Source organism: Antechinus flavipes, chromosome 5, assembly GCF_016432865.1.
Source record: "Antechinus flavipes isolate AdamAnt ecotype Samford, QLD, Australia chromosome 5, AdamAnt_v2, whole genome shotgun sequence".
Taxonomy (NCBI): Eukaryota; Metazoa; Chordata; class Mammalia; order Dasyuromorphia; family Dasyuridae; genus Antechinus; species Antechinus flavipes.
In genome coordinates this window covers 58,489,216-58,561,304 of record NC_067402.1, presented here as the reverse complement: position 1 = coordinate 58,561,304, position 72,089 = coordinate 58,489,216, and the positions used below count along the sequence as shown (strand labels likewise).

Genomic DNA, 72,089 nt, shown 5'->3' with positions numbered 1-72,089 from the left:
TCTCCCCGGCCGCTGTCAGCTGGGCGGCCTCCAAGCTCCGAGCTGCAGCAACTTCCCCAGCTTTGGGGGGTTCGTGTTGGGGAGGAAATGCGACTTTCCTCCTTCCTCCCAACTCTGCACGTCTAGCGGGGCCCACGGAACCGGAGGGGTGGGGGTGGGGGGGAGGAGACGAAGGGAGGGCAGGACCGGGGACTAAAGAGAAGCACAAGAGCTGTGACACACCCGTCCAAGGAGATGAGGGTCTTATGGGTCCCCTTCCCTTCAGATGTGCGTGCTCTGTTTTATTTCGTACCTGGGGAGGAGGTGGGAGTTGGGGCAGAGAAAACAGCTCTGCCCAGGGCCCGGCTCCCCCACCCCGGGCCTCCGGCTCAGGCTCAGGCCGCCCTCCTGGGGCGGAGAAAGACCTTGAGCGTGGCACTTCCGAAGGCGGCCGCCGGAAAGCCCCAGGCCGCTCGGGGGAAAGGGGAGGGGTGGAGGCTCCCGAGGGGGCAGGTGCCTCCCCGGGCCCGGGAAACTCCCGAGTTAGACTCCGATGGGTGTTCCCGAAGTGTCTAGGCGAGCGGAAGCCGAAGTCCAGAGGAGCCGGCCCAACAGAAGCCGCTTGTGGTCGCTGCCCCGGAGGTTGGCCAAGTTGCCAGCGGGAGCGGGCCCTCCTGCTGCCCGATTTTCCTTCACCCTACTCCCATCCTTCCCCCTTTCCCCAAAACCTTGTCCCAAGGGCAGAAGAAACCTTGATTTGGGGCCCGAGGGAGGGGAGAAAAGGGATAGCAACAGAGTCTTTTGGTCTTTGGAAAAGCAAGAGGTGCACTTGTTTAAAAACAGCGGGTTCTTTTAGAATAAGAGTTACAGTCTTTTTCCAAGGGGCATAGCCCACAGCTTTGAGCCTGCGGCCGAGGGAGGGAGGGAAAGAGGGAGGGAAGGTCAGGATTCAATTTGTAAAGAAAAAGAAAGAGCATTCTAATGCTGTTCAGTGCGCATGTGCGGGTCTTAAATATTTAATTTTTTTTTTTTTTTTTTTTGGACGTGCGTTGTTGCTACGTTAAGCCCCAACTGAAAACTTTATTACTTGGGAAGAAAAATCGATTACCTCCTCTCTCTCTCCTGGCAAACTTATCTCCAGTAGGCAAAGGGAAAACTTCTGAGAGTTCTACTGAACTCATCCTCAGAAATGTCAAAAGAGCAGGTACCAAAAACTCCTTGACTGTCCTCCCCATCCCCGTCAGCCGCTTGTTCACTCTTCCTCAGCGAAGAAGCGGGGTTCAAGTATTTCTAAAATTACACCAAAATCTACTAGAACTTGCAAGTTTCTAATTTTTTTCAGAAGTAATGCTTTTACCTTAACTGTTGGGCTAACTGTAATATCTCCAAAACATGAAGTCCTTCTCCACTATTCTCATTTTCTAGCGACTCCAAGGGAAATGACTAAAGAAATGATGTGTATGTTAATTACTGCTCTTCACCCCACTCCACTCCCAGTCCTATACCTAGAATTTAATGTTTAAAATGTTACTTCATTCCAAAGCAAACTCACATTTGGTATTAAAAAAGGATGAAGACATGTAATCTCTCTTTGGGACAATATGTAAGTAAAGACTGATGTAACACAAAGGTTTTCAGAGGTCAGTGTGATGACTGACTGACTTCACAGATTTTGGCTTGCTGTTGTCAAAGGAAAGGATTATGGATCTAAAAGTGTTGTTTACTAAAAGAATACATTCCTCTGGTAAGATAATAGCTTAAAATGAGAAACCAAGGTTAAAGGTCTTTATTAAAGATATGTTTTAATATTAATCTCTGAAATGCATTTTCTTAACATCAAGAAACATTTCTTTTTGCTATTTATCCTAAACAAATTGACTAATGAATACATTCTTGTGCTCAAGGAGTATAACAGAGATACTAAAGATATATAATAGCAGTATGCAAAATTGACTTTTTTCAGTTCAAGAACCTCACTGAATTTATTTAACTTAATAATTGCTAAACATAATATGAATGCATGGAAAAAATAACTTAGTAGAGCTAGTACTAGTCTATTGCAATTAAAAGTAAATTCTTTGGTCATCTTAGAGGACATTTTATAAATCTGTCTTAGAACACTTTAAAGTTCAGGTTTCAGTGAATAGGTAATGTCAGTTGCTTACACAACTTCAAAGTTCATTTAAATATCCTTCTACAAACATCATTTTGAAAGTTTGCCTAAATATAATTAATCTTCATAAGTTTAACTTCTACTTACAGTAATATTTCTCTCAGTAGTAAGACTCCATTAAAGGCTGAGCATTTCTAAAAGTTAAAGTTAAATAAATGGTAAATCAAGGAGGAGAAATGTTTAAGTTGATGCCATCTTCTCTTTAGAAAACTATGGGAATAATCAAACCAGATTGAGAAGAGAAACCCTTGTTAAAGAAAAATATTTTGGGAAAATTGTCAAGATGCTAGTTACCACCTAGAAACAGCTGGTAAACACATTTTCCCAAGCTTACTCTGAATTCTTCAGTTACCTTAGAAAACACACTGTGATGAATCATGTCAAAAGAAAAACATGCCTCATCAGCTAATTACTCACAATGTAAGTTAGCCTGGCTTATTAATGGCCAGAATGCTTTTTCAACATCACCAAGCCTGACTGGAAAAATTCATTTGTGTATATTTCCAAAGTCTGTTGTCTAAATCTAGGGTAGAATTTATTTGGGGAAGGGGTGTGAGTCAATGGGGCTTGGGATGAAATTTTTTAAAATTCATAGTATGAACTAGGGAAAAGTAACTGATTCTAATAAAAGCTGAGGAGATAAATATTCACCTATGGATATGAAGTTCCTTAACTTTTGAGTCCTCAAAATAGTATAGAAAATCTGCAGTCTTAAGGCTGTACATTCAAAAGCTGTAGAGTTTAAAATAAAAGAATAAAAATCAATCATTATTCAAGTCAATGGTAATAATTCACATGAATATAAGTATACTTCTTTGATATTACTCTTCAATTCATTTGAAGACAATCAGATAATCTTTTAAACTCAGCCACAAGCAAATTGTTGAAGATTTTTCTCTTAACTTCTTTTTTTCTTTCCCAAAAGGGGGAAAAAAAACTTTTTGTTTTATTTTTGCTTCTAATATGTCCATGGGGGATACAATGCAGCAAGGTGTGACTAGTCCTCTAAGATAAAGCCAATAGTTAACAACTTTCTTCTTTGAAGTAAATTGTGCCTTATTTCATGAGCTTAACTTTGTACCAATGAACCATTGAGAGTCATTGTTGATTTGGGTGCATCTCCACCTATATTAGAGCTATAGTGGCTATTCTTAACCTGTTTTAAAGATTTATTACATTTTTTAAAAAATATGTTTAAGATATATCATGGATGACAGAATTTCAGTATTCTGCAGTCTAAGAACTAGACTCCTGTTAATTAAACTTCAAGCCAGTTTGACTTCAAGCCAGTTGTGTTTCATTGAAATCTAAAAATAAGCTTAAAATTTCAAATCACTGCCTAGAATGATTTAACTCTTTGTTCACTTATTTTGTGGAAAGGCAGTGTGACTTTCCTAAGTTGCCAGTTTTTTTTTTGTAATATTTATTTCTCTATTTAGGATTCTGAAAGCATCTGTCATCTGTCAGACATGCTTCAGTTACACTGAACATAGACACTGACTTTAAATGTAAACTTATGGAAATTATGTACGGAGGAAAATATCTGTGATGAATGGTACTAAGGGAGAAATGATTTAGCCCGGGTTACACCGGACCTTGTAGATCTCAAAGCACTATATTACTTAATATTTAAAATCAGTTTATCAGATGGCACTAATTAAGTTTTTTTTTTTTGGTAAAATCTGCAGACGTCATAGAAAGAATGGGGTGGCCTTGGAGTGAGGGGCAAACAGTTCTAATCCTACCGTCGACATTTACCATGGGATCTTGACACAAGATCAGCCTCAGTTTCTTCATTCTAGAGAATGAAGATAATATCTGTGTGCCTACCTCAGAGTAATTTCGAGGGACAAATGAGATAACGCATGTAAAATATTTTGGAAACTCCCAATCTCTATACGAATGCTTATTGTCATTGGTCATTTCTCTGAAATGACCAGAAAACGTTCCAGAAGATGTCATTAGCCATGCTTATGTGTCATTCGTGGAACACTATTATTTCTTAAGAAAAACCTTCACAATGATTGTTAAATTGTAGGGAATCATTAATAGTGAAAGTCATCTGGTAGTACAATTGTACTTTCTCTAGCACCCTCATAATAATCAGTTTTATTGATTTCTAAGTAGCACGAATGTTGTAATCAATAATTTCTAAAACCCACAGAATTTGGATATAAGTGTAGCTTAAATCAGTTTATCTAAATTTAATGATAATAATACCAAGATCATTTGACACAAGGACTGAGACGGATCCTTTGTCCTTTATATGATTCAAGGCATCGTAAGATATAGAAAAGGCAGTAAGCTCCCTAAATGTTATGTCAATCATTATACTCAAGGCATGATCACTTGCTTCTAAGGGGGTTCTGTATGAATGAGATTCGTCGAAATCAGCTTGTCTGGGTCAAAAAAAAATGCTTGCTGAGAACGCTGGCAATCGGGTCTCCTCGATTTGAGGTAAAACGTGTGGTTGAGGCAGGAAGAAAGAGAGTGAAATGGGCGTAGGGGGAAGCGCGGAGGGAAGGAAGGAAGCAAAGAAGGAAAAGAGGGAGGGAGGAAAGGGCGGGAAGAAGAAAGAAGGGGCCATGAGTGCAAACCCTGTACCCCAAAACCAAGAGAAAAGCTCCAGTTCCCCAGCGCAGTCGAAGACATCGCTCTGCCTTTGTGTCTATTCTTCATAAAAAGGGAGTTGGCGTTTTGACTTGACTCTCATTTCCTCGCCATCTTATGTCGAATATCCAAATCAACGCTCTCTAGAGTAGGTAATTAAAAAGGAAACTCGATTGGTAGAGTAGCAAGGGTAAAGACCCCTGGGATTGGCGATGACTAAGTTCCCCCTTTCTCTCTCGGACCTCGCAGCCCCTTCGCCTGGCTCACACAGTTCCGCAGCTGTAATAGCTCCTCGCTCGCTCCTTTGTCTGCCTTTTTTGCCTTGCCTAAGCCGTGGGGCTGGGTTTTGCGCAGAGCTGAGATTGCAAGGGGATGGGATGGGGGCAGAAGGGGAAGAGGGGATGCCCATCACCAAAAGTGTCCGAGCCTTGGACCCGGAGGTGTTAGAAGAGGAGCGGTAGTAGCTGAGGCTACAAATCGCCGTCGCGTGGTTGCTATTGGCAACAAATCAGCAGAAGAGCCTGCAACCCTGCAGCACCTAGCGTGAAGGTGGCCGCGCCGAGAGCTAGCGAGGAAGCACCAGCGATCCGCGCCTCTGCGTCTGCCGCCTTCTCTGCCACTTTGAAGGCTCGGGGAGGGGCCGCCGCTTCCCCCAGCGTAGTCAGGGTCTTCCACGGGGTCCTCTGACTGCAGAGACGAGAATGCAGAGCAGCTTTAGAGAGTGGGATGCGTCTCGGGCGTCAAATAATGGGTGTTGGCGGCCTCTGCAACATGGCCGCTCTGCGCACCGCAGGAGGGGTTTGGTGCCTCTTGGTTCTCAGGCCTCACTCCAGCTGCTCCCGCCCGGAGACAACCGACCTACTCTGGTTTTTGCGACTCCAGCCCCCAGGATGAGCTTCTACCACCCTCTCCTTTCTCAATGGAAACCTTTTTGAAATACCTGCTCTATGTATCCCGACCTGGCTTCTTGGTTCTGCGCCGCCATCCATCCCACCTCCACCACTTTGTTGGAAACCTCGAAGAGGACTCTCAGAGAATGAACGCGAGGAAGTCAAGAAGTGAGTGGTAGAGCACCCTTGACTAAAAATTATGCAGAAAGAGGTCCATCGGGTCTCCGGTATCTTGGCTACACAGGAGCAGAAATGAAAGCCCTCAAATCAGCAAACTCCCGCCAAGTCTGCTTGCTCACTACCTCCCTAGCACTTGAGATTCATGAATTCTATTATTCTTTTCACAGTTAGAATAGTGATGGGAGGCTTAAGGGGTGGTTGGAGGGAATGGAGTCAAAGGAATTGTCAAAGCAGGAGTAGTAAGCAGAGAGGGACAGGAAAATAATTTCTTGAAAAGATAACAGGCAGCAAGAGACCCTCCTAAGGACATGAAGTGTTCGGAGCTACCAGGAAGGAGGTAAGTTCGTACTTCCCAGCAGAGGAAAGGCAAAAGAAAACAGATCTATGACGGTGTGTGATTCCAATTATGATCCAAATTTGACATTTCCATCTAGTATAGTGGGAGGGGGGCATTCTTTTTCTCCTCCCAAACCCATCCATTTAGGTTCCTATTTGGTTCGTTAGTTTTGCTATCAGAGTTATTGAGTTAGAAAAAAAAATCTTGCTGCGGATCCCGGAATAAATAGGAAGGCAAGAGTGGGTGGGGCTGGAAGGAAAAGGAGCATCGAGGTGATTGAATATTAATTATGACGAACTAGAGCTTGCAGAAGAGGGAAATTAAGGAAAAATCTGATTTTAAAAATCCAACAACTTAAAAAAAAAAATTGGTTGTGAGGTGTGACATTCAGCAGCCACCAAATGGCGGCTTCTGTAGCCTGCACCATAGAAAAGGAACGTGCATTTGCCGACTCTAGGCCGCTTTCCCTCTTCCTTTGTCCTCTGTCTCCCTCCATTCTTTCTTCTCCCGCTTTCAAGGTAGGCGTGGGCTTCATTACTTGCTGCTCTTGGGAATCTGGTAATCCAAAGGGTCCTAGGATCTGGTCTCGTCGTCTAGTCTGGACGTGAACTTGACGATTTTAATTTTGAAGATGGCTCTCCCTCCCTTGACCTCTCTGTACCTCTACCCATCTCCAATTCCGTCTGTGTTTCGGGACACAGGGAAATTCAGCTCCTCTAATAATACTCTATAGGAAGTGGAATTCCTACCCGAGAAAACGGAAAACTAAAAAGAAAACAGGAGATACGAGACGTTCAAAAAAACACCCAGTTTGCGTTTGCTCAGTGCGCAAATCCAGAATCTGTCTTCCCCAGATTTGAAATATCCGACTGTTTAAATACACGTCTTCCACTCCCCCCGCATCCTTCCCACACTATCATTAACAAGAGAATCCGTCTTCTGAATCCCCTTCTTGTTCCCCTCCTATTGAGTCAAATTTCCCGGTAAGTAGTCTCAGCTAAATGAAACCTGCCTTCTTTCTTCAACTCTTCGGACAAAAGAACAAGTAAGGTAATTGCATTCAAACAATTATTCCACATTTACACTGCCACTAACCAAAAAAAAAAAAAAAAAAAAAAAAAGACCCAAAACTCCAAATGCCCAACTATTGAGGTAAAATGAGAGACCAGGACTGATGGTAGTTGTTGGCCACGGTGAGAACTGGATAGATTGCGAGAAGTGGGCGGGAGAAGGATATATTCTCCAGAAAAAATCTCAGTTCTTAACCTAGGGAAAGCCTGCTTTTGAGGAAAGGGGAAAGATTCTTTTCCTGAAGAGCTCCGACGTGATGCTTTTGGGCAGTGCATAATTTTAGAGAGGTTACTTCCCTCAAGTTTTGTTCCCTTTTAGGATTAACTGTGGACCTTCCTTTTTCTTCTGTTCCCTAGCTTACCCAACCTGCTGCAACCCACCCTGCCCTTTAGGGATTCGGAAGAAGGAGATTGGCTAGCCCCACTGGGCTCCCTGAGCCGAAGCTTTTTTTGGTACCTCAGCGAGTAAATATAGAGGGGAAATCCAGAAACTTGCAGCAGCATCAAGCAGGGAAAGCGGTGCCTCTTGGTTGTTTCTACTTTGCCTCCCCCTCGACGTTGCGAGCGCTCCCGGGCCGGATGGAGGTGAGCTCCCCAACGAAGCCCTCCACTCCGGGGAACTCCGTCCCCTGTATTTCTGGCAGGCCCAGGGACCGATTTCTTCTAGCGCCTTCGCTTTCCCACCTTCCAGCAGCGAATGCAGCCTTGTAAATTCCATTTCAAATTTGGCGGGACCCGAATCGGAAGTTCCGAAGGCTACCAGGGACTAGAGCAGCGCACGCGCAAAATGGCCTCTCCTCCTGCGCCTCCTCGGCTCCGTGCAGGCTGAGCCCCCAGCCTTGAACGCTGGGCAGTGAGAGCCCCACGAAGCCAGAACGGAAACCAAGCCGGGTGCACTCATAGTCCGAGCGAGCTTCCATCTCCACTCCGGCAAATAATCTCTAGTTTGAGAAGGGAGAAAGGAAGGGAAGGGCAAAGGGGGACTGCTTTCGCTACAATGGGTCCTTTCCAGCCGAGGAGCCCTCAAGCAGAAGGGGCACGCTGCCCGCTTCCTGGGTTTCTTCTGTCCGGGTGCACCCCGATGGTGCTCACTCCCTCCGTCCCCCTCCTCCCCCCAATTAGGAACCTTTCTTCCGCACCCGGGGCTCTTCCCATCCGCAAGGCACTCGACACTCATCAAGCAGACTTTGTCTCCTCCACGATCGTGGAGCAAAATAAGTGTCCACGTTCTTACTCTGCCCTCAAGAATCGGGCTGAGGTGTTTTCCCACTTTTGAAAAGCAGTTGGATGTCTGAACTGCGCTCCCGGGCTTGCTTCTTTGGAGATCTGTTGAGTACCGAGATAGAGACAGACCCTGGTTTCAATTTGCTTTAGGTTCTCTAAGCACCAAAGGCTCGATCCTCAGCCGGTACTTCCTATCTCTCCACAGCTCTTCACGAAGCTAGAGGTTCAAGGCTTTCTCAGCCGGACTTTTGCCCAGTTATACAAAGAAGAATGATGTGCCAGAATTGTTTTCCCCTTCTAGAGTAGAGGGTATGGATTGTCTTTGAAATTACTTTTATCAAAAGATTGAATCTTGATAGTCTTCCTGGAGTCCATATGATCGAGAAGACACTTGAGACTTGGGCATTTATTGCCGATAGATTCTTCTCTGGAGCAGAGTGTATAGAAGCTAGAAAAGAAATTTTTTTAAAAGGGGAAAGGGCGGATGGAAGTACTTGGAGAAGAGTGAGGTGGGGCAATTCTCCAGTTGATTTCAACCTCTTCGTAAAACTCCCCCAATACTTCTTTGTCACTCCTCCTGAAGCCGTTGGGTTTTCTTTACTTGCAGCAATGGTAATGGCACGAGGAAGACAGAGAATGACAGGGACTGTCTCATATGGAAATTCTTGAAAATGCACACCAAAAAAAAGTAAATTTGGTACAAGTAAAATAAAAGGAAATCCGTTTCAAGAACCAAAAGTAGAAGAAAAAACGTTAAAATATTAGCAACGGAAACAGGAAACTCAACTGAGTGAACCTTTTTTCCGAGAATTTCATCGTCAAAAGTAGAGGATATTAAATATTTGCGTGGACCACGAGTCATTGTCCCCTTAAAATATTCCTTTGCATCTTCCCAGTGTATCATTCACCATGGGAAAATGGAGATAACTTACATTCTTTGTAAAGAACACCATTTTTTCTTACTACCTTAGAATTATAGTGGTATCTATAGTGGTAAAGTTCGGAACTGCAATAACTTATTTTATCAGAAGAATTCGAGTAAGTTTTAGAATTGGCATGGATTGTAGAGATCATCTCTACCAAGCTCCTCAGGTGAGAACCTGAGTCAGAGAGAGGTTCTATATAAGGTGACACAACAAGTTAATAGAAAAGCCTGAACTAGAATCCAAGGTGCTGGTTTGCCTTCCACTTTGTCTTAATTCAGCTCCTGTGCGATTCTAGGCTTTTTTTGATTTTTTTTTTTTTTTTTTTTTTTTTAAGGAAGCGGTTAATAAAATTCTGGAAAATTACGATCCTAAGAAAATGAGTTCTTTCAGGAAATTGCAAAGATTTTGACAGGAAAATTCTCTTTTAATAGTATTTTCTTCCCCAAAACTATCCTTGGTAATCAAAACTAGTAAGGAACGTAAACTCCTTGTCATTCATTTCAGATTCAGTGGAAGGAAGAAGATGTAACATTTGATTGTTCATTCTTTAAATGTGTGAAAAGAAAATCTGCCTTCTAATAAAAGTACTAATAAAATATTTCCTCCCGTCTTAAATTTTCAATAGAGTAAAGGTTGGTTTCCATATTGAGATGTTTTTAAAAATAAAAACACATTCTCTTAAATGGTCATGATCATCCAATTTAAAGATCAAGTTTTTTCAGATCCCCCTCGATGCCCGTGGCAACTTCCATGGACACTTTCCTACAGGAAAGGTGGGAAGACATCAAAAAATCTTTCCTGACCTATCCCCATAAAAAAGAGACACACTGATGCTTATTAAAAGTTGCAACATTTACCAAAACTTCAGATATTGGAAAGAAGGTTCAATACTTCACTGAACCAAGGTACCTTCATGTTGTCATTATTTTTTGGTTGATTTTTAATTTTTGTGGTGGTTTTGTTATTTTTGTTAATTCAAAGTTTCTTACTTTCTCAAGCATCCACATGGATCCAAAGATTAGTATGAGAAGTCTGATGAATCAATGAAGTTCCCACCTCACCCACCCCCCCTAGTTCAATTTTGTAGCAGATCAGTCAATAAATATATATTTTTAAATTATAAAGCCCTATACCAATGTATGACTGATTAGGTCTTTGGTTATTTTACAAAACAACTCATTTCTTTCACTTAATCCTTTTCTGTGATGTAAACATAAGTTGGCTTCTTCTACCTGATATTCAGTCAACAGTTTGCTTTATGGTAGAGAATTACTAAAATATTTTCAGAAGAAAAACTCTGAAGCCTTTCAGTTAACTTTTCAGGGATCTTCCATTTTGTCTGCAATGATCACCTTGTGAAATTAGAATCATCTTTGATGTGGATCTCCATAGGGCACTTTTGTTTTGATTTGAATTAGTTTATCAAAAGTTTTACATCACAATAGTCATAACCAGAATCCAATGGTTCTAAGAAAAGGCAAGTCATCAGGATATTCTCCCCAGTTTATTAAATAACTTTGAGCATGTGGAGAGTCTAGGTGAAACAACCCTTTGAAATTTCAACTAAGCATATATTTTGGAGGGGGGAGGAACAAAAGTTTACTCCCCATCATTCTTGTCATCCACATGATTGTAAATATTATTAGTAAAATTAGATTTTATAATTGTAAATTGATTTCAGAATTACTAAACCTGTCTTAACACCAAGTACAAGTTTTGGGTTCTACTTTGTCCTTTATATTAATTCAGATTTGTATATACCAAATGAAGTTGTGTCAAGACAGGGTCACTATTTGGACTCTTAAAATTTTATATATACATATATTTTGTTTCTTTGACAATATTAATACCCAAAACATTAAAATAATTGAAACCTACATTCATCCATCTCTTTTCCTTAGTTGTTATAGTTAACATATAAAGTTTGGAGAGTGCAAGGGAGAGAAGAAAAAAAAGTTTTTATCAGAATTGGAGAAAAATATTAATTTTAACTCAAGAATTATGTATGTAAGACACGTACCTTATATGGAGTGAGTAAAAAAAAGGCAACTGATTTTTTAAATTATACTGCCTGTAGATATCATTTTCAAGAGACAAATGTATTTTTTTAAATCACTTCTCATCCCTTGCAAAGTTTCCAGAAAAGAAGTTTGTTGTTTTTATATATTATTTTTAAAAAGTACTTTGTTAGTTTCTCAATGAATAATCTGTTTATTAGCCAATCACTTATAAAATGAAAGTTATTTCTATAACCAGAAACTCAGTTGTATTATATAAAGTTAGATCAAAATAAAAACTATATATTTAGTGACTTCATGGAAGTTCTTTAGTCACAGAAACTTTAAAGAAAGCAGCAAAAATAACTACTTATATGCAAAAGTAATGATTTAATGACTATAAGCAAGACAAAGCAATAGAATTGTGCTTCTTTTGCAGACTGAAGACAATGAAATGTTTAGCTACAATTTTCCCATACAAACATGAAACAATATTCATATAGAATAAACACCCTCACAAATGTATAACTGATGGGTGATGAACACACACAAAGTTCGACCAAAGCAAAGCACAAACTGAAAACAATTGGGGCAGTTCATATTTTAAATTTAACATGCTCTTTCTACTTAAAATTAATACCTTTAGGAGCTTAAAAGTTGCTCCTATTTACAGACATTTAAAGAAAAGGCATTTGTCTTTGTTTGGGAATAATGACGTACCTGCTAAATTTGAAATTACAGTTGTACCATATATTAAAATGAATTTAGATATGCCTTCATCCACAAATTGGTCGATTTCTTAAAATTTCTACCACATTTTATGTCGATAGTGATTCAACATGCTTTTAAAAACATGGTAATTCTATCACATCCAATAATAAAATTGAAATAAAATGAACAAATCACTTTCATATTCCTTGGTTACAGAGTTCTGTTTCCTTCACTGCAACACAATTTTAGAAGTAAAATTTTATATTATCGAGGGGGAAAAGACAAACATCATAATAATTGTCAACTGTTTTCAAAATAGCTGAATTTGCAATTTGATATCCACACTAAAAATGTTCTCTGCTGATAAGCAAGGCTCAAACATAGGATATCTGCAAGGGTCGAACCAGTCTGGAGAATTTAACAACCATATTTGAGTGCATGAAACACAATATTTCCTTTATAGTATTTATAAATATATCATACAATACTGTTTCCTGTTATGTCATATACCAATATGGCATCGTACAACAAGCATAATGCCATCTGATTCTTACAAAAGCGAATCATTTAAACAAGTCAGTAAAATAAACGGTAGTACCCGCTTTAGGCATACAGATTGTAAAACTGAAGTTTACTTTCCTTTGATCGGTTCTGCAAAGCAATGGAGAAGTAAAAATGAAACATAAGAATCAAAATGGCTAATATGTAAGAAATTGTTATTCACAGTGACATGGCTACATAGAATGCATCATTCTATGCATATTCTTTCCATTTTGTTGATTTTCAAGATGAAAAGCACTTGTTTTCTACAGATTCACAAAACAGCATAACAAGAACAATTGAAGAGAATGTGATGTAGGCGTTAGTTGAGATTGAGATAAACAAACTATGTCCCAATCCTTATATCCAATGCAGAAGACTCCCAAATCCCGACAATGGCTGCAAAGAACCATTTCACATCTTTCCTAGCACAGAGAAAAAAAATCTTGCCTGCCTCCTCAGAAATCAATTCTTTACAGGAACAATCTTTCATTGCAATTAACGTCCGTACGAATGTCACCTCTAGTCCATCGTTTATAGCCAAATTCGATGTCACTACAAAAGAAAGCAAATTGGACGATAGTCACATGTATTAGCATCTATAAAGCTGTAATGGCATGAAGATATCTATATAAATCAGGGTTTTTGTTTGTTTTTTTGTTTTTGTTTTTGGACAGTCTGAAGGGTCAACCAGACGAAGTTGCTGAAGAGCCATTTACTGATGTTTTCCGAGGTCTGTTAGCAAAGGAAGATTGGTGGTTACTGCTAGGACTGCTGCTGGTTCCGTTCATAGTACTGGAGATATGTGGAAACTGAGGATGAGGCGACTGAACTGGGGTACTGGGGCTAGGCAAACATGAAGAGGTGGAGGGAATACCTCCTGCTGGGCTGTTGGCCTTATCACTCCCAGAGTCACTTTCCAGTTCTCCACTATTATTTAAACCATCTCTCTGGTGGCCGATCTTCATTCTTTTACAAGTAGGGCGAACTCTGTATTTCAAAGGAAGAGGTCCATTCTATAAAGTAAATAGATTAAGTCAGTTATAAACCTTTTAAATATTATTGCCAACACAACCTCTTATTATTCTCTTATTATCTGATTAGATATTTACCCTTCTCCAGGTGTAAATGTAGGCAATATCCATTAGTGTATAATAATCCTTTAAAGGCTCCTCTTCATACATTACATCAATCTAAGATATAAATTATGTAATTAATAGTATAATAAATAACAAAATTAAAATACATTTCTTCTTTATGCAAGAAACATTCTTAAACTAATACTGGTACTTCAAAGAACATTTATTTTGAAAATGGATCACAAATTTTTTTTCCAACTTTATAATGTGGGAAAAAATTTCTTTGAAAAGAAGAAAAAGGCTTTTTCATGAGATAAAATAGAATTGCATACTTAAGGATTTCATGCTAGTCACGAATTTAGTTATTAGTATCTTTGATTCTGTATTATATAATATCTCAAAAATCAAAAATTTAAAGCACCATGGATGTTTAGCTGTTTCTACTTTTAGTTCAGAATTCAAGAAGCACAAAGAAAAGGTCAACAACAGACTTGAAGTTAACAGAAAATGAAGCACATGAATGTTTGAAAATAAAATCAGTACCTGAAAAGTATTAGGTATGTCCATTTTACTTCTAAGAAACTTTCTTAGATGCATCACTGTCATTGCTGCTGGGCAGCGTAAATATCTTTTATCGTTCACCTGAGAACATATTTAGAAAAGTTATTTTTTTTTTCAATTCCAGGATCTTTCAAAAATGTCTAATTTTGAGTGTGTAGACAGAAAAAGTAACAAATTATATTATGTAATTCAAATTTTTAAGAGTTCTTGGTAATTTTGTGTGAAATATTTCAATACTTAGAATGTCAGTGAAACTCAATTTATATTTATTTGACCATCCATGTATCAAATGAGTTAAAGTATTTTGTAAGGCTCTAATCTACCTATAAAAGAGATTATAATGCTTGGTTATCAATTTCACATAGTTATTAGCAATTAATTAGTAATAAATTGGCTTCTATTTGATATTACATACTACTGAAAATATCAAAAGAATAAATAATCACTCTATTATATAAAATCTAAAAATATCCACAATTTTTCTTCTGCACAAAGTTTTTATATAACATAGATTATACCTCTTCCTTAGATTTCTCTTTGTCCTTGTTTACTTTCCGATCCAATCTAAAGAAAAGGATAATTAAAATAATATAACTAATAAGAAATACACTAATTTGAAAAATAGAGTTTTCATCCCCCAGTGAAACTTACCTATTCTGGTCAAAGAATTCAATGGATAAACTTATTATCTCATCATCAGTGATAATTCTCTTATCTTCATCTGCAACTTCTCCCCTGTCTTCATTAGAGCCATTGGCAGCTAGAGAGAAATTGTTATATACTTAATAAGATTATACAGAAAAGAACAAAAAGAAAAAGAATGAAGTTGTCATGTGGTTTCAATTTGAGGTGGATTTTGTTTTGCTTTCCTTTTTCTTTTAAATGTTTGCATGTAATAATTAAAGGCAAAAATACTGGGAAAAGGTTGTTTTTTTAAATCACATAGCTCAATGTTTTGTTTTGTTTTTTTTAAGTAAAAACTAGAAGGACTTGCCATCAGCAGAAGGATGAGCAGCATAAAAATCCCTTCTTCTTTTCATTTCATCTAAAAGAAAAAATGTAAATATTTTTACCTGGTATATAGTACTTAAAAATTACTAAGATAGTCTATTAAAATCATGTTTACATCTTGTTACTCACTTTTGAAAAGTCCTGGAACTAATTTGTATACAATATCTTGAAGAGTTTTATCTGACCTGAAAAAAATAAGTAAACTACTAATTAGACCTAGTAATACGTGTAAATTATGATTTTCTTATCCCTTCCTTCAATTTAAAGCTTTTACTGTATTGAGACATTATGTAGAAAAAAGTTAATGTATGAAAAATATAGTTCTCAGAACAAAATGCATGACATTATCACAGAATTCTAAAACTAGTACAATACTTTAAAATGTATGGCAAAATACTTCATATATTTATAAATGACCTCCAGTTTCCATTGCATTTTGCACACACAAAAAATAGATTCTTTAAAACGCTTACTAATATTTTCCTGAATGAAAAGGCAGAGTACAAAGGAAATGTGGAACCAATCACATTTTTGTAACTTAATGTTGTTTTTCAAGGTTACACTCATGCTGTAACAAAAATACAATATGTCAAAATTCAGTGTTAAAAAAGATACTATGAAATGTTAAAAAAAATTAGTGTTATACTTTAAAAATGAATAGTTGTCTTAATTTTGAAGCCATCAAATAATGACATTTTAGCTATCATTAAAGATAAAGTTTTCTTTTAAGAAAGATGATAATGAGAGGATTAGGAATTATTACAAAGCACACTTAAAAGGAATTTTAACTTTTTCATACCTTATATTCAGGAGTGGCCTGGTTTTGTGAACTTGGACATCGCAGATAGGACAATACTTGCTGGTCTCCAGGTATCGTACAATACATGTTTTACAGACTAGAAGAAAAAAAATGCTATTTGGTTGGTTTTAGTAATTTGAGAATGAAACAATGAAATTGGGGTAAATAACAGCACAGATAGAGGTTAAAATAAACTTAAATGCCTAAGTTAATAATATTTAAATGACTTGAATTAGCATCAATCAACATTTTCAAAAGACTTGCATATTACAGGCTTATCCTAAAGCAATAAGAAAAAGCTCCTAGGGCCCTAGATGCCCTCAAAGACACAAAATCACCCCATACAATACTTAGAAAGGATTACTCTTTAATTTAAGTCTCAATTTAGCTAGTTTTGGGGGGTTAAGTTTGAACGGAAATACACAAGGAACAGTAAGTTGAGTCTGTGTACTTACAGGAATGTAGACATTCTATTATAGTTGTGGCATCAATGAAGTATCCTCCACAAAGCACACACATTAAATGAGGGTTTAGCTCTGTGATTTTGATTCTAGTTGTTCGATGCATTTTGGCTTAATTAGAGGAAGTCCTGAAAAATACAAAAATAGTGACTAATTCACAGTGGAATTTTCTCCAGAATCCTTATACATATGAAAATGCTACACAAACATACATACGCACACACACAACCAAATGTAAATTCAGAGTTAAATGAAATCGGAAAACCTTTCATCAGGTGAACTGTAATAACTGTCTAAAGAAGGACTTTGCTCATCAACCCGAATCCGTTCCACTACAGTGATGAATCCAGATCCAACTAAAGTTTCTTCTCGCCTTTCGAAGTCAATCCGAGAGTCCGGAGAAGAGACTGAATGGGGAGGAGGGGCTTTCTTCTATTTGTAGCGGAAGGCCACTAGCAGACCCCGCATTGGCCCCCGCACTAGTTTCTCAACTACAAAGTTTTGTTCCAACCCTTCCGGCCAAACGCGGGAAAGATATTCCCTAATTGATTAGAGGTACTTCCGATTTAGGAGCAGGTCCCAAAGTCAACTGTCGGCCTCCGGGGGCCGGGAGCATGGGGGGTGGGGTGGGGTGGGGTGGGGTGAAACGGGGGGTGAGGAAGGGGGAGGGGGGCGGCGGCGGCGGCGGACGGTTCTGCTCTATTCACCTCCTCCACTTCTCCAAGGTTGTTGATTTAGTCAGTTCGAGGAGCCACAACTTGCACATTTCTATGCAACACAAAAGGGAAAACAAATCCGGCTCTCTCCGCATCACTGGCATTTCCGGAGCCTGGTCGCCTCCCTAGCTGCTCGAGACGCACCTCGAGCTGAGCTCCTGGGCTGGGGCCTGAGTTCGGGCGGGCCCGGGAGCAGAGCCTTCCCCAAGTCCTCCTTTACTCCCGAAGCAGACACAGGGGGTAGGGGATGTGGAAGAGGCGGATCCCGGCGCCTCTGTCTCTGTCTCGCTCCGGATTCGGAACTAGCCTCTATCGGGGTTTCCATAGCAACTTACACTTACACTTGGCATCCGGCCACCGCTGCAACACACAGCCCAAGCCCCAGAGAAGAGCCGGGTGTGCGGGGAAGCCCGGGCTGGGCTGCGGGGGGAGGGGAGCAAGCCGCGAAGACCGGGGGGAGGGGCTCCAACGGGAGTTGGGAGGGGGTGCGGGGCGCGGAGCCTAATGCGGGAAGGGAAGGAAGGTTCCGAGTTGTGCTGGGAGGCAGAGCCGGGTTTGGGGCGCAGGCTGGAGGCGAGCGAGGGCTTATCTGGACCTCCGGGGAGCTTCTAAGCAAGCGGCAGAGTCTGGGCAAGGGAAAAGCAAGCCATTGCCACTCCCGGCCATTTCGGACACTCTCGGGGGCCTCTTTCCACGTCGACTAGAAGCAAGAAGCTCGTTTCAGATCTAAACTCTTTCAGTCTCTCCTGTTAGCAATTCGCCAGGGCAAAATTTTCACGAAGGGATTTTTTTTCCCCAAGAATTGCCAACTGTGCACTTAGCCCCAAACCTTCTGAGCTCAAATTGCAGAGATGTTTATTGAGCCGAATCTCTTTAAAGCTCCCTCCTCTAAAATTAAATTTCTCCTGCAGATTTGGATGAACGGTACAAAGTTGGAAAAACTGAAAACTGAAATCGGCTTGGGGAATGGAGGGTGTGAAGGTGGAAAATCCGCTTGATTATTTGAACAAACCGACTATTAAAGCAAGAGAAACGATTTTCAACAGTAGGACTGTGACAATATGCAAAGGACCATGTGACCACCCCATTCCCAACGTTAAATCAACACCTTGTCAACATAGAGTAGCGACAGGAGTGAAAAACAAATGTCACTTTCTCAGCCTGCAGTCCATAGCAAGCTCTATAAGATGAAATGGCATTATCAATATATTATAGGTAAATCACAGTAAAGGACTGTTAGATGCGAAACATCAATTGGCAGTCCAGTAAATCAAACTGTTACATGTCCTGCAAAAATACCTTTCTTATCCCCACTCCCCTTTTTATTTCAGACCTCAAACGGAGACCACAGGCTCAGTGTCCTGACCTTTCTGACACATATTCTGAAAGTTGCCTTGAATAGAAACGTGTGAATTTGTGAAACCCACGACATGATGTAACAGTTATTCTAATTTTATTCAGATTTGGATACATACTAGAGAAACACAATACAACACACCTCGATGTCTAACTAATGGCTAACCTACTAAGAAAGATCTAAAAAAAAAAAAAAAAAGCTTTTGTTAAAGTGATCACAACTCCAATGAGTGACAGATAAGAAAGCTTCATCTACTTCTACACAACAACCTTTCCGAGATATAGAAAAGAAAACCTTAATATAATGAACACACTGACTATACAGTTAAGTCACTAATATCTCAAAGAGTTATGTGGTAAAGCAAGATATACATTTCACTGTACTTTGAGTACAAAGATCACTTCAGTGACCTCCAAAACGAAATTCCCTAACCTATGGCATGCTGTTCTCCAAAAAGTGAAGCCCAGAAGGCTGCATTTCATGTTGTACAAGTATATCACACTGATTTATTTCCTTCAATTATTAAGTTTATGAAGTGGCTTTAATGCGAAAAGCTGGGTACAATTCTCAGACATCTTATGGACTACTAACTCCTTTTAAATCTCAAATACTCATAAACTGAACAATGAAACAGCTGGGAGGGACATTTCTGCAAACTGGCTTAAGAAGGATCCCAAGTGTAAGTTTTAGACCAAATTTTTTGAGAAAATACTAAATCAGGCTTTAAAGTCACTATATATATAGATATATCAAGAGACTGGCCTCAAATCATTTAATAGTTGTCGTGCTGCTAAATGACACATTGTTATCTAAAAATTCAGCTCCTTTTTCCTACTCTTCCTTTTGAAAATGCAGGAAAACTCATGAAAACTTTGAGTATTGTCCTTTTTTAACTTAAACGTGATTTGAGGAATAGTTTCTCTGTCCTAGAGAACTTGATAACGTGTGAATAACTTTGTCCCAACACAGAAACTGTCAATTAAGCAAGAAAAAGAGCACCACAATTACAATGGTAAAAATACACAATGGTTTAAAAAAAAAAAAAAAAAACTTGCCATTATAACACACTCAGCTAGGGCTGTCAGTTTTGTTAGAGGCCTGACACCAGTTATGTCAAAATGAAGGAAAACAGAAGCAAGTTCTTATGTTAACAATCAGCTTGGCTATTTGCAATCTAAGAAATGCAAATGAATTCCATCACTGGAGGTTGTAGCTCTATCTATGTGAAAAATAGGGGTTAACTGAAGTCTCAGGACAATTTTGTCAATTTGGTTGCTTAAGATACAACCAAGAAGTTGGATGTAATAATTGGTCTACCATGTACAGCTGAAATTGTTAATTCCATTCAGCAATAAAGTGTTTTAAGTAAACTTTTAATAAGTGTAGAATATGACCCACCATGATCATCACACTGCAGTAAAAATAGAAGAGAAAAATGAAGTTAAAAACCCAAAAGTTGATAATTATGTTCATAAAATTAAATGCTTGGACAATGTAATCAGTCACTATTTGAAAGAAACTCAACTGTGAAGCCATTGTCATAGCATGATCTAGTATAGGTGATATATTGGAATCCTTAAGTGATCAATACCTTGATAGAAAAGAGTACAATATCATATCTTTAGTCATAGTGGTTCTCTATATAAAATATAAACTCAGCCACTTTTGAAATTCTATAAAACATCTGTCCAACACTAGTTGTGTTTAACTATCCTTGAAGTTTTCCAAACTTTGGAAGTGAGGTGCTTAGTTTCCAGGTAATGAGCCATAATCATTAAACTCACTAAAATTCTCTGATTGTTAGATTTATCAAGGTCTCTTAACTGGTTTTCTTCCAATTTTTAATCATAAATTATTGGAGAAAGCACCTCAATATTAGGCTGTCAAGGCCAAATTATTACATACACATATGCCATCAACTTTCCAGTACCCCTCTTCTACACAACCTATGACCTATACAAGTATCAACTAAACAATGTAATAGTTGCTAGACTTTAGCAAAGACATGGTTCTAAGAGTACCCCCACACTGAAGTTTAGAAAGAAAAAGTAGGTGTGGTAGGGGGGAGTGCGAGGGAGTAAAAAACAAAACAAAACAACATACACATGCTAATATCCAGTCACCATCTTCGCTCCAAAATAGCTCCAAATCTTAAACTATCCATTTCTCCGTGACCACGATCCAACTGATTTTTAAAGAGAACTTCTTTTAAAACTGACCCCCAGGTAGTACCACTGGAAAAACTTTCCCATTTTAAGCACAAATGCAAGAGACATTGGAAACAACTGGGAACCGCCATCTTAACAAGCCATCCAATTTCATACAAGTGTTTGTCCAACTTAAGTTAATAACATTTTTGTTTGAACTCTTTCCAGCTTAACACCCACCTTGGCGGGATCGCTGCCCCCCACATACTTCATCCCTATAATATGGGGACGTTCTGTGGATGTTTAAACACCTCAAAATACATTTCTTTGGGAGAGGAGGGAAACCACTTGACCCAGGCAGCTCCCGATTTCAGGAACCGGTCCCCGTTTAATCAAAATCTGTCTCTCAACAAAGGGCGCTGCGTCCAGGGAAGCTGCAAAGGCTGGAAATAGAAATATTCTCCTCGGGGGCCATGTGCATTGGGAGGTTTTAGAGGGGAGCTCGGGGGAGAAAGGAACTAAAATGTGAGGATGTCCGTGCGTCTCTGAACTGAAGTAGGTGGAGGCGACCGAGGTAGAGAAACTGGTGCTGGTGTGGGTTGTGGGTTGTGAGTCTGTGTCTCGGGCGGTGTGTGCCTCTGCATGTGTGTGTATATGTATGGGTCTCGGTGTGCGTGTGTGTGTATGTGTGGTCGAAGCCTAGACTGTCAGAGCTTTCTCCATACGGAGCTGGGGAAGGGAGAGGGAGAGGGAGAGAGGGAGCGAGCGAGAGAGCGAGCGAGAGGGAGCGAGAGCGAGAAAGAGAGGAAGGGGGGGCACCTCGGCTCCCCTTCTAGGCACCCAAACCGGCCCCAAAGCCCAGAGCAGCCCCCTCCGTCACCCGCCCACGGTCCACTAGGCGCCTCCCTGGATACATACCCGGAAAAAGGATCCGGCGAGGGACGATCGGAGCGGCCGAAAAAGACAATGAAAGTTAAAAGTCGTTCAGCAGAAAATGAATGTGAGCCAAGCGGCCATCTTGAAGCGAGCTGCAGACGCTGCTGTCAATGGGCAACGAGCGGAGGAGAGAGGAGCTGCTGCTGCTGCTGCTGCCGCTGCTGCTGCCGCCGCCGCCGCCGCCGCCACCACCACCGCCGCCGCCGCCGCCGCCGCTGCTCGCTCAGCTCATGCTAGTTCCCAAACCCCCTGATCCTCCTCCTCCTCCTCCTTCTTCTCCCTCCTCCTCCTCCTCCTCCTCCTCCTCCACCTCCTCCTCCTGCTCCTCTTGCTCCTCCTGCTCCTGCTCGGGCTCCGGCTCCTCTCCGAGGGGGGAGCGGGGGAGGGAGGGAGGGATGGGAGTGGGGACGATTAGATTATTCTGCGGGGTGGGGAGGTGTTTCTAATCCCGATCGGGGCTCCCGCTCCAACATCCCCATTGTCTCTCCCCTTCTCTCCCTTTATTATTATGATTATTATTTCATAGTTGTTGGGAAGGGAGGTGTGCAGCGAGGAGCGGGCGGGCTGGGGGCGGCGTGTGAGTGTGTGTGTGTGTGTGTGTGTGTGTGTGTGTGTGTGTGTGTGTGTGTGAGTGCGTGTGTAGAGCCGAGCGGGCGGGGGGGGGGGGAGGAAGAAGGATGAAGACGGGGGGGAGGGGGCAAGGGGAGGAGGGTGGAAAAAAATGCACCGTTGAAGGGAGAGTGGAAACTGACACCGGCCCCAAAATGGCTCGGAGTCCGCCCGCCCCCTCCCCCTGGGCCCCCTCCCCCTTGGGTCACGTGCTCCCCTCATTCCTTAAGGGCGGCCTGGGAATTAGTGTCGGTGTAGTCGGGGCCCCGCGGCCGCCGCCGCCGCTGCTGCCGCCGGCCGCCCCCTCCCGCTCCTGCTCCTGCTCCCCTCCCCCTTTTCCCCCCTCCCGTCTTCCCCTCTCCAGCACCTCTCGGCCTCCTCCTCCCCCTGGCTCCCTCCTCCCTCACACAGTGCGCGGCGGCGGCGGCGGCGGCGGCGCTGGCTGGCTGGCGCTGCTGCTGCTGCCGGGAGACATTTCTCCACAGCGCCACACACGCCACCCGCTCCCGGGGCGCAGCCCGCGCGGGCCCCGCACGCCGCCCCACGCCGGCCCCTTTTCCCTCCCTCCCCCGGGAGTCTCGAGTGCCCGCAGACATTGTCTCCCGCCAAGGAAAGTGCCAGCTCCCCGCCACGCCTCCCGGGGTTCGGGCTTCGGCCTGGCTCTCGGGGGCCCAGTCACCCCGAGGGCACCGCCTCTCCGGGATCGGCCACCTGGGAGGGGGCTACTAGGATTGAAAAGGAGGTGGGGGGGGCTCTTGGTCCCCTGGCCCGACGCGCACGCGCAGGACGGCCGTTCCCCTCGCGACCCGGGCTCCCTCGCGGGGGGCCCTCGCGCGGGCGGGGGTCGGGAAGGGGGCGGGGTCCGAGGCGCGCGGTCAAATTTCCCGCTCTGGATCCGGTCTGCAGGAAGCTGAGGGGGATGCCAAGTGCCCCCCTTTCCCCCCCCAGCCTGGGCACCTTGGGGTGGGGCAGCTTCTGGCAGTTATAGCCCGGTAAGGGGAGGGGAGGGAGAAGAGTCCGAAAGGGTTAGCCGACGCTCATAAGGCTGCTGGAGGGCTTTTGTCTCCTGGGGGGGTCGGGCAGAGGAGAGACCCTGAAGGTTGAGGGCTCCCGCCTCGAAGAGCCAGTGTTCCAGCCCTCTTGGGGGTCGAGAGAGGAGGGCTTACAGCACGGCGTACAGACTCTGCCCAGGCTTCCGTCCTGCCCCTTTTCTTTAACATTGAACCCGGCGAAACAGGACTAATTAACATCAGTGTCCCCAAGGCAAAGGAGAGGGGGAGGCATCCTAAACAAGAAGACGCTAAACCTCGAAAACGCCTTCGGTTTGTGAACTTGAGAATCTCAATTTATTAGAGCACATAACTCAAAGAAAGTGAGGAAATAAGAACTACATGCAAAGGGGTGAGGCAGTGGAGAAGCTGAAGGCAGGACAGACCAACAACAGTTTTTAATACACAATAATATTGCTGCCTTCACTTCTATTGTATTAATGTTTAAAAAAAAAAAAAGGCCATGTTTCATAAATTTCATAGGTCCAAAAGGCGGAAATAATACAGTTCTACTAAGAAGGATGAGGTTCGACCGGTGGAAGGTGGGGAGGCTTTCCCGAAGGACCGCGAACGCTGCTCTTCCTCTCGACCCTGGCAGATTGTTCCCGGTCTTCCATCATATTTGAGTTGCTCTTTCCAGGCTTTTAGCGGCATCTTTTAATTTTCCCACTAAGTCCTAAAATACGTACATAATGTGATAATTTTAGGATAGAAACAAAGAAAGGATCGGAGAGGGAAAGGGGAAAAGGAAAGCCGGTAAAAGCACTTTCTAAAGAAGTCCGAAATTCATTGGTGTCATCTTAACATTTAACAAATTACACTATATATGTCACTTAAATATTTTTAAAGATGCCATTTTCTATAAGAGTTCATCAAAGTTATCTGCTTTTGGAGTGAGATACGAGCTGTTTTATTAAGACTCTTCTTCAGTTAATAGAATGTAGGGCACATTAAGAGGAAATTCTCATGAATTTATTTTTACAAATGGTTATGTCTGCATCTTCTCCAAAAAGTCTAATTAACGCGTATAGGAAGAGCAAATCAGTATAATAAGTCTTTGAAAAACTGCCAATTATATCAGTTTCAACTATGAACCTTATTTTCTCAAGTAATAAGAAGAAAAGAATAAGCTGTCATGATTTTGAATAGATCTACCAGGGAAATGTGTCCTTTGCACTTCTCAGTCTTTATTTGATTTTTAAGAAAAAATTATAGTTCCTTTTCCCCTCAGTGTACAAAAGGTTCTAAATATGCAGATGCAAAAGATTTTTTGGAAGTAATGCATATAGCATCCAGCTTAATTTTGCTTTCCTTTGTTACTTGAATCTCAGTTGTGATTAGAAAGCAAATAGTGGTAAGGGAGAGGAGAGTAAACAATATTGAAACAACATTTTCATAGCAAAGTTAAAAAAAAAAAAAAAACAACTTGGCAGTGTTCAGGCCTACAAATAAAGAAAAGTCAATTTTTAAATTATACTTTTAAAGAGTTCTCCCACCTGTTCACCACATTCTAATTTAACTTTTTGATAGCTGAGAAATAGAATTTTTTTTTTAATGTCTAACATCTCAATACATTAAATACCATACCTGTAATTGCTCCATAGTGCAATTAAAGCTAATGTCTGGATGGGATATAGAATCCTCCTTCTGGGGAAGGGAAAAAATATCAATTAAACAAACTTTCATCTTCTTTGGTCTACATAAAAGGGAAAAGCAGTAAATACAAACAATACCTCAACATTTAAGGTCACCAGATATGATGGTCGATGCAGTTTGTGAAGTTGATTGGTCTAAAACAAAAAACATTTATCAACCCTCAATTAAAATTAAGAAAACTTCCCAACAAAACATTTCCCAAAGAATGTCAGACATTACCTTAATCTGATACTGCAACCGCCAAGAAACATCAGTTATAAGGAGAGGACATCTGCCAATACTGCAAAGTACAATGATACTTTGTATATATTTCCAGAAAACTTCTTTACACAAGAATGATATTCATCCATTGTCCCAATTTTAATACATATGTTTCAGATACTTAAAATTCACAATAAAATTAAGGAAAAGGGCAGCTTAAGGCAAAAAAGCTTAATGAACTTTATTTTAACAAACATTAACTTAAATTCAATTGTTTCACTTGCCCTTTATCCCCTTTTCTTTAAGTCAGAATCTTTGTTTTGATCTTATGTTTGCTTCACCTAGCATATAACCCATTCCCAGCAACAAGTAAAAAGTAACTCAGTTTGATATTATATTCAGTACTCACCTTCCCAGTAGGATTTCCAGAGAAATCTTGTTTTTCTAGTAAAAGAAAAAAGAAAAAACTTCTTTGCAAACTTAACAAGGGAGGAAAAATATTAATTGGTAGTGAAAATAAGTTGAATCTTACTATAACCTGGTATTCTGTGCAAAATAGTTCTATTCTTTCTCTATCAAATTTACAGTCTTCTAGACAGGTGCTGAAGAAAGAAAAACCAAAGTTTAGTTTTGAAATTTAAGTGAACACAACTTAAGACAATGGCAATAAAAATAAACTATACCTCAGAGTTGACTTGTCAGCTTTCTGCTTTCCTGCCTCCAGTATACAAGTTGCAAGTGCTGCATGACTGTGTTTTAATACCATAGCATCAATATGTTTCAAGTCTGGATGATCTAAAATAAATTAATTACTGATGATACATATGATAATAATGATAACGAAATTTCTAATGGTATATTCTAAAAGAAGCACCACCATAGCCTTTTGTCATCGATAGGTTTATTTAAAACAATGCAACACACAGGGAGGTAAATTCAGAGAAACGAGAGGAGACAAGGTCAACTGCAAAGCAGTAAAACAACTTTATGATCACTGCTATCGATTAGTTTCAATTAAATAACCCCTTCTTTTATTTTAATCTCCTTACTGAATTAAAAAAAAAGTTAAGTAGAAAAAAGTTCATTTCTACAGTGGCCACTGGAAAAAAAGGAAACACTAAATAAGGTATGTTGAGTGATCAGAAAACCTGTAAGTTTTTACTTTTAAAATATTTAATACTGAATTTTATTAACATTGTTTAAAAGGGGGGATTCCTAATTTAAAACAATTCCCCCAGAGCATATTAATATAATTAGGCTTTGATGACCGTGTATTTGTAGACTCAGAGACAAGCAATTGTTTTTATTTGCTCAACTTCAACTTTCGTCCTTTAAAAAAAAATACAAGATTTAATTCAAAAGCTCAGGAAACAGTGCACAAAGCAGACAGCCTTCCCTCACTCCCTCTCCCAGCATCCTCGGCATTTACACTATCACCTACAATCAATCACCTGCTCTACACCAGCCCCAAACAGGACAGATAGGTACTGCACGCCTGCAATCTCAGTTGCTGAAGGAGCGTCACCCTCCAGAGTCCCTATGGCTGTAAAAAGAACTGTACAAAACGTGTTGTTCCTAGACGCGGAGACGGTGTGCACTGCAACGAGAGCGTGCAAGATGCACTGCACCCGGGCAGCTCCAAATCGGTCTATCGGCTCTTCCTCCCCCGGCCGCCTCGGAAAACTCTTTCTTTACCTCGATCCAAAGTCTTCGCTTCAGCCCCAGGGGCGTGGATAGCCGAGGACTGACCGGATGAAGCCCAACTGTCAAAACAGCCCAGCTTCGCCCAGTGCGGAAAACCAGATCTTTTAGGCCACAAACGACCCCAGGACGCAGGAGGGTTTTTGCACTGGAACAAAGAGCCAGGAGGGGAAGGCGCGCCAGGAACATAAGTCATTGGTGAGGAGCAGGTGCCAATTGAGGTCTGCGCAGCGAAGGCTCGGGGGCTCGGGCCCCAGCCGGCCCGGAGGGAGTTGATGGCAGCGCTGGGAGCCGGCGTCTCAGCCTCGGGCGCCCGCTGCACGCCCGCCTAGCTCTTGCTCTCATTTTCCGTCCTCTCCAATCCCCTTCCCTCCACCTCCCCCCCTCCCCCTCCCCGAGGCCGGGCCGGGCCGGCTCGGAGACCAGCGGCTTACCTAGCACGGCTTCGTCAGCCCGGGCTTCCAGCAGGCTCCGGAAGGCCGCCCGCAGGAGAAGCGCGAAGGCAGCGAGGTCGAAGCAGCCGGGATCGGCCAGCATCTGGCAACCTCTCTGCACATACTCGGAGAGCTCCATTGTGAGAGCCGAGTGACCTTCGACATGCGTACCACGTGACACGCGCCGGCGGCTCAGCTGATCCCGCCCACGAGCCGCCCGAGCGGAGGCGGCTCTGAGGAGGAGGCAGCTGCTAGGGCGACCTTGCCGCTGTTGCCGGGGCTGTGCCGGCCTCTGGAGCCGGGGCAGGGGCGCCCTGCGTGGAAGGTTCTCGAGCTTTCACCCGAGCGATCGTGCCGACGTCTTGAACACCCCCGCGAGCTCCGACCTCAGCCGGCAGCTGAGCCTGGGGTGGCCGGCCGGCGTAGGGGAGCCGCGGGCCCAGGGCTCGCCCCGCTCCGCCTCGGCCCGGCGACGATGCGGCTCCAGTTCGGCCCTAGTGGGAACAAAGCCGTTGATTATTCCTGCGTCTGTGATTCTTGCGAGTCCCCTTGCTTGGGTCACGGCTTTAATACATTATTCATGATGGGGTTGGCCGGGGAGAGCGTGGAAAGGCAGCTGGCAGAGGTCCGCGGTCTGTGCCGTGCTCACCCACCTCCGGACACCGTCCTCCAGTCTGCCGGGAGCGGCTCGCCCCAGAGCTTCCCCGAAGCCGCGGTCCACAGCGGAATTTCTAGGAGCACAAGGAACCTGAACCGCTGGGGTAGAAAAGCTTTCTAGATTTGGCCCAGAAGCCGGAATGAAAATGTTAACAAGAATGTAAAGTTAACGGGTTTAGACAGTTTTGAATAAGGATTTAAATAAAGGAATCTCAGGTAACCTTGTAAATCCTTCTGTAACGAAGAGGTCCTGCAGTCCCTAAGTATGATTAATATTTGAAATAGACTTCCTAGTAAATTTTACTTGTCCGTGTATATTTGTTTTCATTTGCCTAGTAAACTTTAAAAAATGAATTCAACATTTTATAGTCTACAATTGAACTTCAACGATACAATTGTAAATTGAGTAAGTATATTGCCACACTAAAAGGAATGACTGAGGTCTGCTAAAAGTAGGCGTTGACTATTCACCTCAAAAAGACTCCAGTATTGGCCAGGCATTAAGGAAATTTCTTCCCAAGTTCTTTGGGAAACATCCATTGTCACCTTTTCTACCCCCTGCCCACCCCCCAACATCATTGGTACCTTGACCCCAAATTTATTCTGCCTCACTACTCTCCTTCTTCTCCGTCTCATAATTCTCTCTTTGTCTGTAGCTTTCTCTGTATGGCTCTTGTCTCTCTCAGTCTCTGCTTCTCTGTTTCTGTCTCTGTCTTTTTCTAGGTTTCTAGTTCTGGTTCTCTATCTTTTCCTATCTGTCTGCCTATCTCTTATATGTACAAACACACAGTAAAAATAATGTATATAAGAGATAGCAAACTTTAACATGGAGTTTCAAAGTACAGAAGTTAGTATCTTAAATATTCATAATCAGAATATTTAGGAAGCAAAGACTATATACATGTAAAATAATATGGGACTTAGGTTATTTAGATTAGAGAAACATAATTTGTTTTCTACCAGAAGTATTGCTTATCAATACTGTTGCTAGCATCTGAACTAGTGATTTAAGCATTTCTCAATTTGTCTTTTAAAAGGTTCTTTTATCTATGCCATGGATATTGTTAGTTATAAAGAGTGGGAGATAAATAAAATCAAATCAATGAGAGTCTGTAAGTATGAAAGTCAAAAATGATAGTTTATATAATAGCTAACATTTTAACCTCCCTCACGTTTGCAAATACTTTCTGCTTCTGGATATGTGTCCTTTTCTACCTAAATGTATTCATGTGTTAGGCCCAAGTGCTACTAGAATTTCCAGCTTTGGCTCACAAAGATTTTAACAATGATGTTTTCTCAGCGTCTGTCTACTATATGGGGCCTTTTGGTCCAGTATTCTTTTGAGGCATGAAAGGATAACACAGTATGTAAACATACAACAAGTTTTTTGAGGGGTAAACAACCACTGCAGAAAGAGGTTCATTAAAATGGGCAGTTATCCAGATACAAGGTATTCCTGTCTATCATTACCTTAGGACCTCTCAGCCACTTTATTCATATAATCTCAGGAAAAATTACCTGTAGAGCAATAGTGAAAAGGAGTTGGGGGAAGAATGCTTTTTATTTGCTCTCATTGAAAACCATAGCAATGGAAATTTTTTTTTTATTGTTTTGAGGCAGATAGTAAAAATAATAATTCAATGATGTAAAAATAGCCCACCAATTTAGAGTGCCTTTTTCAGTTATCTTTCTATTCTAACATTCATGAACTTGCAATGAAAGCATTAAGGTAGATAATGCTGATAAATATTTGGTTTTCTTCTTGAAAGGTCTGAAAGGTACTTAAGATTCTTATGTTCTCAATAATGTTCTAAAATATAACAATACCAACTGTATCTTCTGAGTTGTTACTTTAGAATTTCTTATAAAACAACCCACCACTCTTTCCTGAGATTCTTAAGAAATAGGCCAGTGCAGAATCTATTTGGAAAGCTGTTCCCAAAGGCCTCATTGTTACATTTCTAATTTTATTTTGAATATAAACCTTTTTTTAAAATTCCAATTTAGACTTTCTAAATTCATCTCTTGTTTTGTTCTCAGAATTCTAAAGAAAAATATGTCCAGTTGTGAAGATTTCATTGGCATCCATAGAAGTTGTAAATTTTGTGAATTGGATTAATTCTTTAAGTAATCCTTTCCTTATATGAATAATCATTTATAAGTATAATGATATGCCAGTGAACGTTACTTGGGAGTTAATTGTTTTAATACACTTTTTGTATTAGTTTATACTTAATCCTCACTAATGAATGTTGGACCTTTTTTTCTACTTGGAATGAAATAAGAAAAGAACATATATTACCTGTTAGCAAATTAACTTCAAAAATTTACACCTTTTCTAATGAAATTTAAAATTATTTTTTTCTTTTCCACTTATTAGTGATTTAATTGACATATGCCTATATCCAAGAAATATCTTCCCATTCTGTTTTTTTTCCTACTTTTTCTTCCACAGCTTGTAGGGATTTAGAAACCCTTATTATTGTGTGGGCAAGCACAATTTAATGCTGTGAAGCTAATTGTAACCACCTCTCCCTCCAAAATAAAGAAAAAAATTGTGATGAATAGTTGCTTTATTCACAGACAAAATCAAATCCCATTGAAAAGTTACCTAAGACAATAATAAATTTCTTTTATTGTATCATGTACTCTTAAAATAAGGAGGGCATACATTGAAATTGGGAAATATTTTTCTTATGAAATCTATTGTGATGGCATATAACTATTTCAAAAACAGAATCTTATAAAGTTTTAACTATGTCAATGGCTATTATTTGTAAATGTCAAGTAAAACAAGGTGTAGATAAAAAAGATGAAACACATCTACACTAAATATATATATGGATATATATTTAAGAAGACAGATGCATAATAAAAAACAGTTCCTATGTAGAATTTAAATAATAATTTTCTAGTTGTCATTGCTTTTAAATTAGCATGAATAAAGAATTAAAATTTACATTGTGGTTTTCATATTGACACAGAACCATATTCCTTCTATATATTGATTTTTCTGTAGAATTCAAAATTATTGAAATGCATTTGTGCTCTAATCTATAGAGAAATAAAAGTCAAATAATCTTATTAAGGATTACAGAGTTCTTCATGGGAAAGAAAGGAATAACTATTTCTCCAAAAATTTTTGAAACATCCATTTATCATTCATACATTTAAACCATTTAAGTTAATATTACTTTTCTTAAACCATTGAGATTGCATAATTATACTCTTTAGGAATTATTTCTGTAGTACTAATTTTAAAAACTGCAGCTGTCATTGAATCAAATTATGATGGAAAATTTAAACATGAAAACATTAAAAAGTCTAGGAAAACATTAAGTAAAATCATGTATTTTAAAACTCATTAGCTTTGAAATGTTGAAATATAATCTCATTAGAAAAAAATCACTTTAAAAAGATAAATCATATATCATTTCCCTGAAAATCAACCAGCTATGACCACTTCAGACAGGAATTCCATTCTCAAGAGATCTCCATGGAAAAATATATGATATTCCTTAATAATGAATTTGGGAATTGTCATCAGGGTAATGCTGTCAAAGTTTGAATTTGGAATTTACTTTGTCATTGAGAGCATTTGTTTGATAAAAAAAGGAAGAGAATCAAAACACTGCTTATCATATTGTTACCTTTAAAACTTTTACATTGGCATTATAGCCTATCTGACAAATCTTGAGTTAGAAAATGAGTTTTGCACATGTCAAAAAATCATTTGCCATTCAGAATTTCCCTCTTGATAAACTGGAACTACCTTTGGGGAAGAATTCTTTGATGAAAAGCATCTGATTTCACACAGTAAAATTGAAGGCCTTCTTGACTGGAATGTTGTGATCTTAAATTGGGTAAAAGATATATACACTTGGATCACTTTTGAATTTTTACCTCCTAGTATGAAGTGATATCACCAATATGTAATACTAAAGAGCAAAGATTATTATTTTTTTAAGACTAATATAGGGTAGAAAAGTTACAAAAAGATACAACGAAGAGTGAGGGAAAAAATAAAAATGTCATCAGAAGAGAGAAAAAGGTAAAAATTAAGACTTATTAATACAACATATCGCATAGTCAAAGAACAAGTCAAATTTTATGCTCAGAAATTTTTATATATTTATAAATTAAATGAAAATACCTTATGTTTAAATTGAAATACATATTTGAAATTCAGCAAAAGTGTTGGAAACACTTCATTTTAATGTTTGTTTTTGTTCTGAATAAAGTTTATCCCTTAAATTTTTTGAGGATACAGGTGAAATGAATTTCATTCAGATTTGCAAAATAATCCAATGATTTCTACTGTTATAAAGAGACTGTGTTCAGATTTTTTTTTTAAAGTTTCTCCTTAGTTGAAAGTTAATTGGTTTTACCTAAATTCTTTTAATAACTATTTTGACTTTTTACTTCATTCCCCATGGGAAAATACAAACTTATCCTTTAATTTGTTGTGGCAAGACTTCTTCAGGTAAAAGGCACACACATGTTACCATTGAAATACATTTAAATATATTTTATAAAAAATTATTGACACTAATACACAAAAATTCATAGCATTTATGCCAACACTTTAAGTAAAACTTCTCTGCCATAATAAACTTTTTCAAGCTATCATACTTCAAATGAAATAGTAGGCCTAGACTCTAAGTGAGCTTGTACTCAAATTTGAACTTGAAAATACTGGATGGTGAAAACTAGATTCTCTTCTTTGGGGTACTGAATCCCTGTCTAAAGGTGAATGTCACTGTATTCCACAAAAAGAGGAATTTTGGCAAAAGATTCAACTGACTTACCTAATACTGGCTCCAGATGAAGAATGAACAATGGAATTTTATTCATTTCACATAAAAAGTGTGAATTATAATAAAATTAAACAGCTACCTACGTAACATTTTTTTAAAAATTTCATTTTTCATCTATGAAATAAACCATATTCATATTACTTCAAACAATGCAATCACTCAAAAAATGGAAACTGAAACCAAAAAGGCATAAGGAACGTGTTTATGGAAGAACCCAAATAACTGGAATTGATAAGTGCTTTGAAAATGACTGAAAAGAAATTTCATAGTTATTTCTGAAATGAAACATTTTTAGTATTAGTAAGATGTTTAAATAAGTTACATTGTATGGTGGTTAATTTTAATTGTATGTACTGCTAATACTCATCAATTTAAGCAATAGCAGTTATGCTTTTTATTTAACTGTAATAACTGAACTTAACACTAAATTTAGCATTTCAAAAATATGTCTTCTGAGAATTCATTGGGCAAATTATATGAAGAAAATGTATATTTCTTGGCTATAGCCTTTATATCAGGCATAGAAATAATATCTTCATAGCTGGGTTGAAGTATAAACTTGAGGCAATTTTATGGATAATTCTGGCTTCAAAGCCAGATTTGTTTTCTCAAGTAATTATCCAACTCTCCACTTCATTTTTTTTTTTTTTTTTTTTTTTTTACAAATTCAACTATATGTTAATGGCTTTGGTCATTTTTGACATTACCTGAAGATTTGCCTTAATTGGCTTTTTTCATTCTTTGGGGAGGTCTATATAAGACAATTATATCAGCAACTGTGAAAGCAATTATACAAATAAGCAAAATCCTTTCATTTAGAGTATTTTTTTGTATTAACCTCTTTGTGTGTTTATTTTAAAGCTTCTGTTGTGAGTATTATAGAGTATGGTACAGAACAAATGTAATTGGTCAAAAGATAACATTTTGAACTGTTACTTCTGAGATAATTACTTTAATGTCTACACATGAATAAATATTTCAAGCCGTGCAAAAATGTTCATCTAGATTCTATAAAATTATTTCAATTTGATGTTATGTTAAAGAAATAATGAATCAAATTTATTGTGAAAGGAAGAATGATAAGTTATTTGGTCAGTTGAGATAGTGAAGTAGCAAAACTGGGGCCTTAATTATCAATTTCTTTAAATAACTCAAATAAACCTGATTAACAATACATTTTCTTTCCTTTTCTACTGTGTATATTGCTCAAAGAAAAGATACTTGAGCTAGTTAGACTATATTCCTAACCCAAATTCATGTTACAATTAATTTCTCACCTTCAATTAAGTTGGTGCTCTGTAAATATGGCCTAGGTCCAATGAGAAGTTTGGAGGTGAAAAGTAGGAGAGAGGAAAATATAACTAGAAGGAAAACAGTATAAGATATCTAGATTTCCTGTTTTTTTAAATGTATTTATCATATAACTTTAGAATGATACAAAATTTTAAATGAGGCCTATTATGGAAATATAGTAGTAAGTAGTAATACAAGAAAAATAGTTTCAGGCTAAAAATACTAACTTCAAGTGAAAATACCATTTGTAAAATGAAAACCAAAATTTTCCAAATAAAAGAAATTAATACTGAGTTTTTCTCTTTTATTTTACAAGTATACAATTTAGATACACTACAGATAACAATTTTCCTTTTCAAGAAAGCCACCTTTCTAATATTGCCTATATAGAGAATATATTTCCATGTGATGACTTACATAGTTCTAACAGAAATATAAATCATATATTGCTTTTAGAGGCTTGTGAATTCTTTAACCATTAAAATACTTTCAAGTGCTGAAAGAATCATTTTCAAAGTAGCTCCTTGACATTAACTTTCATTTTACTTTATTTATAATCTTCTATCAGTAAAGTTTCTTAGGACACAACTTTGTAACTGATGGATTTTGTAACTAATACTTCATATAATTACTAATGTAATCATAGTCTGTCATATTAAAGTTGAGAACAACTATAGAAGAGGAATCATTTTGCCAGTCAACATTCTAACAGGCCATAAAGTAAGATACTTTATTCTTTATGCATGATAAAAACAAAAACAAAAACAAAACATCAAAAACCTGATATTAAAAACTCAAAAGGCCAAGTCATTTTACTCTTAAAGCATGGTTTGCTTAGCCTGTCTAATTTCATTAAAAGACTCTTTAAACAAAGTATAAGGACAAACAGTAAGTTGACATTTTTACAATTTTGAAAAGTGACTCCTAGCATATTTGTTTTAGAATCGTTTACATAGAAGTGTCATCAGTATTTCGTACAAAACTCTAATCCTTCTTGTACAAGATATAGATCATTCCAGCCTGATGCAACACAACCAGAAAAATAGGCATTAGTATTTGGTGTTTTGGAACCAAAATATAGCATCTTCAGGTAGAAACAATCAAATATAAAAGATGTTTGAGTATTCCTATGGATAATTCTTTTAGAAAATGTAGAGATTTAGAGATTATTGTTTTAAAATAGGCTAAAATATGTTATCAGTTTTTATAGCAGAGATCTTACATTTAAAAAGGCAAAATAGTTAGGCAGATATTTTCTATTTCTACACCAAAGTATATTTTCAAATAAATTAGGGAATTATATAAACTTGCTATAGAATAAATTTTGTAATACTAATTTCCATAAGTATTATAGCAACTTCATGTAGCCAAATATCCTTATAGAATCTGTCAATTGTGTGATTATAAACTCCAGTTTTCCTCAAACTTAACTATATGTAGATCCCAAAAGTATATTTATGGCACTAATTTAATTGTAAAATGTCTCAAAATTCTTATCAACTATCAACTTATCAAAATTCTTACTAACTTTTTCACAGCAAAATAATTCATATGTAATTTAAATTTTGTTCATTGCCCTAGTTCACTATAGTAGTTTTGCATTTTTATATGTAGAAGATTCAATCTCTTTAGGTATAGATTTTGTTATAATTACAATTTTTAAAAGAAGGCTTCCATTTACAAGCTAAGTTAATCCTGAAGTAGTTAGAGAATTTGGGACTTTAAGAGTTATGTAGAATTTTGCCAATCTTATAAAAACAAAAACTTCATTGTGATAATGGAGAGGAAGTAATTCATTATGTCCATAGTCTTAAGTTTTTTTTCCAAAGAAGAAAATATTCTTTTTAAATGCTTATGCTTCTGAATTTTTTATTCCTGGGAAATTATTTATATTTAAAAATGTACATGAGGACTAATTAGTGAATCAAGAGATAAAAGTAGATAATGATATCCTTATATTACTTTTTTAGATGCTTAGGAATTTTTGTGCTGGCATTGTACCTAGTTCACAAGCATATTGAAGAAACATCTGCCATCTTCTTTTGGATACTCTAAATTGTAAATAGGTCATAAAATGATGAAGAAAATGGGAAGATTTTTTTTAAGTTATTAGTAAAAATACCATCATTGCTCTATATTCAAAATCAGCTGGTGTGGTTAAAAAAGCCAAACTTTAAAGCATTTTAATTGTAACTGACATTTATACAGCATTTTAAAGTTTGCAAAGCACTTTACAACTGTTTTATCATTTAAGCCTCACAGATACCCCCTCAAGGGAGATACTTTGACACTTGAATGGATCTGTGATCTCATAGATGTCAGTAGTCCCTCCAGTGACAGTGTAATCCATCTATGTCTGACTGTCCCATATGATTCTTGTCTATATCTTGTCATAAATTCTCCACATGGAACCCATCCAACATCCTCAGTTCTTTCCTTCCCAATCACTTGACCATGAAGTATATGGGCTGGCCATTCATTTACCCCTGGCTTTTGTTTCAAAATTGGTTTATTTGTTATTCCTCCACATGTCTCTGATGATCACCTTTATTTTGTTTCTTGGACATATGTAGAGTCTATAGTGTTTGAGCACTCTGTACTGATAATGACAGGATCAATTGGTCAACAAGATTTATTAAGCATCTATTATATGCCAGGCATTGTACTAGTGGCTAAGGATAAAAGTACATTAAAAAAAAAGAAAAGAAATAATCTCTCTTCATAAGGGACTTACATTATATTGGGGGAAGACAATAAGTACATATATATGCAATCTAAGTATAAAGATAATAAATTCAAATACAAAGCAGCAAAATACACAGTAATTTAAGAGGGAGAACTCTAGTATTTGGGAAGATCAGAAGAAGCTTCTGGTTCCTGAGCTCCATCTTACAGAGGTAGAATCCATGATTTGCGGTGTGAAGAAAAGTCAGAGTAAAGACTCACAAATAGGAGAAAGTGTGTAAAGAAAATCAATTTGGCTTCACTTCAGAGGGCAGGAGGGAATGTAATATCCCCTGAATCTGAAAAGATAGGTTCTACCTAAGTTGTTTAGGACTTTAAATGATATAGAAGTTCATATATTATTAAGAGGCAAAGGGAAATGACCAAATTTATTTTGTAAAAGTCATGGGACCAATTTACACTTAAGGAAAATTACTTCAATAGTAAAATTTTGGATGGACTATTAGTGATTAAAGATTTGAGGTAAGGAAACCAATTTGGAGACTGTTGCAATGATTTAGGTGAGAAGTGATTTGATCCTAAACTAAGGTGAGAACTGCATAAATGGAAAAGTTGAAGGCAAGAGAGGTTATAAAGATAACTATCAAGTTATTTTTATAGTTCTTTTACCATTGAGAAAACACATTTAGGGAGATTTACATGACTTGCCCATAGTTGCAAACTAATAAGAGCATTTGACTTGAAATTAGGAATAATTAAATTTAAATCATGTCTCAGCCCTTTTATTGGCTATATGACTATGGGCAAGTCATTTAACTTCTCTGTGCCTAGGTTTCCTCATCTGTAAATTGAAAAGGTTAGATTCAATGGCCTCCAAGATGCCTTCTAGCTTTAAATCCATGATCTTACTTTGAGAGGTAGACTCTGAACCTGTATTATTTTTCACTCATGCGTTTCTTTTACCCTAATTCTTCTTTTTAATGCTTTATTTGTAAATAAAGCTACAGACAACATGGAATATTGTTCCACTGGGAAAAAATTTCCAGGAGAATATGATCTCTTATTATTATTATTATTATTTACCATATATTGTCTTGTCACTTAAAAGCCATTAAGTAGACCATTGAAAGGGAATTCTTTAAGAAACATCATTGTATCTAAGACCAGTCAGATTTTTCCATGGGATCAGTGGAAATAATTGTAGCAAATACTCCCACAAAATAGGGCTAGCTAGATCTTAGGACATCACTGGGTGGTTTTTTTATCTTTATTTTATTGACTTAAGACCCCAATCTGAGTGCATTCCTTTCATTATTAGCCATTATTTCAATTCAATATCAATTAGCTTTTACAAAATCATATTTACTTATAAAATGCAATAAGAAGTACAAACATTTTCCCCTAACATTCTCCTTATATCTCTTTCATATCACCTTAGTTTCTAGAAAAAGTAGACTCAGAATAAATGCAGTTTTCTACATAGCAATGTAGGCCAAAGCAATGTCCAAATGCATCTTTGTTTCTGAATAGGTCCTCATCTCTGCAATCTCTGGCATAGGTCTCAGAGGTTGCTCTTCTTAGCAAGGTTGCTAGGCTGTATGGTTGCAAAAGCCAGGATGGTCTCTGTTCCAGGAATTCTTCCATGGCTTATTCTTCTGACTTTCAAAAATCACAATTTTAAGAGAAGAGTTGCAACAGAGAGGAAATAGGCTGTTTACTTATAAGAATCAGGAAAATTTCTTCTTTCTATCACAATTTTCTAATTAGAAAAGAGGGAGGTGAGAGAAAAGAGGGGGGAAATGTATAACAACAGGATGGGATAGAGAAAAATACATAATTTATAATCATAACTGTGAATGTGAATGGTATGAATTTGTCCACAAAATTTAGGAGGATAGTAGAATGAATTAGAAAGCAATATCTGACAATATGCTGTTTACAAGAAACACACTCAAAACACAAAGGTTCATATAGAGTAAAAGAGCTAGAGAAAAATCCATTATGCTTCAATTGAACTCAAAAGGAAGAGTAGCAATCATGATTTCAGATAACGCAATAGAAAATATAGATATGATAAAAAGGAATAAGCAGAGAAATTGCATTTTCATTAAAGGAATGATGTACTTAGCAATATAGCATTCAAGTAAAAGTTAATCAAACTTGATGGAGAAGTAGATAGAAAAACTGTAATAAGAAAAGATTTTAATGTACTTATTTCAGACTTAGACAAATGTAACCAAAAGAGAAATAAGATAGACGTTAAGGATATGAATAGAACTTTAGAAAAAGTCTAGATGATAGATAATTACTTAATCATCTATAGTGAATCAAATACTGGTGATTACTGAATGAGAAGAAAAAGGCATTTATATACTACTTGGCTGTATATGGTACTTTTCCCAAAATCAACCATATTTTGGGGCATAAAGAACTTGCTAAAAATGTAGAAGAAGTAGTGAGGTCAAAGAACAAATTATAGGAACAATAGAAAGTTCATCAAAAAAAATGACAACAATTAAATAACCTTATAGCATACAGATAAATAGTTTTTAAGAGAAAATATTTTATCTTTAAATGTTTTTATCAAAAGAAAGTAAAAGCAAATCAACAAATTGGGTTGCTATTAAAAAAAAACTTGAACAAAAACATTCCTAATGAAGTAGAAATTATGAAAAACTAAAGATGATATTAATAAAATTGAAAGCAAAAATACAATTGAATTGATTAATAAAACTAGGAACTGTATTTTCACTAATAAAATAGAGAAATATCTGACTAATTTAAGTCTTTTAAGAAGAAAGCTAAAAACTAAATTGATCTTATCTATGGTAATTATTTCTAATCATCTCTATTCTTCTCCTAAAACAAAAGAATAGTACTAAATTACCTTGGCATGGATTCTGTCAATACAAAGTTATTATTAAATAAAATAAAAGAAAAAAAAAAAAGACAAATCACCATCATCTTGCAAAAATGGAAAAAAAAAAAAAAAGAATAGTACTGATGCAAAAAGAATCCAGGCTACTTGAATAATGAAATATTAGGATCTCCCCTTATAATGTTATCTCTCTTCTTTCATCAGATGGCATCATCTAGGAAGAAACATAAGAAGAAAGAGAGTGATGCTCTGGTTGGCTGGAACCTTTTTGAATGCACCACCACTTCCACTTATGCAATTATAGTTAGTTAAATAAATGCCTATTCGCCACTTGGTTAGCAGACCAGAACCAATTGCAGAGATCTGAATGTGGTCCAAATTTCTTCAAATCATTTTTATTAGAAGTCATCCTGACTCTCTTGGAAGTGGGCTCTGAAATCTTTTCCAGATAGGGAATTACAAAAATGGCACTCTGCATATTTAAAAGAATTGGGCAAATTGTTCAGTCCTATATTACCAAAGTCAAGGATGCATATAGCTAGGTACAGTAATTTTTCCATAATGTGGAATGAAAGGTAAAAGAAACCAGTTCTTTTTCTTTTAGGTCCCATTATAAAAGGAGGTTGATAGTAGCTGAAAATACAAATATTTTATCAAGATTCTTTTCAATCAAAGGGATTGAAAAAAATTTCCCAAATCCCTTAAGGCAGCTCAAGGTACAGTGAATATAACTTTCTAAAAGAAAAATTGGGACTCGTGGTCTTAAAAAAGGATTCCTCCCATTTTGTAAAAGCTAAAGATTATTGGAAATTGAGGCTATTCTAAGAAATTTAAGATCAATATAGGCTTGAGTATGGTTGCCATAACAAAGAAATATCTAATGGAAATTACATAATAAGCAGAAAAAATGTGAAACAAGTAATTAAAGAAAATATTGAAGGACTGTGGGTGTCAGTGCAGTCATTGCACTGTGTTGAGAACACAAATAGAAACTGAATGATAGTCCCTGACCTCAAGGAGCTTAGATACTAGTAAGTGAAAAGAATACATAAAAAAAGTCAGGAAAAGTGGTCAATAGTGGGGGGGGAGGGGTACAAGGGAGAATGTATTCGGCCTGAAAAAATGGTGAAGAAAGTCCTCTGATGATGGATCAGTAGAACAGATTGGAGAAGATTAAAGACATCTTTGGTCTGGATTTTCTTAAATGGAAATTTCTGAGAAAAACCAGCCAATTAGAAGATGAGGTCTCAGTACTGGCTACTTCCAATATGAGAAGTATTGTAGTAGTGAAGTGAATTTCCAGGATGAAAAGGTGTCTTTGGCAAGGTAAAGAAAGTCCTGTGGAGATGAGTCAGGTGTTCATCCTGGAGAGAGGAAAGACTTGCAAGGCAGAGCTCTTGTTAGAGGAGGAAGATTGCTGACTATATATAAGGGTAAATAAAGTAACAGAAACCTAAGTGGGGCAATAAGGAAGAAATGGGAGTTCCAGAGAAATCTCCCCAAAAAAGATATTTAATAGCTATGGACTTCTATAACAGTGACTGAAACTTTTATATCTATTTTTAGCCCAGGAAACAAGAGCCTTTAAAAACTTTAGAACCAGAAGTTGTAGTAACTCTTGCTCGTATGATCAATTCTTCCTTAAGTTCCAAATTTACAGGTACCAGAGTTTGGGAGAAGTGTCAGATGAGTCAGGATGAGAAGAAGCAGCCATGCCAGTCCACTCTTTTTACTACTAGAACTAGTACTACTAACTGGGATCTGTGATCCAGAGACAAGGTTTGAAAAATTGTCTACCCTCTCCACCTTTGAAAATTATGTCTCAGGGCAGCTAAATGGTACAGTGGATAGAGTGCCAGTCCTGAAGTTGGGAGGACTTGAGTTCAAATCCAGCATCAGACACTTAACATTTCCTAGCTGTGTGACTCTGGGCAAATCACTTAACCCCAACTGCCTCAGGAAAAAAAAAAAGAAAATTATGTCTCTTTGTGCTTCCATTCATCAAAGATTTTGACTATTTGGTATATTGCATAAATGTGTTGATGTTTCAGTCAATAGAAATCCCATCCAGTCCCACGTGACCTAGTTAACTTCAGTTCAGTCTTACCACCAACTGACATCTATGATTAGTAATTCCTTTGTCTGAAATAACAGCAAAGTCATATGCCATGATGCCCACCTTATCCCAACTCCATTCCAAGATGAGCTTATCTACCATCACAAATTGTTTTCTCAGTGGAAAATTTTGGCCTAGTTTGTGGAACTACAGGGGTTCATGAAAACAGTTTGAGAGTCACTGGGATAAAGGATTCTTAAGTTCCCTTTTGAATCTAAAATTAGTGTGGAAAAGTGAAAATTATTAATGATTTTAGTGGGATTCTAGATTTGTCAATTTATCAGTGAAAGGAGCTCTTCTTGGGGAAAATACTTCTACTGATGCAGATAATGGCCTCATTTATGTCTTAAAGATTTAAAGAATTGGTTGGACCATTAAGAAATTAAGAGACTTGCCCATGGTCACCTAGATAGTACACATCAAAATCAAAACTTGAACACATCACTTCTCAGTATTGTGATTATTCATTGGCATATCAACATTAAGTGCCTGCTATTCATGAGAAGTGTTTAAAATGAAAAGGGAAAAGGGAAATAGTTTCTTTCCTCAAGTAGCTCATATTTGACTAAAAATAGAAATAAACTGAGAATTCATTAAGGGTCCCATAAGTAGAACAATGGAATTTCAGAGTTCGAAGGATCTCTGTAATGGGCTGAGGCTTGAGTTGATGCACTGAGGTCCCAAGCACATGAGGCTAAATAGTAATTGGACCATACTCTATTAATAGATAAGCTTGGAGAGAGAATGGCCCCCACCCACTCTTTGTGCAAGTCCTGATGTGTTGTATAGGAAATGACGATTTTGGTAGGTGGAGGCAGGGGAGTGGAGAAGGAAGGGGAAGAGAGACTTTTTGGGACTGCCATTGCCACGGTTGGCTCCACGGTTGGCTTGGCTCGCGTCGCTCTCTCTTAGCTGATTTGTTTCTCTTCTTCTTTTTGCTTTTGCTGCTTTTGACAACTTTTTCTGTTTGTTAAGTGTCTGAGGCTGGATTTGAACTCAGGTCCTCTTGACTTCAAGGCTGGTGCTCTATCCACTGAGCCATCTCCTCCCCTCCCCTGATTTCTCTCTCCACTCCCCTGCCTCCACCTACCAAAATCGTCATTTCCTATACAACACATCAGGACTTGCACAAAGAGTGGGTGGGGGCCATTCTCTCTCCAAGCTTATCTATTAATAGAGTATGGTCCAATTACTATTTAGCCTCATGTGCTTGGGACCTCAGTGCATCAACTCAAGCCTCAGCCCATTACAGATCTCCATATTCATTCACCTATACCTGGAAAAAGTTCTCTTTACAATGTATGTGCCAAGTGCTTATCCAACCTTAAAGATCTATAATAAGACAGAACTCCTTATCTTCCAAAATAACTTATTCCAACTTGTGACAATTCTAATTATTTTTAATTAAAGCTTTTTGTATTTAAAATATATACATGGATAATTTTCAACATTCACCCTTACAAACTTTGTGTTCTAATTTTTTCCCTTCTTTCCCTCTACCCTCTCCCTTAGACAGCAAGTAATCCAATATATGTTAAATCTATGCAATTCTTCTATAAATATTTCCACAAATATCATCCTGCACAAGAAAAATCAGATCAAAAAGGAAAAAAAATGAGAAAGAAAACAAAAAGCAAGCAAACAACAACAAAAAAAAATACTATGTTGCAGTCCCACATTCATTTTTTGCTGTCCTCTCTCTGCATGCAGATGGCTCTCTCCCAATGGCAGACCATCGGAACTGCTCTGAATCACCTCATAGTTGATGAGAGCCATGTCCATCAGTATCGTATAACCTTGCTTCTTGCTGTGTATAATGATCTCCTGGTTCTGCTCATTTTATTTAACAACAGTTCATCTAAGTCTCTCTAGACCTCTCTGAAATAATCCTGCTGATCATTTCTCTCTCTCTCTCTCTCTTTTTCTGTTGAGGCAATTGGGGTTAAATGACTTGCCCAAGGTCATACAGCTAGAAAGTGTTAAATGTCTGAGACCAGATTTGAACTCAGGTCCTCCTGACTTCAGGGCTAATGCTCTATTGCTGATCATTTCTTACAGAACAATAATATTCCATAACATTCACATACCATGACTTATTCAGCTATTCTCCAATTGATGGGCATCCACTCAGTTTCCAGTTTCTTGCCACTACAAAAAGGGCAACCACAAACATGTGAGTTCCTTTTCCTCCTTTATGATCTCTTTAGAATTAAGCACAATAGAGACACTTCTGGATCAGAGGGTATCCACAGTTTAATAGTCCTTTAGGGCTATATATTTTCCAAATTGCTCTTCAGTTCACAACTCCACCAACAATGTATCAGTGTCCCAATTTTCCCACATCCCCTCCAACATTTGTCATTATCTTTTCCTGTCATCTAAGCCAATCTGAGAGGTGTGTAGTGATACCTCAGAGGACAACTCTAATTATTGAGAAGCCTTTCCTTAGAGCAAACTAACATTTACTTTTTTGCTATTTTCACCCATTCATTGCTACTTGTTCTGCTCTCTGGGATCTTAAAGAACAAGTATTATCTTTTATCTCCCAAACTATTGGAGACAATTGTCACATCATCCTCTACCTCCTAAATCCCATGCTTTTCATTTTCCAGACTAAAAACAAACAGTTCTTCTAACTGATTCTCATATTGCATGAATTTTGTAGTTTCAATATTCCATTTCCCTATCTCTTGACACTGTCTACTTTATTGATGTCCTTCTTAAAATCATATGTAATAAGGTCTAGAAAATGCACAAAGTTCCTCAAATAATGAGCTTCTTCTAGTAAAATCTGATGGACAGATCATGGGAAGTATGTTGGAGAATCTATGAAATATAAATGTATAATTTCAAACTGGTTCTGATTGGCTAAATGTGTTTGTAGGAGGAGCCTTTCTTAATTAGCTATAGTTGGAAATGTCAACATCTTGAAAAAGTCATCAGTTAGCTGGAGGCTTTCTCTTTCTCTATTCAAGTCTGAGTCAAGTCATGAGACTGAGCACTCATCACAGCTGATGAATTACTATGCTATCAGGAGAAAGCCCTACTGGTATCTTATTCTCCTCTCAGTCCATATGGCCTCTAAGAATCACATCTCTATCCTGGATCTTTTCAATTTGTCTTTCCCATGCTAGGTACAGGGAGTAAAGTCTTTCATTTGGTCTGGAGAATGAGACACCAGAAGTTAGAATCCAAACTGGCATGGCTGCCAGTCTAGTATTGAGATCCCAAGGAACATTGAGTGATCTTTGGAAGTAACCTCTGGGGCTCCAGTCTTATGGAAGGACTCATTTAACAGTTATTTTGCATTTAGAAATAAACTTAGTGGGCTCAGCGTTATGAGGAGTTGAGCTAAGTTTTGAGCCTGCTTACCTAGACTAAGGTGGTATAGGAGAGAGAAGCCCCTAAGAAATCTATTAAAATGTTTATTCTTTTATTTCTTTGAAGAAAAATCACTTTGTAAATTCCAGTTGATTCAAAGTGGTAAAATCGGAGAAGATGGTTAGTGAGAGTTTGAGCCAATAGCTGTAGAGAAAACATACTCCAACTACTGGTACACTGAAGGATGACATAGTAAGTGTGGCTTTGGGAAAAGGGTCTATAATACTCAACAGATAATATATCTTAAGTTAAAAGCATCCAGATGTTTCTAGAAGAGAAAATAAGGTGGGAGACCTTGCACAGCCCTCCCTCACTTATCTAATTCATTTTCATGTCATGGCCTCACCTCCTCAACTTCATGGTCCTCTTCAAGAACAACAGAAAAACAAGAGCAACAATTTTTTAAAGCATTTAGGCCAATGGTTTCATTCTTATGCTCAAGAAATTGTTAAGTAGCAGAGCTTTGATTCCAAATTTTTATTCATTCTTTAGCATCAGATAATGTTTTTATATTATTGTTATCTTTCATTATTATTTAAAGGTTTAATTTTCTCTTGTCTACTCTTGTCCTATGAATCAACACAGACATTAACTCCTAGCATTACACTGATGTGCTAGTTTATGTTTATATATAGTTTATATGTTTATATAGTGTATATATATATTCAGAAAAACTGTTGAGAAACTTTATAAAAATTTTTGGTTTTTATGATCAACAAACATGAGATTTTCAATGTATGTAATATAAACAGTGTAAACAAGAAAATTGTATGTAAAACTATCAAGAAAAAAATCATGTTGAAGCATTAAAATGCATCAAATTTCATGAAAAACTATTTATAGTTGTTTTTAAAATATATAGTCATTTTACCAAATAATAGTAACAAAATTATCCTATTTGTGTCACCTTCTGAACTTGAATTTTTTTTGTTTTTGTTTCTTTTTTATTGTTTTTTCTATTTTTTTGTTACATTTTAAGTTTGAATCTGTCTCCCTCCTCCCTCCCCACTATACAGAAGGCCACTCTTTGATACAGATTTATTTATATATACTTATATATGTATGTATGCACATACACATGTGTATATATATATGTGTATAAGTGCCTTGTGTACATATGTATATAGGTACCATGTGTGTGTATATGTATGTGTATATATATATATATATATATATATATATATATAGTATGTATGTAAAACCATACTATGCATGTTTCAGGCCCAAAATAGAGTCTAGATGTGGTCTGACCAAGACAGAGTACAGTGGGGTTATTATTTCCTTGTTCCTGGCATCTAGGCTTGTCAATACGGCTTAAGATCAAGCAACTTTCTTAGCTGCTATATTCCACTATTGACCATGGTAAGGAGGAATGACTTTAGAAGTTTTCCCAGAGAAAGGATTATCCACAGAGTTGCAACTAGAAAAAATGCAAGATAGGCAAACATTCTAGAAGAAGACAAAAAGAGTGGGAGGGAAAACTAAGGGTACTTTTTCATATTACAATTCATTTGTGTCTCTATGAAAGTTCTACTCTCATGCCTCATCAAGGTAGAAAGATTTGCCAGTATTCTTTAAAGGCTATACCAGTGGAATTCAAACTTTAATTCTATTATCAAGTAAAAGGTTTCATTCAGGGGTAGATTCAGGGATGGAATCTATTTGTGTCACACAAGAATTGGCTGGTATCCTGTTAAGATTTAGTGTTGGGACAAAATGAGGCACTCATAATTCATTGAACCATTAATGAAAGGAGGTTTACTTGACTCAACTATAAGAAGGATTTTCAATAAGGATTCAGTAGCCCTTAGTTTCAATAGAACTCTTCATCTCCATCTGGAACTGTATCCCATCAGCAAGGCAGAGTGTAATGACCAAAAAGGTCTTCAGACATTCATCAAATTAGACTTCATGTGTAGGTTCCAAGGATAGTTTTATTGCCTTTTGCTGAAAAATAATATCAGAGGGCAGCTAGATTGCATAGTGGATTGTCCCTGAAGTCAGGAAGAACTGTGATCAAATTAAAAAAAAAATAATAATAATACTAAAAAGGAAGGGGAAGACAGAAATTCTAATAGATATTGATCCCATCACCTGTGTATGGGTGGCAGGATTCAAAGTCTCTCTCATGGACAGAAAGACCCAGGGATAGAACTTTCTAATATTGCCATGACATAAAAATTCTTTGTCCTGATTTCAGGAGTGGGAGAAGTAAAAGACAAGACAAAGGGATAGGATGGAACCATTTAATAGAATACCCTGAAGCTCAGAATGAGAGGTTCAAAGCCAGAGTCATCGTGGAGGAGAAGCATGGAAAGTATAGCTTCAGACGAATGAATTTGTCAGACATTTATGTATTTATGTACTTATAATACGTGTACCACAGAGGATTAAGATTAGGATTCTACTGAGTAGTCCAAATAATAAGAAACAAGAGGAAGACTTTTTAGTAGTAGAGACCTAGATTAATAAACATAATCCTTGTTATAGAGGGAAAAGGTAACTTGGACTTAACGTTATACAGTTATAATTATGGACTTAACATTATACAATTAAGATAAGATAGTTAAGGTGACTGGCAATATTCCAGGATGCAACAGATAATGTTAGCACCTTCAATGTCTGACCAAGCTCTAAGTACTCCACAATGCTTGCTTCATGCCTACTGGAACAAATTGTTCTCATCCACTTACTCTTCCCAAGAAAGTCTTCACACCCCCTAACTCATTGACAGGTTTGAGGCCTATGAGTTACCTTCAATCTATGTGGATGGTTTAGTGTTATGGCTACTGTTCATACCATAGCTTCTTGGAGTCACAGATGAGTTAGGTGAAGGGGGATACCAAAAGTGGATAAGTAGCCCTGAAAAGAGCTCAGTTTACCCTCACAGCAGAAATTCTAGTCCTTCCTGAACCCCCTTATACACCTCAAATATATACTTGGCACATAGTGAGCTCTTAAAAATACTTGTTGACTTGATTGGAATGGTCATAGAAGTGGAGATTGGTTTTGAAGACTAGGCAGGATCTTGATAAGTAGAAAAGAAATGGGTCTTCTAGGTAGGAATAATATGAGTAGAAGCAGAATTGAATATAGAATTTTTAGAAAATTTTTTAATTAGTGAGAGCATATTTACATGAAAGTAGGAGATAAGATAATATAAATAATTTAGATTGCCAATTGCAGAGAGTCTTGGAAGCCAAGGAGAGGATTTGACACTTCGTGTAAGAGGAAATAGTATGCCATGTTTTTTTGTTTGTTTGTTTGTTTTTTGAATTGAGTAAGGAAGAAATGAATGTGAGGATAGTTAGGACATTTGAGGAAATGAGGAAAATTAATCTTAATGATATGTAGGAAGGATTGAGGGTAAAAATATTGAAGGAAAATGATATGAGTCTAAATTTAAGTGATAGTTGTAAATATGGAAAGGAAAGAAGAATCTGAGAAATATAAAGCAAGGGTTTTTAAGCTGGCATCTATGCATTTGCCCTTTTTTTTAAGTATCTTGATAAAATTGGTTTCCTGTGTGATCCTGCATAATTTATTTTATGTACTAAAAGGCTTAGGATCCCTTCTTATAAAGGAACAAAGAACTCTTGATGATAGATTGGGTAATAGTGGGTAGAAAGAAGGAATGATCAAGGATGATTCCAATTTTTCTATGTCTGGATTATTAGAAAAATAGTAATAGCATGAATAGGAATATCATCAGGAAGGAAACAGAAGTCATTTGGATGGCAAATATGAAGAGTTTGAGACAAAATTCAGGCAGTAGTAGAGACTAAAAGTAGAAAAGATTCTTGAGTGAGTAAAAGAAAAAAAAAAAAAAACAGGGATTCTTTGGAATTCTCAAGACCAGTGTTGGGGAAAGAGGATATTCTTTTTATCAAAAAGAACAATGGAGTGGATCAGACATTCAAAGAAAAGTAATGGGGCAGCTGGGTGGTGTTGCAATGGATAGGGCTTCAGCCCAGGAATCAGGAGAACCTGAATTCAAATATGACCTCAGATAATGACTATCTGTGTGAATCTGGACAAGTCACTTAATTCCAAATTGCTTCCAAATTTTTTTTAAAAGAAAAGAAAGTAATGGAAGACGTGCCTTAGAAGCCATAGAGATCCTCAAACATGTGCTCAATAGTGCCAAATGCAATGAACCAAAATAATAGACTCAGCATCTTTTGTCTGGTATTAAAGGCTGTCCAAGATCTGGCATCAGCCCACCTTGCTAGGCTTGTTTCATATTACTCCCTTCCATGTATTTCACATTCTAGGCAAACAGGTCTACTTGCTGAAGCCTAGAAACACACCCAGAACTTTTCCTGCTTCTCTACTTTTTGCTCCTGCCGTTTATTGTCATCCCTCCCCTGTCCTCTGTTGAATTCCTATCTAGAAAGTCTAATTCAAATTGTATCTCCTCTGGGAAGCTCTCTCTAATCTCCTCTGTCTGAAATTCTCTCCCCTCCCCATAGTAAGGAATTTCCTCCCCAGCCCTTGAACCTTTCACTTCATCCTATATATCATTAAGATCAATTTTATTTATACCTCTCTAACATGCAAGATATATTATTTTGTTTCCTGTAGTTAGTGTTATAACCTTTCTTCACATTGTATACTCCAAGGCTGCAGAGATATCTTCTCTAAACTTTGTAGCTTCTCAGTACCTAGAACAAGGTTATGTACTCAGTAAATATTTAATAAATGTTTGTTAAATTCAAGAAGATTAGCTTATAACTTAAAAGCTGCTGCCTTTGGCCAAGACAAAGTCAATAGAAACCTCAGAGATAGTTTTTCAGGGGAATATTCCCCTTCCTGATTTCTTTTGATCAGATCATACATTTCATTATTTCTATTTTGTATTTAATTGTTTTATGTGCATAAATATTATTTTGCAAAAAAAAAATCTTAGGAATAAGATTAAGGAATAGGATCCATTTTATATATTTCTTTATTTCCCATTGGACAAAGCACCTTCCTAGGCACAAAGGAGGTGCTCTATAAATACTTCATTAGTTAGATTGAACTGTCAGGGGGAATTGAAAAGGGAATTGAATTAGTGAAACTGAAAATGGATTCTCTGAAAGTGGACATTCCATTTTAGATATTTTTTAAGTATAAGGAGAAAGAGACATGTGATGATGGGGGAAGGACAACTGGATTAAATGGAGACTTTTGTGACTTGCTGATATTTTTGTGTACTTGAAATAGAGGGGACAAGAGACAGATTGCTTATGTGAGAAAGAGAAAGTGATAATGTTAAGGATGAAATTACTGAACTTTTTAAAGGCGTTAGAGTCCAGGGCACAGCTGCAGGGGTTTGAGTCTAGAAATTGGCAAGAGAGCTGCTACTATCCAAGAAAGGGGAGAAGGAGAACAGATTGGAAAGGCAAATTGTGAGAGTAGCCAAGGGATTTATCCTTGATGGTTTGGATTTCATCATTAAAGTAGGTCACAGGGCCTTATATGAGAAACAGTGGCAATGGTGGGTCATAGAATTTTTGGAGAGAACTGAAAAGACCAGAGTAAAAAAGTATGAATATGTAATAGATATATATGATTAAGGAATATTTTTTATTTCCTGAATAATATATTCTATTTACTAAATCATATCCTTAATAGATGTTTAATATCATAAATATGGATGTTAATTACTTATGAATTTTATTTTGAAAAAGATTCTTTGAAAACATGCACAAAGGGAATGGCAGATTAAATAAAAATATCATAATAAAATTTACCATGTAATTTTTTACAAAAGTATCCAGTCTTTCAATGATCATTTGAAATTAATGAGTCATCACAAAAAGAGACTTGATAATCCAGGAACCAAATGGTTAACTATTATTAAAAGTTACTCATTAGTTTGTTTGGTGAAATCACTATTACTGAAGAAACTAAGATTTACATCTGAAAAACATTCATATTTGAATTCATCTTACTGTGACATATCATAGCTTTGTTGAGTTATAGACTTCAGGGCATGACTTATTTTCCATGTTTCCAAGGGCTTAATAAATTGTCCTGCACAAAAATGATATTTTCTTCCTCCTATGGGTCACTAGATGCATGCCCAAGTACAAGACCTGTGAAATGGGTTTAATAGAAAAACTCCAGATCCACTCCCATACCATACTCATCAGTGCTGGGTAAATACTGACTCCTACCCATCTCTAAAAAGTCTCCAGAGCTGTAGAAGCTAGTTCAGAGACTTGCTTTTGGGGACCATCAGTATTCATATTTTTGTCTTCATCATCAATCAGTCGATCAAAAGATTGGGAATAATTAAACCCAAAGATCCCTTTGCACAGTAAGATGTTAAGATTCTGTGCTGGGGCAATGGTGCATGCAGATCAATCCAGATTCAACTGCAGAAACCAATTGGTATGCCTTCTCAGGGGGCCATACCAGCCACCAGGGGGCCCCCATTCAAAATTTATTGCTATTTTGGGTTTGGGGCATCATGCCATTTTTATAGGACCATGCATTTTGGGCCTGGAAGAAACCTTAGAGACCACCTAATCCATCCTTATTTTACAGAGAAAGTATCAGACTCCCAAAGGGCTTAAGTGATTTTTTCAAAAATCATAGAGCTATCATTTCCTTATCTATGAGATAATAACAATGATAATAATAATCACCTGCAATTTATATAGCATTTTATAGTTTACAAAGTACATTTTTTACAAAAATCTTGTGAAATAGATTTGCCTCCAAAACATTTGTAATTAAATTAAAAAGTAGAAATTTGACTTTACTTTTAGAAGTTGGTATTTTTAAAACTTAAAGAATGTTTCATTAATAATAATACTAAATTTTTCTAAAAATGGGGAAAGCAGAAAAAATAATTTTGAGTTAAACCAATTAATTGTAATACTTTGAAATGTACATCTAGCACAGAGATCTTCTATGATCTAAAAATCAATTCAACATATTTTAATATGATCAATGAATTGTTTGTTTTAATATGCCTAAAATGTTTAATAACTAAAATGCAATGAATGAGTTAATTTCCTAAAATGTTCTCACTCAATCTTTCCAGGGCCATTTTTTGGGGGGAACACCAAATTCTCTAGGAAAGATGAATAATTTTCTGCTTAAAAGAAAATGCTACCAGCATGTTGATTCTTTGTTTTTAAGTTTTTGATTATATTTTAAGAAAAGACTTAATAACTTAAAATTTTGATCGAATCTTCTATCTGCTTGAATTCCAGCCAATTTATACCAAATGAGGCATGACTTCCCATCCTCTTAACCATAAGCTTGAGACAGACACTCATTTTGATCTTCTCAGTTGGGAATCCTGTTCTCAACACCTATCCTTGAAGCACATACATAGACTCTTGGCTGCTTATCTTAGTGCCCATCTGTTTGTATGGCATACTGCCCACTTCACAAGTTGGTTTGGACCCTTGCCCTAGTGTATAGGTGCCAGGCAATAACAGTTTACACAAGCAGTCTGCACAACAATATCAATGTAATCTCTTTGCAGAATGTCTGGACACCCTGTCCACTAAAAATGGGCAGTACTTGACTCCTGTCACTTGATTACATCTTTCAACACTTGTGTTCTCTCCAAAGGAATGTTGAAAAAATGAGGAGAAAATACAGCTTGCTGGCATTTGATATTTCTAAAACAGTTAGGTTGCACTGGGGCTGATGACTCGAAAACTCATGAAGGTCATCAAAGGAGGGTCAAAAAAAGATTGAGAGTTAAAAACAGCCCCTGCATCTTTTGTGAAACTGAAGATTTGCAGACAACTGAAGAACAGAAGATGTGATCCTTCTGTTAGGCAGAGAAAAACAAAAAGGCTTTTTAGTGGGGATGGAAAGTGATTTCAGACTTGAGAAAAAGTATTATTCATGAATTAGAAGAACGAGCATATAAGATATTCTATCTACCAGCTTTTGCTCAGGATGTTGCTCATCTCTCAGGAACATAATGGCTATCAAAGATACAAGATCCTTGAATACAAAAATTATATTGTTTCCTGTTTTTATGTGTTTAAAGAAAATGTTATGGGCTATTTCATAGAATATTAAAGTCTAATGATGTTTTAAGCATCAATTTGAAAAGCAAAAGGTAACAGAAATAGAGACCAGTTATCTTCAGCCTACTGAAATAAACACTTAGAATGGGAGAGTAGAGAATTATATTTTAAAAAGAAATGGTCTAGTAAAAGTAAATTCATTCATTCATTCAAGCACTAATGCAAGGTTCTCTGTATGCTGGATACTATAGAGATCTAATGCAGACCCTGCCAAAAGCTAGCTAACTTCATGGTCTTATGCAAGTCATTTCACTGGGCTGTCTCAGTTTCATGAGTGGACTGAAAGAAAAGATTTCCTGAAGTCCATTCCACCTTTCAAATTCTATAATACTCCTTTGTATCTATGACTATAGAAGGGAATATGATAAAATTGGCCCATGTTGAACCCTATCCAAGGGGTTTTAGTAACTAAACTATCAAAAAGGCCCCATTGTATTTAGCAAATTAATATCATGTAAGTTTTTTCTTCTCATTTCTCATTCTTCTGTGTTTATTTATTGAAAGTGGTTTCTTTCCTCTTTTTAAAAGAAGATTCTTTTTTGTTTTTTTAAGAGTCAACTCTTAAATGACAAATGTCAACTGACAAATTTAAGTGATATTCCCAAATGTCCTAGAAGAAAAGATGTATGAGCTGGAAAAATGAAAACAGGCTTAACTAAAACATCATGTATCTATCCATAACTCATCATGATTAACACAATTTCCTAAAAGAACAGATACTTCCTGCTACAGAGCACAATGTAAATGAGAGATGGTCCAAAGATAGGGTAGAGGCCAGATGAAAGACAATGAGATTAGCAAAAAAACACATCCCACACCTCAGAGCATCAGTTGTTTTAGAAAAGGACATATCCCTAAAACCTCAGTTTGATTCTGAAGTCAATAGAAACCACCTTCTGACAGAAGTTTCTTGGAGCTTATCTGACAAAGGATGTTGAGAATGATTTAAGAAAAAAAAAGCTTATTTGACAATATTTGACATAGACCTATATGCAACTTTCAGAGTCTCTATCTGGTCTGTTTTAAAAACCATAAGGGAAATAATTAAGAAGTAACTATTAATGCCACCTCTACAGTCCCAGGTCCTGTAGATCCAACTCTGACGCCGATGTGTGATATTGGAAAGGCTTTTTACCTCTCCGAACCTCCACCTCCATCTCTGTAAAATAAAATTTTGGATGGTTTCTGAATTTTCTTCTAACTCTAGATCTTTGATCTATGACATATGATTCAATTCTCCAAACACTTATTAAGTGCTTGCTATATTCAGAGTACTATTGTAGGGGCTAAAGGGGATAAGCAGTTCACAAGTTAAGTCACAGTTCAGGATTGGTATGGAGTTTATAATTTACACAATAAGTGTGAATAAGAATCATAGGTAAGCACAAGTAAGCATGAATCCAAATAAGTACATTATAGAGGTACAAATTCTATGTGAGGTTCAGGGAGAGAAGGTTATTAACTCTGTGTGTGTGTGTGTGTGTGTGTGAGAGAGAGAGAGAGAGAGAGAGAGAGAGAGAGAGAGAGAGACAAAGAGAGAGATAGAAAAAGACAGAGAGAGAGAGAGAGAAACAGAGAGACAGACAGACAGACAGAGACAGACAGAGACAGAGACAGAGAGAGATATGATATAGGAAAAGTTCCCTGAACTTTTCACTTGAATTTAAAAAAAATATTAGCATTTGAACAGGTGAAAAAGATAGAAGATATTCTAAACATAAGAAAACTTTGAGATGGGGAAAATAGGATGGAGGTTTTTTTGAAACTATGATATAAGATAAGACTAGGAAGGGAATCAGGCAAAAAATAAACTTTATTCAGAGTGGAATAAGAATTCTGAAGATTTTTCAACAGAAAACAGATAAACAATGCAGTTCTAGGAGTGATATGAAAGATGGACTAGAAAGTAACCCTGATGGTCAAAAGGTTATTACAGTAATTTTAGCAAATAGTAATAAGGACCATCATTAGTATTATGGTGATCAGATGAGAGAGGAAGGAATGGATGAAAGAGACATTGAAGAAGTAGAAAAGGATTTAGAAAGCAATTAAATAGACAAATGAGAAAGAGAGAAAAGGCAAAGGTATCACTTAGGTTTCACACATGGAAAATGAATTCATTGGAAACATTTATAGAAAGGAGCAGAAGATTTAGATGGAGAAAATAACCTTGGTTTTGGATATCCTAAGTTCTAAATGCTAGAATGCCATTCAGGTGGCATTGTCCTTCAGGTAGCTAAAGATGCTAAGAAGAGAAGTCAGAGCTAGGGCTATGGATCTGGGAGGCATTGAAATTAAGCTGGTAACTAAAATAGAAACAATTTGCTGAGGGAGTGTATAGAAATCCGAGAGCAAAAGATGAGTGTGCCCAAACCTTGGAAAATACTCATTTTAATATGCTGGGAAAAAGATAAGGAGTCAACAGAGGATGTAGAGAGTCTTTACCAAGATAGGTGAAACAAAAGGAGAATGTGTTTTCCCTGAAATAAAAGACAAGAGAGCATTTAGGATATGGTGGCCCCAGTGTCAAACACCCAAGAGATGGAATGGTTGGGGGCCAGAGGATAGAGAAAAAGATATGGAATAGTTTACTAAAAGGAATGAGATAAGGAATGATTTATTGGTCTGTTCTATCCCTATAGGAAATAGTCTTTGGATTGTTATATATTTTCATCCTTGGAAATTCAGTCTAACGTTACCTTGTTTTGAACTCCATAACTTACAATGAGATTTTCAGAATATCTGATCCTTGTTTTAGAAGTTTGACATTGGCCTTTGGCCAAAAGCATTCAAATTGAAGTGAAAGAACATATTGTATCCAAGGATGTGACTATATAGACAACCAAATGACTTTATGATTGTTTTTTCTTTGCTAATTAGGAGTTGAGGATTGTAGATGCCTCTTATAATGTAATTTTCTCTATCTTATTAGTAATTCATCAGTATCTATGATATTTAGATCTGACCTTTGGATGCTAAAGGTTAGAGTACAACTCTTTCCTCATTCTTAATTCTGAGAAGATATGTCATATGTCAGCATAAAGATCATTTGCCCTATATTTGCATTATATTTTCAGATTTGACCCATGATCTTTAGTGGTCAAATTTGAACTTGGACTTTTCCATATTTACAAAAGCACTTTCTGTCATCCAGAAAATAAGATTTCCTAGGTTGGTAACAAGATTTCAGATTTGACCTTGACTTCGATTTCTAGAAAATGTGAATATTATTGGTATAAACATTCCCTTATCTCTACCAGTACATTAGATCCCTGACTTACATAAATACTGCACAAGTTTTACACAGATTTCTATCCATTTTCATATCTATTATAGTAAAAGTTCATCAATTAGTATTTTGCTAATTCAGATTTATAAAACTAAAAAATTTAGAGACCTTCAATTTGTATCAATCAATAAACATCTATTAAGTACCTACTGTATGCCAGGCACTGTATTAAGCACTGGACATTTAAAAATGAAAATCATTTATGGATATATTATACCCTTTCCCCGGAGTACCCCTTTTGTAATAAGGAAAAATCACAAGCAAAAACCCAATGATTATGTCTGCTTGTGCAGCTTTCCACCTCTTTACTGAATGGAGAAGCTGTGAGTTTCATCACCTATTCTCAAGTGAGAGGCTGGTCATTATACATACTTAAGAGTTCAGTTTGTGTAGTTCTTCCCCTAATCTCCTCCTACAAATAAGGAATCTGAAAGTAGTTAAGTGATGACCAAGGTCATGTATTCAACTAGTTGCACAACCTCAGTATATTGTCTCCTATAAATTTGTGTAGGTCAGATTGAGATTGAAAGAAAGTTTGCCTTTGAATTATAAAAAAAGTCTATTGGAATAATTAATGATATAAACAAGATTTCGTCAATGATTATATACTCAAGAGAATGAGTGGTTTTCATTCGTTTAAAAGGATTTATCCATATATGATTACTGTACTGCTATTTGCTAATCCTTACCACATCATTATAGCAAGTGTGCAATATAAGCATGTTTTATCAAGATTGTGTTCGCTTAGTGTTTGCTGTTGTATGGACCTAAAAGTTGTAAAAATCTACCTTTAGATTATTCTATAATTTAGAGTTTTCACTACTTTGGACTGATCTAACTCACAATTTGTACAAATTCACGAGGTTTTTCCTTTTTTGAAACTCTGAGAATGCATGTAGGTTATTCAAGAGGCAACTTTTTGGCAACAGAAGCTTTATTTTGAATATCCATGGCTTGATTCCAGACAATTAGGTTTTCCAGTTGGGCCACACAGCTGTCTGCAAGGCTTCTTTTCCTGGGATAAACAGTAACTCAGTGTTGCCTCCAATTTCCAATTCCAGTATAGTTTAGAATGTGTATTTTGACTGAACACATATTAGGGAAAGATTGTCAATGAACAATTCAATTTGCTTCGCAGTGAAACCATTCCCTAAAAGCATATTGAACTCTAGTGATTGGGGTTGACATTAGGAGCTCAGCTCATTCCAAAGTCATATGGAAAAACAATGTAAACAGGTATGTACTTGGAAACATTTTTAGTAACTCCTCTCTGAGAGAATAAAAAAGAAGTGATTAATACAATGCCAACTTAGGGCTGAGGAATTTAGTTTTGTAGTCAATAACAAGTACTTACTCAACATTTGCTAGAAATTGTCACGTGGAGGATGTAAGAGAAATATAATTAATAGCTGAATTTTATGCTATGTGATTATATGAAATCCTTAACTTAAAAGAGCATACAATTTAGTTGGGAAAACAAGATTGAAATATATGAGATGGAGAGTAATCTAAAGCAGTATATAATTAAGTGCTAAACTATATAACTTAGATTACAAATGCAACATAGGTTTGTGCCTTATATCATAGAGCTACCTTTTTATTTATTCTAGGATCACAGATTTAGTGCTGGAATGGATCTCCGAGATCATTTAGTTGGGCTCCTCATTTTCTAGTGAAGAAATTGATAAGTAAAGTGCTCAGATGACTTATCTGAGGTCACATTGAGAATAAGAGGAAGGCTTTGAACCTAATTCTCTGATTTCAAATTCAGTGTTCTTTTCCACTAAACCATACTTCTTCAGGTACTATAAAGGGATACTTACTACTTTCCAAGGCAGCTCAGCCCATTCTTGTATAGCTTGAAATGTTTAGAATATTTTTCTTACATCAAACCTAAATTTGCTTCTTTGAAATTCCCACCTATAACTCTTTGTTCTCCTCTTTAGACTCACTCAGAGTTCTAATCTCTTTCATGTATTAGTCTTTCAAATACTATCACCTAAACTTCTCAGGTTTTTTCAATAGTTCATGGTTTTTGTTTTTAAATATGATTATATTTGTTTTTTATTATTTTAAGTCCCAAATTGTCTAACTTCATCCCTACTCAACTTGCACTAGAGAAAACCCATTTGGCACATGCGCACACAGACATATACATATAAATAAAATCATACTATGCTTCTTTTCATCAGTTCTCTCTCTGCAGGTATATAATATCTTCCTTCATAGATCTTTTGTATTTAGTTTTAATATTTATAATAGAATAACAGTCATTCACAGTTGTTCTTCAAACAATATTGTTATTATCATATGCAATATTTTCTTGGTTCTGATCACTTCACTCTTAAATATTTTATGCAAGTCTTTCCATGTTTTTCTAAAATTAACCTGCTCATCTTTTTACAGCATCTATATACCACACTTTGTTTAGCTATTCCCTTAATTTTCATTTCTTTACCACCACAAAGAGAACTACTATAAATATTTTAGAACATGCAAGTTATTTTTGTTTTTCCTTGTTTTTCTCTATTCACTTTGGCAAATAGAACCAATAGTGGTATTGCTGGGTCAAAGGGTACATAGAGTTTTATAACTCATTGCGCGTAATTCTGGATTGTTCTCCAAAATGTTTGGATTAATTCACAGTTCTACCAACAGTGTATTAGGATCCCATTTTTTCTACATATCTTCCAATTGTTTCTCTTCACTCATTTTAATCAATATGAAAAGTAAAAAATGATATCACAAAGTTGTTTTAATTTGTACTTCTCTAATCAACAATAATTTAAAACATTTTTATATGACCATAAATAGCTTTGATTTCTTCATCATAAAACTCCTTGTTCATGTCATTTGACCATTTATCATTTGGGAAATGATTTATATTCTTAAACTTTTGACAAAATTTTCTATATATTCAAGATATGTCACATTTATCTGAGAAACTATAAAATCCCCCTCCCTCATTTTTCTGCTTTCTTTCTAAATCTTGGTTACATTGATTTTACTTGTATATCCCCTTCTTAATTTAATGTAATCAAAATTATCCATTTTATAACTCACCATGCTATCTCTTATTTATTCACAAATTCTTTTCCTCCCCATAAGTCTAATAGATAATATGTTCCATGTTTTCTTAATTTATTTGTGCTATCTATCTTTATATATAGGTCATGTATTCCCTTTGATATTGGTATATACATAATTTTGTTAATTTTTTTTGTTTTTTGCTGAGGTAATTGGAATTAAGTGACTTGCCCAGATCACCCAGCTAAGAAGTATTAAGTATTTGAGGTCAAATTTGAACTCCTGATTCTCCTAATTTCAGGACTGGAATTTAGAGTCCTGAAACTCTAAATCTTCATAGATTTCTCTGTTCTCTGTGACATCTAGCTGCCTCTATACATAATTTCTGCCAGACTGCTTTCTAGTTTTCCTCAAAATTTTTATCAAATAGTGACTTAAAGCTTAAATCTATAAATTTGTTAAACACAAGATTAATATAATCATTTACTATATTGTATTATATGTCTATCCTGTTCCTGACATGCCTTTTTTATTTCATAGCACATACTAGATAGTTTTGATAATTATCATCTTATAATACAGTTTGAGATCTAATACTATTAACTCTCTTTCCTTTACATGTTTTTATTAATTCCCTTTATATTCATGAACTTTTGTTCATCCCAATGAATTTTGTTATTATTTCTTCTAGCTTAATAAGATATCCCTTTTTTTGGTAATTTAATTGTGATAGCATTGAATAAATAGATTATTTTAGGTAAAATTGTCATTTAAAAATATTGGCTCTCCCTAGTTATAAACAATGAATATTTCTTGAAAAATCCATTAAATATGCTTATTTATACTTTCAAGTGTTTTTAATAGGAATTAATGTTATATTATGTCAAAAAGTTTTTTCTCCAACTATTGAAATCATTTAGTTATTTATTATTAATTTTTACTTTTATTACTGATATAATCAATTAAGTTAGTAGTTTTCCTTATAGTAAACCATCCCTGTATTTTTAGTAACAATCCCAGTTGTTCACAATCTTTGTGATACATTGTTTTATTTAGGATTTTTGCATCCATATTCAATAATAAAATTTCTCTATAATTCTCTTTCTCTGCTTTTGCTCTTCCTGATTTAAGTATCATTATTATATTTGTTTCATAAAAAGAAGTTTGGTAGCACTCCTTTAACTGTTATTTCAAAGAATTTGTTTTATATTAAAACTAGTTGATCTTTAAATGTTTAGTAAAATTCACTTGTAAATCTATCTGGTCCTGATCCTTTTTCTTAGGATGTTCATTTTTGGCCTATTCAATTTTTTTTCTAAATAGGTTTATTTAGATATTCTATTTCTTCTTTTGTTAATCTAGACAGTTTATATTTTTGCATTATTCCATTTCACCTAAATCTATTAGCATATAATTGGGCAAAATAACTCCTATAACTGCTTTGATTTCAGCTTCATTAATGGTATATTCACCCTTTTTATTTTTGATACCAAGGATTTGGTTTTCTTGTCTCTTCTTTAAAAATTATATTAACCAGTGGTTTATCTATTTTGTTGTTTTTTTTTTTAATAAAACAAACTCCTTAGTTTATTTATTAATTCAGGGATTTTCTTATTCAGTTTTGTTAATCTTAACTTTAATTTTTAGGATTTCCAGTTTGATATTTAAATTTGTTCTCTTTCTAGTTTTTTAAATTACACAATTCAATAGTCTGCTCTTTCTCTATTTTACTAAGGTAACCAGTTAGAAATATAAGTTTTTCTCTGATTACTGCTTTTGCTTTATCCCATAGGTTTTGGTATGTTTTCTTATTATCATCACTCTCTTTAATAAAATTATTTATTGTTTCTATTATTCTTTAACCCATTCTTTAAAATTAGGTTATTTAGTCCAGTTAATTTTAACATGTTTTTATGGTTTCTTATTAAATATAATTAACATGAATATAATTTTGTTGCATTATGATTTGTTTTTCTGCATTTAACTATGATGTTTTTATACCCAAAGAAGTGATCAATTTTTTGCAAAGGTACCATTGACATAAAAAAAGGTATATTCCTTTCTATTGCCATTCAATTTTCTCCAATTACCTAGCATATCTAGTTTATCTAAGATTTTATTCATTTTCTTGACTTTTCTTTTTTTGTTAGATTTATCTAGTTCTGAGAGGGGAAGGTTAAAATCCCCCACCATTATAGTTTGTTACCTATTTCCACCTACAATTCATTTAACTTTCCTTTTAAAAATTTGGATAGTATAGGATTTGATGAATATAGGTTTGATATTGCTATTGTTTCATTATTGATTGTACCTTTCATCATAATGTAATTTCCCTATTTGTTTCTTTTAATTAAATCTATTTTAGTTTTTAACCTTTTGAGATCATAATTGCAACTCCTGCTTTTTTTGCACCAGTTGAAGCATAATGAATTCTACTTCAGCCTTCTATTTTTATTCTGTGTATATACCTCATCTTTAAATGTCTTTTAAACAATATGTTGATGAATTCTAGTTTTTAATCCATTTTGCTATTTATTTCCAGATGAGATCATTCCATTCATAATAAAAGTTATAATCACTAGCTGTGAGTTACCCTCTACCCAAGTTTGCCTCACTGTTTATTCTTCTTTCCCTCTCTTTTTATTTTATCCCCTCCCCTTTTCCTATAACTTCAGCATCTCATTTCTTTGTAAATTAAGAAGACTCTATACTCTTTCAGGTGTATTATTTAGTTGTGTTATTCCCTCTTTAACCCAATCATTAGTCCTCCACCCCCTTTTGCCCTCTACTGTAAGAGTTCTTCCATTTATTCTCAATTTGTATGAGGTAATTGTTCATTTTTACCTCTCCCAACTCAATGTTACTTTTTAAGCTATCTCATCATGCTCATCTTAACTTCAAAGCTTTTATCTATGTATTTTCTTTCAAATTTTCCTAATAATTACAACATTCTTAAGAATTACAGATAATTTTTCCCATATAAAAAGTAAACACTTTACCTTATTAAATCCTTTATAATGGGTCTTTCATGTTTATCTTCTTATGTTTTTCCTGATTCTTGTAGTCAAATTTTCTGCTCAGCTCCGATCTTTTCCTCACAAAGTTCTTTAATTCACAAAATATTCATGGATTATACCCAGCTTTACTGGGTAACTTATTCTTGGTTGCAAACCCAGATCCTCTGCTCCTTGGAATATCATGTTCCATACTCTTCAGTCTTTTAATGTAGAGGTGCTAAATCCTGTATTATCCTAATATAGCACCAAGTCTTTAAACTGTTTCTTTCTAATTTCAGATAGTGCTTTCTCCTTGACCCAGAGCTTTGAAACTTAGTTATGATATTCTTGTGAGTTTTTTTATCTTGGAATGTTTTAGGTGGTGACTGGTGGATTTTTAAATTTTTATTTTACCATCTCATTTCTAAAACTTCAGGGCAAATTTTAAAAATAATTTCTTGAAGTATCATTTCTATACTTGTTATCATAAATTTCTGTAGTTCAACAATTCTTATATTATATTGTCTTTCTTAATCTGTTCTACAGGTGAATTATATTTCTAATGAGATGTTTGACATTCTATTCTATTTTTTCATACTTTTTATTTTATTTTATTTTTTGGTGTTTTGTGAAGTCATTAGCTTCACCTTGCCCAATTCTGTTTTTTTTTCTTGCTTATTTATTCATTCATTCATTTATTTATTTGCTGAGGCAATTGGGGTTAAGCGACTTGCCCAAGGTCACACAGTAGGAAGTGTTAGATTTCTGAGGCCAAATTTGAACTCAGGTCCTCCTGACTTCAGGGCTGGTGCTCTATCCACTGCATCACCTAGCTGCCCCATCAATTCTAATTTTTAAAGAATTATTTTCTTCCATAAGTTTTTGGATCTTTTTTTTCAATTGGTTGACTTCATTAAAAAAAAATTCTTGCATTACTCTTGTTTTTCCTCTATTTTTTTCTAAATTGCTTCTAATTATTTGCACTTTAGTCAGGACAGACCATCACCTGAGGAAGTCAGGTTTCTCCTAACATCCTCCCAAGTTTTCTTAGGCTGGACAACTCTTTTACTCCAACTTTTAATGGTTTCTGCTGCTCTAAAATTCACTTTGAAGCATTATTTTAAAATATTTGTGAGGTTGGGAGAGTGAAGTCATTTCCTTCCTTATTCCACCATCTTTCAATTTCAGAATCTATGACATAGCTTTGAGTTCCTTCATTATCTCATTTCCTGCCCTTTAGATATTCTTGTCAATGTCCTTTCTAAAATGTGGCTCTCAAATGGCACATAATAATTAAAATCTGGTCTGACCAGATCAGAATATAATGGAACTTGCCCTTCATGACTGTCATTTCTTCGGAATGGCCTTTAGAGACCAAATGAGAGGCTGACACAGATGAACCTAATTCCATCACAGAAAGCTGGACCAAGCCCACTGAGAGAGGGGCCAGTTTATAGAATCTCTCCTTTTCTGAAAGGCAAAAGGTTGGGACTAGGACCACCAATGCAGCCTATTTGGGGAACAACACTGGCAAAACAACTCCAAATAGGCCATTCTTTATTTTTCTGAACTGCAGACTAGACATGAATTCAAGAAAAGCATTTGAAACTAGTTTGCCAGTAACTAAATCCTACAGAATTGTCATTGAAAAATGGAGTGATGGTTGGAGAAAAAAGAAATTTAATCACCTTCATTCTTCTCTAAGTTTTTCCATTTGTTCTTAAAGGACCAAATGTATCAGTATAGAAGTAACAGTGAGGGATGAAAATACTGTGTGCCTTGCTGTGCTAGACACTAGACATCAAGTGACCATTATATTCTATTCATTGTATTGAGGTCAGTTGTAGTTTATTGAAGCTGGGACTCTGTGTACTTTACAAGAACTACCCGTATTTGAGTTACAGAACAGTGAGTCTGGAGTTCCCCAAGGAAGTTTCTTGACAATCATTCAGTCCTGGTAATCATCTCTAAAGTTACAGCATCGATTAGGAGTAACACTATCTTCTTCAAAGAACTGGCAGAGTACTTTAGGGTGAGAACTGAGATCTAGCATTAAAGCACCCCTGCCAAACCATTCCTCCTGTGCAGAAGTTTAGAATCATCACAGGCAGAAAGCATTAATAAAGTATCATATACTTTAATTCAAGGGGGAATCTGAGAAATTCTACTCTAGAATCTCTCACTAGTGCCAAAGGAAGTGAAGGATTGTCTAAGAAACAAATTCACTGTGAAATCCAATGTTCTCTGACAGCACAGCAGGATGTAGGGTAGAATGAGGGACTCAAGATTCTTTTGCTTATTGTTTTAATACAGATTAAAATTTAATGTTTAAAATGTATATGTACTCTTAATATGGTTTGGTCTATAAGTTTGGTACAATGATTTTTTTTTTAGATTCTCAGCTATCTGAGCGATAACTTAAGTAGATTTAAGTATATTTATTTCCAAAATACACCACATGGAAGAAACCCAATGATCTGCAAGAACTTAAGACTGGCATGGTAGGTAAGTTACATATAAACTAACACAGAATTCAAAAAAAGATGTGATTAGGCAATACAAATGAGACAAAAACAAGAAGACAATTTAAAATAACTTATTTATATATTTTATTTTAAAATACTAGACACTTCCTCATAAATAACAATCTCACCTATACATACACTGAATAACTTTCTATAAAATAATGTTAAGTAAAACTACCAACTTCAGTGATTAAGACTGATAATACATGTGTATTTCCATTTTTGTAATTAACTGTTTGTGAATAGGAAAGGAAGGATGTATGCTTTAATTTTAGCAGTTTGGAACTAGCATTGTCCATGTCATTTGTTTTTTCTAAACATTTTGTTGATTTCTTTTGCTTTATGAATTATTTTCCAATGTACATCCTACCCCATCAGATCCTACATCATAACAAAGGAAAAGTTTAGCAAAGCCAAACCAAACATGAGTTTGTCTAACATTGTGTGGAACTTTGTATTTCATAACCCACTATTTCTTCCCCAAGGGGAAGTGTGTTTCATCTATTCTGTAGAACTGAGATTATTTGTGGCATTAATATGTTCCAGTGCCTCTTGGAGTCAATTTTAGTGTAATAGTGTAGTAATTCCACACCTCAATTTTCTTTGCTCTGAATTTATTTATATGAGTTATCTCACATTTATAGAAATTTCTCATATTTGTCATATCCTTTTTATGATGGTGGGAAGGACAGCATGGAGTCAGGATCTATGGTTTGGGACTTTCTTATCATGATAAGCAGATTAGCAGGTATTCTACAACTTTGAGTCTAATAGAGCTGGTTGGAGCACTAACAGTTCCAATGTCTTGAACAGAACCAAGCAATGAATATGTGTCTAAACTGAGTTTTGGAACTAGGACTTTTTTACTCCAACGTCAGTTCCTTACTCCTCTAGATTTTTCTGCCTTTTTTTTTATTAACCATTTCTTATGGTAAATAATAATTTGTAGGTAGAATAACATCTCTTTAGGTCCCTGAATCATAGACTAGACTAGTTATTCCCCTAAAAAGTAATAAAATTACCTTTAAGATTTCATTGGGCTAAGGTATTAACAAGTAGACCATTAGCATAACCCCCTGGTTGTGTAAGTACAAAAGACTTGCACATGAGTTACACATTTCAGATCATAATGACAAATAAGAAGGGAAGCTGTATCCTTGAATTAGTGCTATATTTTTGCTGAATAAGTCTTTTGGGGTTACTATTACATAAACTAATTTTTGTTAATGTTAGATAGTCTATGAGTGTCTCATTTTGATCCAAATCAGAGTTTAAATTAGAAGATTTTTGTTACCCCTGGTCTAAGCCAGCTTTGTGATTACATATTACAATTTGTAAGACATTCCCCAATCAAAAGAACTCATTACATTTTGAATATTTTTGATACTTCAAAAAGTACTGCTATGAATACTTAGGTATATTTGCCCATTTTACTTGATTCAAGTTTTGTTGCCTTTAAACGTTTTTAGCACTGTAATGAACAGATATATTATTATGTAGGTCTTGACTTTTTCATGTTGCATCAGTTTCTACAAGTTTTTTTATGCTTCTCTGAAGTCTTCATATTTATTGTTTCTTGTGATTTAATATCATATAAGTCCCAAAGTTCAGTAGTATAGGACTACTCTTTATTGGTGAAGATCAATATTCTGTGTCTATTTGAGAGGCTTGGAGAAAGGCCAATCTTTCCTCAAATAGCTGAAGAAAAAGACTTTGAGAAGATAGGAAAGGACTGGAAATTTCCATCATATCCCTATCCATAATTTCTTCCACTAGCACCTTCTCATAACTCCCCCTTGGGTAAGATCCAGGATCCTCTCTCTTGGTGGAGCTGAGTTATCTCACTTTCAATGTATTATCTAGTACATATTCTGCTAGATATAATATCTCTTCCATTTTTTGCTTTTTGACTCAGATAAATGGGTTTCTTTGATAATTGCTGTGTCCTCATTGTAGAACTAGAATTTGAAGGAAAGGGGGTCAAACTATAGATATAAAACTTGAAGTCCTGTTTCCTGTATTAATGAAACAGTGTATAGAAGTTAATTTGAATCTGAAAATCTCATCCTTAGACTAATATTACTTAAGGGAGGAGATAGATATAATTCTAGGTCAGTACTCCATCTTTCTGCAGAAAGCAAAATGGTCAGATTCTACCTTCTGCTTCCCCTCCCCCCCAGCAGGAATTACAGCCTCTCTTGGAAAAAGGTTGGGGAAAAGAGGTTAGAAATGTCTATTCTGCCCCTCTTAGAGTCACAAAATGACATCCCCATTCTACATATGAAGGACGGCCTTCATGGCATTCATACACCACATTTTGTTCAACTGTTCCTCAGTCACTGGGGTTAGAAATTGTTTTCAGGTTTTAGCTATTAAAAATTATATGGCTATAAACATTTTGGTTTATATTGGATTCTTCTTTATCTTAATTCTTCAGACTATTTTCCTACCTCTGTCCATGTGACCTTTCCACACCAGAGACCCTCCATCTCTGCAGCTTCTTCTTCTGAAAAGTGAATTTCAGCTGGGAAACTTCATTTGAGGAAGTATCCTCTTAAGAAATACCTATTACTCTTACTCATTATTAACCAGACCCCTCAGCTCTTGAATATTTGAACCACATTTCCACTTACCATCTTCTGCTTTGCAGCAGAAGATATTATATGTCATCTTTTCCCACTAGAATGTAAACTCTTTGAAGGTAAGGGTCATTTTTATTTTTGCTTTTATTTGTATTCCCAAAGATTAGCTCGGTTCCTGGAACATTGTAAGGATTTAATAAGTGTTTTATCCAATCTAATTTAATCTAATTTGCAATTGACTTCCTAGCTGTATAAACTCTATAGTGGAATGGCTGGATTAAAGTGAAAAATAGTTATTCCAAACTGGTTTTTCAGAATAGTGGAATCAATATATAGTTGTGCCCCTAGTAAACTGGAGTGCTTATGTTCCCACAGGCCTTCCAACATTGGTTTTTTTCCATTTTTTTTTTTTTACCAACTTTGCCAATTTGATGAGTATGAGATATATCACAGTTCTTTCCATTGACAGTTATTTTATTAGTGAGTTTGAATATTATTACACATGGTTGACAGTTTCTATGTCTTTTTTGGAAAATTGATCATAGTTTTGACCACTCTTTCTTTTAGGAAATGGCTATTTATCAATCTAGATTTTTAAAAATTCCTTGTAGGTTTTTGCTGTTGTACATGTCAGTTGTAAAGACTTTTCACAATCTATATTTTTGCCCAATAATCTGACAGCAATGAATTTGTGCAAAAGCTTTGTATTTTATACATGACATGTTTTGTCTTTTATGATCATCATCTCTGTCCTATGCATAGTTATAAATTAAGACAAAATTTAATGTGAAAAATTTAAACTCTACAGATAGTTTACAAATAGTTAGCTACATAATTATAGGATTAGGGCGGTCTGGCTTAAAGACTGTTTATATAGAACAAAAAGCCCTAGATTTGTTCATTTGAGTTTTTTAGTGAGCTGGAAGCTTAGTAGGATCCTGCAGTGTAAAAAGTTGCTTAAAACGTTAATTTAATTTTAGAAAGTATTAAGGGAATTGTTGTGTGTAGATCAAGGAGGATTATATTCTGATTGTGTTCTCCACCATGCCTGAAATATTGTATCCAGTTCTGGACACTGTATTTCAAAAGAAACATTAATAAATTAGTCTCCATAAGTGAAGTTATCAAGAGGGTGAGAAATCTGAAGACTGTCATAATAAATAGTTGAAGGAACTGAAAATATTTACCTTGGAGGAAAGAAGATTTTGGTGGTGGAGGGATGAGAGCTATTTCTTTAAATATTCAAATAAAAAATAGAACTATTAACTGTAGAAATCCAACAATGAAATGGATAACCTTAAAAGAGTGAGCATTAAGTGCCTAATGCTGTCTGGCCATGTCTAAGGTGGCTAGGTAAGAATTCTTGCATTAGGAAGAACGTTGAGTCAGACAGCATTAAGGTACCTTCAAATTCTGATTATGGATTTGTTAAATCTGCTGAGAGACTGTATTTACACAAGATAAGCATAACCCAGCATACTGTGGTACTTATTGATTTAAATGAGATCCTAGACTGAAAATGTTTTGAAAAGATAAAAGCAGTTCGTGGATGTAAGATATTATTGCCTCTCCAAGGCATCTTTCCCCCAATTTTTGTTTGATTTGCTGCCTGCTTTATAATGAACTAGTAAGGAAACAAGCAAGTTTTGTTAGTGTATTTCTCTCACCATTCAAACTGAGTTGAAATAACTTCCTTAACAGGAATATTTTAAAAGCAGCAAGTCTTATGTCAGCATTTAAATGGCAAAAAAGGTGTCATGTTAGGTAGATTTAGTGATAAAAGATTAGGAGAAAATTATGGCATGGAAAAGAGTAACTGGGTTAGCAGGGAATTAAACCTGAAGGGCTGAGGAATAATGTGTCACATTTTCCCTGATGACAGCTATCATTCTTTCCCTCTTTGCCACTCTCTCCACCCTTTCTGTTTGTAGATTTGAAGAATTACAGAATCTCAGAGTTAGAACGGAACTCAGAGATCATAATTCCAATGAATATATGAGCAGGAATTTCTTGTAGAGTGTCCCATCATACAAATAGTCTTTTACCTTCTTGTGAATATTGACAGCATTAGGGAAACTTGTTTGCTTCTCGGGTTTTAGAGAGTTTTCTGTTAAATTGAATTAAACAAAATCTTTTCCTTCTTGATTTCATAGATTTTGAAGTTGGAAGGGAGTTGGAAGGGATCTCAAAGATCTTCTATTTTCCAGCTTCATAAGCTGTGGCTTGCAACCCCACTTGGGTTCACATTATTGAATGTGGGGGTCATGAAATTCTAATTTATTATCAGTAAATGTTGATTTGTTTGCCTGTTTTATATATATAATCTACCTAGGTCACATAAAAATGTCTTAGGTGAGAGTGGAAAAAGTTTCAAAAGCCTTGGTCTATTTCAATCCCCCTCTTTTGCAAATGAGGAAACTGCAAGTCCAAGAACTTGAGTGATTTATTGAAGGTCACATAGGAATTAAGTGGCAGATCCAAGACCTACATTTACACTTACTGTTCCTAGTTCTGCTTTTCTGAGACAAGCAAAGCAGCCTTCTTTTTCTTACACAAATCAAATAGTCATCTAAGTGGCTTTGGAGCCCAGAAAATTGAAAATCCAGAAGGCGCTGGACCAGAAGCGAGTGTGTATATATTCAAATACTCACAAACAGTTATCATGGTTCTGCAAGATCTCTCCTTCAAACTAAATATCCTTAAGTCCTTCAACCATAATGGGGTGATCTCTAGAGTTTTTACCATCCTGGTTGCCTTCCTCTGATTATGCTCCATATTTTCAGTATCCTTGCTAAATTAAAAAGTTTAATTTGAAAAAAATCATTAATTTTTTTATAGCACAAACCACAATTTAAAATTTAGGGGTATATGTCAGAAGTTTTATTTATTTTCTTAACTTAGTGCTTTAAAATGTATTTTTGAATAACATTTTATTTTTCCATAATTGCATGTAAAAGAAAATTTTAATATTTATTTTGTTAAAAATTCAAGTTCCAAATTCTTTCCTTCACTTATATCATCCTCTCCGAAACAGTTTAATATAGTCATAAATAAACAATCATGCAAAACATTTCCATATTAATCACGTTGTAAAATAAAACACAGACAAAACCCTCCCCCCAAAAAAATAAAATAAAATGAAAAGCAGCATGCTTCAATATGCATTCAGATTCCATCAATGCTTTTTCTGGAGATGGATAGCACCTTTTATCATGAGTTCTTTGAAATTGTCTTGATTATATGTATTGCTGATAATAGCTTAGTCATCATATATTATTGGTATTACTATGTACAGTGTTCTTCTGGTTCTCCTCACTTCACTTTGCATCCGTTTATGTATGTTTTTCCAGGTTTTTATGAAACTATCTTGCTCATCATTTTTATAGTATAGTAGTATTCTGTTACAATCTTATGCCCCAATTTGTTTAGCCATTTCCCAGTTGATGGACATCCCCTCAGAAGCTTCATTTAGGATGTGGCTCTTTTCAACAATGAGATGATCCAGTCCAGTTCCAATGATGTTGTGATGAAGAGAGCAATTTACATTCAGAGAGAGGACTGTGGGAACTGAGTATGGATCATAACATAGCATTTTCACTCTTTTGGTTATTGTTTGTTTGCGTTTTATTTTCTTTCACATTTTTTTCTTTTTGATTTGATTTTTCTTGTGCAAGATAATTGTATAATATGTATGCATATATTGGATTTAGCGCATATTTTACCATGTTTAACATATTTTACTTGCCATCTAAGGAAGAAGGTGGGAGGAAGGCAGGGTAAAATTGGAACATAAGATTTTGCAAGGATTAATGATGAAAAAGTATCCATGCACATGTTTTGAAAATTAAAAAGTTTCAATAAAATAAATTTAAAAATCTAAAGCTTCATTTAGAAATACATAATTACAGGGAGATTTAATTAAAGGAATACCTTTGAAATGAACATATCTTAGAAAAGAAGACTTGTTTATCTCAGGGAGACAATGGGAAAGATAGGAACAAAGACTTGTTCTTTCTCTGTGCTTGGCCTTGGGAGTGTTGAGTGAATCCAGATTTGGAAAATTGTATAAATAACTGCTCATTTTGCCCAAATAGTGGTTAGTTCTAAGTTGCAATCACTTAGTCATGAAAAGTTACTTCAAGTTCCTTCTATCTGATTCTCCAAAAACTGATCCGTTATGCCAAAATTTTGGGGGGTTTTCCTCCTTTTTTAGATTCTCAAATTAAAAGGGACTTCAGAAACCATCTTGGTCAAAACATGCAACCAAAAAACCCTTCTAAACTTCCATCCTAGGGGTCATCTAGACTCTTCCAGAAAATCTGAAGTGAAGGAGAAACTATAACCCTTATGACAGTCCTCTCTACTTTCAGATAGCTCATTTGTTAGGTAGTTCCACCTCCAAATCAATCCTATATCTTGGTTTTCTGAACTCCCCTTTTCT

At 36.3% G+C, this 72,089-nt stretch overlaps 2 protein-coding genes across 4 annotated transcripts; both read right to left on the bottom strand.

Annotated features, from left to right (window-relative positions):
• Positions 1-11,756: 11,756 nt before the first annotated feature.
• BMI1 (BMI1 proto-oncogene, polycomb ring finger) lies at positions 11,757-21,869 on the bottom strand. 2 transcript variants are annotated; one of them, XM_051963732.1, is made up of 10 exons: positions 21,687-21,869; positions 16,543-16,676; positions 16,088-16,184; positions 15,418-15,473; positions 15,272-15,322; positions 14,929-15,037; positions 14,796-14,841; positions 14,260-14,358; positions 13,750-13,830; positions 11,757-13,653 (listed from the first exon to the last, which is right to left on the bottom strand). In XM_051963732.1, exons 2-10 carry the CDS (start codon positions 16,652-16,654, stop codon positions 13,324-13,326), a joined length of 981 nt encoding a protein of 326 aa, XP_051819692.1. In that variant the 5' UTR covers positions 16,655-16,676; positions 21,687-21,869; the 3' UTR covers positions 11,757-13,323. The 2 variants fall into 2 exon arrangements, with proteins under 2 accessions (XP_051819692.1, XP_051819693.1); XM_051963733.1 differs by lacking the exon at positions 21,687-21,869 and adding an exon at positions 17,256-17,360.
• Positions 21,870-23,631: 1,762 nt separating this feature from the next.
• COMMD3 (COMM domain containing 3) lies at positions 23,632-27,506 on the bottom strand. Of its 2 annotated transcripts, none has more exons than XM_051963734.1 (8): positions 27,355-27,506; positions 25,903-26,014; positions 25,752-25,821; positions 25,629-25,663; positions 25,238-25,298; positions 25,096-25,152; positions 24,950-25,009; positions 23,632-24,038 (listed from the first exon to the last, which is right to left on the bottom strand). In XM_051963734.1, the coding sequence occupies exons 1-8, from the start codon at positions 27,491-27,493 to the stop codon at positions 23,979-23,981; spliced, it is 594 nt and encodes a 197-aa protein (XP_051819694.1). In that variant the 5' UTR covers positions 27,494-27,506; the 3' UTR covers positions 23,632-23,978. The 2 variants fall into 2 exon arrangements, with proteins under 2 accessions (XP_051819694.1, XP_051819695.1); XM_051963735.1 differs by having other exon boundaries at positions 25,758-25,821.
• Between the last annotated feature and the right edge of the window lie 44,583 nt (positions 27,507-72,089).

Coding starts and splice junctions, on each gene's coding strand:
- BMI1 (XM_051963732.1), bottom strand. CDS start 16,654: ATGCATCGAACAACTAGAATCAAAATCACAGAGCTAAACCCTCATTTA. Junction 15,038..15,271: donor TGCTCATCCTTCTGCTGATG/GCAAGTCCTTCT, acceptor ATTTCTCTCTAG/CTGCCAATGGCTCTAATGAA. Junction 14,842..14,928: donor GAATTCTTTGACCAGAATAG/GTAAGTTTCACT, acceptor CCTTTTCTTTAG/ATTGGATCGGAAAGTAAACA.
- COMMD3 (XM_051963734.1), bottom strand. CDS start 27,493: ATGGAGCTCTCCGAGTATGTGCAGAGAGGTTGCCAGATGCTGGCCGAT. Junction 26,015..27,354: donor GGCTGACGAAGCCGTGCTAG/GTAAGCCGCTGG, acceptor AATTTATTTTAG/ATCATCCAGACTTGAAACAT. Junction 24,039..24,949: donor GCACTATGGAGCAATTACAG/GTATGGTATTTA, acceptor TACGTATTTTAG/GACTTAGTGGGAAAATTAAA.